Source organism: Aythya marila (assembly GCF_965140915.1).
Source record: "Aythya marila genome assembly, chromosome: 15".
Lineage (NCBI taxonomy): Eukaryota > Metazoa > Chordata > Aves > Anseriformes > Anatidae > Aythya > Aythya marila.
In genome coordinates this window covers 9,435,080-9,507,168 of record NC_139056.1, presented here as the reverse complement: position 1 = coordinate 9,507,168, position 72,089 = coordinate 9,435,080, and the positions used below count along the sequence as shown (strand labels likewise).

At 44.7% G+C, this 72,089-nt stretch overlaps 1 protein-coding gene across 1 annotated transcript; it reads left to right on the top strand.

The window, feature by feature from the left end:
* Positions 1-36,328: 36,328 nt before the first annotated feature.
* GPR139 (G protein-coupled receptor 139) lies at positions 36,329-51,336 on the top strand (the record flags this gene model as incomplete). The annotated part of the gene is made up of 2 exons (XM_082772139.1): positions 36,329-36,458; positions 50,402-51,336. Exons 1-2 carry the CDS (start codon positions 36,338-36,340, stop codon positions 51,334-51,336), a joined length of 1,056 nt encoding a protein of 351 aa, XP_082628265.1. The 5' UTR covers positions 36,329-36,337.
* Positions 51,337-72,089: the final 20,753 nt, after the last annotated feature.

Genomic DNA, 72,089 nt, shown 5'->3' with positions numbered 1-72,089 from the left:
TGCATTGGCATACATACATGCAAAACCGGGGATTTCCCATGCAAACAGATTTCCATATGCAAGCAAATCCATAATTTGACAATGCAGCTTTGTGCTCTTAAAGATGCAGACAAGTGGTTATAAACAATCCTAAACTGACAGGCATGAACAGTGCATGCAGATGTCTTACATAAACAGTAAGAGATCTGTGGAAGTGGTGTACAGGCGCAGTCATCCTTTGTTACTCCCTGGTAATATATGCCTAGCAAAAGTGGATTCTACAGCCTATTCTGTTTTCTTGAAAAGGCACGTCTCCCATTTTCACAGCTTTTTCTTGGCAGCAAGGTAATAATCAGGCCCTGAGTGCTAAGTAGAATTTTAAAAATCTATTTTTCATATTTATTAAAATTCCACAGTGTGTAGGCTCTCCAGAGAGTCATTAAATGATGAGTTCTTTATGCAAAATTTAATTTAACTAATTTCCTTATAAAACTCTCCATACAAAGCTTCCCAAAGTGTTTACCAGTGCAATAAACCATTACAGAGATTGTTTTAAGTCATTTGCCTCCAGACAAAATAGACATTTTGGAACATTTTGATTTCTGTCATCTAATAAATGAAGTGCTACAATTCTAAACTTAATATCTGGCATCCCCATTATTTTTCCTTGCTTTACATCCTTCTGAGAGGTTCACCATGACATGAAAAGATAAATTGTTGTAATATTTCCTGCACATAGGAAAACATTTATTTTTCCCCCAAGTTTGTCTTTTCAAGATGACTTGGTGTAAGTTGCCATTTTTTTTCCTAAGTATGTTTAGTTTATAGAAGGGTGACCTCTAATTAGAGGCTAATTCACTGAATCTGAGAAATGTTCTATAATAAATGAGAAGTGTGGTTTGGACAGAGCCCCACTGGCTACGAACCGACCTTGTCCTTGATGTATGAGTGCCCAACAGACTTGACACTTCCTTCGTTTATTTAAAACATTGATGTTTTTAAGCTTGATCTTGTTTGTAGCTTTTACTGTATTTTTGATTATTCCTTACGATACCTTGCCAATATCTTACACTACGGTACAAACTCTTCCCATCATCACCAAAAATATTTTAATTGATGCAACTGAGAATCATGCCAGCTGTCCTAGGCTGGACGCACTGGCAGCTCATAATGACTTTACACGTGACCAAAGTGCTCCAGCTTACTGTCTCCGTCTGCTAAGTCTGTAGTTTGCAGTAAATGCTGCTGTAGTCTTGACACTACGTCCAGCTTGTGGGACACAGCTACTACTGCCTGGGACACATCCTCATGCCCTGTTTGGAATTGACCCAGTGTGTACTGCTCATCTCTCCCTTCACTGCACACCTTACCTGCCATAGCCAGCACTGATTTTGGCAGTGTTAGAAAGATATTTCACCTGGTCTCACCATTGTCACTGCCAAGAAGCCAAGATCTCTTTGACCTTAATCTAGGGTTAGAGAAACAAACTGTAAAAAGTCCTTTTTGTTATCTTATCATTGCTTCTCATCTTGCCATCTAAATGTCAGCAAAAATGAACGCTTCACCTCAAACATGATCCCTGTGTCTCTCTATGAATACCTAGTGCTCTAGAGTTTTAACTATTCTAGCTGCATTCGTTTGTTCATCACATATTATGTCACTTAGCTTCTTGAATCATTACAATTTTAAGACTCTCATTATATGGGTTGTAAATACATTTGATGCAGTTTCCCTGCTATTGAACATAAAACTGAGCTTGGAAATGGAGAAACACTAAGCCCAAGCACACTTTGTAGAAATAATATCACACTATACCAATGATACTCTGGAAAAAAATAAATGCAAAAGTTAACTGAGTTTCAATGAATGCTCACTAGATACACACAGTTTTCCCACACAGGGAAAACCATATTTCAAAGCATAAGTTAAATAAGGGTAGAATATTTTATAGTCTTAAAACCTAATTTATATCTAGTGCAGTATATTTACATCATCCCTCGCTGAAAGTTCCCACTTGAAGGTTTAAAGCTTTTGTGCTCAGAGCAGCAAAAGCACCCTCATTACCAGCCCAACGAGAGGTTACACCAGGCTTCAGGCAGTCTCACCTATGCCCTGTGAAACGGTTTGCAAGATACTTCACAAGAACATGCAGATCCTGCGTCCCGATCCGTTGACTCCTCCTGTAACATCTTCAGCTTTAAGCACATTTTTATAATTCAGCAAGGGTTGTGTTAACCCAGAGAAACCTTGCTGAGACTGCTATGATCCTTGCTCCAAAATGCTCCTGGATATCCACTACTGCTACAGTTATTACATAGATATCTCAAAGGAGGGAATGGATGTCTATCTATACCCCAGAGCTTCTCTGCCATATAGTTCAAGCCTCAGCCTGCTCTCAAACCTAGAGCCACTTACCAAACCTTAAAGTCGAGTACTTTATGTATGTATTATATCTGAAGACAACTTGGAGAAAACTTTCCATTTGCCTTTCCAGAAAGTCTCAGCTCTTAACTGCTGCAAGGATACATGCCAAGTAAGTTCCTCTTTCACTAACAGGCTATAGTCCTGAAACTGATCCTAGAAATCATTCATTACTAGCAGTTTCAGAGGGTTACATCAGTGTGTTATAACTTCAGCAAGATCTAAGGCTTCTTAATGAAACATCCCCACGCTCACCTATAACAATGTCATCTCTCTCAGCAATCTTTCAATTCAAGATGCACTGTCTGTTTCTGTATTTCAGGTTGAGTCTGACTGTACATATCAACACTACCAATGCATAATCAGAGCTTGTGAAGCTAATTTGCCAAAAAGTGACTTTATACAAACAAAGTCAATGTTTGCATGCCTCAGTATCCGTTATATGCTCAGCTGCACTAAAAGTGGGTTCTGAATAAATGTGGGAAGGAGATAGCAAGAGCACCAACTACTGAGTCATGCAAGCCCTAATTGTGTTTGCATAAAATCTACCTGATTGGCTCCCTAATGATGTATGCCTTGAGTTTCCACTGATTGTATTTGCTTCTGCATTTGAATCAGAATACGCAGTCTCAATACCCATGTTTAGAAATATTTCAATACCTCCTTTAGGATAGGATATGTATGAATTGGTAAAAGCATGCCATGTGGCACTCTCTGGTTCAAAAGCAGCCTGTTCATTCATTCTGGGAAGGTTTCCACCACCTCTCTGCCCCCGTCCCTTTAATAGTTTACTCACAGCTCTATCAGTTAGGAAGATTTTTGTAGATTTGCCTTGTATGAGGCCAAAGCTCCCTCTGAATACTACCGGCACAGCTCTCTCCATAGACCAAAGAAGTTTAATGTTCACTGCACTGGCTATGCCCACACTTTGCAGTACCTGAAAGAGCTGCCCTTCCTTTTGCCACGCCATCAGAATCTTTGAGGAGCATAAATAAAAATTGTGTGTGAAAAAAAATCTCTTCAAAGCTCCATTTGGAGAATCTCAACTGTGATTCTTGGCTCTCAGTAGGAGTTTGAGGTAGTACAGGGAAGAATTATATCAGTCAAAGTCTATCTTATAGCTAAGAGAAAGGAACACTACCCTTTGTATTGCAGTGGTATAATGAATAGAAGAAAATATATATGGAATGAAATTAACTGGAGCCTGTGGAGTTTCCTTTATTCAAGACTCAATTTAACTCACTGCTTTCTAAATAGATTATGGTTCTTGTATCTATTAAAAAAAAAAAAAAAAAAAAAAAAAAAAAAGCCCTTTCACTGTCAGTAACTATAAAGCAGTCCTGGATTACATAGGAAATGTGTCTCAGCAGAATGCTAATAAAATGAAGCAGTGAAGTATTTGAGGATGAGAACATACCTTTATATGAATAGCTGGGATTAACTTCATGTTGTATGATAGGAAAATATATGCAAATAACAAACTCACAGTCATTTGTTCTCCCCTTTTGTCATATTGGTAAAAATTCACTAGTACAGGGATCTCTGAGAAAGTCAACACTTTCCCCAACACTTTCCCCAACACTTTCCCCAACAGTGAAGGTGTTAGAATTAGCCAAAACTTCTATTATTTCTGTTTGATTAAGTAGATTAAGGGCTGAAGATCACTCAGTGCATCACAGTAGTGCTCCATATTTTATATTTCTACATGCAAGATCTGACCTTTAATGTCTGCTGAAGTATAGGACCCAGCTCTCATCTGCTGTAAACTGGTACAACTCCAGCTGAAAAGACTGGTTTATACCAAAATTACTGGCTTACACCACTTGAGCACTGCCATGGAAGTCAGGATAGGTACCCATTGGAATTCCCACTGTGTATTTCCACACACTGGGCTAATGATGGATGATCTTGTCATCTTCTCATTAGCTTTACATAAAGTGAATGCTTCCACTTATTTGCTTCTCAGGTTTTTCTAGCTTTGAAAATCTGCCTTGTAGCTAGTGAAGCATCATCAAGGCTACAAAATCTCTTTGAAGTGTGGCAGTATTCCTGCTCGGGATTTATGATTCTGCCAGGTCAATGAGACTTTAGTTTAGGAACTGTATAGAACAAATATTACTTACTAATGAATTCTACCCTTGAGAACCCCACTGCAAATCTGCTACAAGAGTCTGGATGGATCATTAATCAGGTATCTTTGTTTTAGCGCTCTTTGGAAACTACTGTGAGAGTGGAATCACAGAAAAAAAGATATGCAGAGCATCATTCCTCACTTTCAAAAACATTATTTACCAACCCATTAGGCCGTCAAAACAGCATCCAGATGTTACTGCAGCCCTTTCAGATCTTTATACATATGTCTCAATGCAGAGAAACTCAAGCTGAATACATAATAGCAATTACAAGACATCTGCAGGGCTCCTTATTCCATTTGAAAATTCGTCAGCTATTCTGTCTTTGCTTTGTTTGTGTTCTTGAAACATGATTTGGCAAAATAAATACAATCAGATATCGGATCAACACTCTTTGTTGAAATGCACTGCCTTTCATTTATTTGATGGTACATGTATATACTGCTCCCTGTTTCACTGGGTTTCATTTCCATGTTAGTGAGCGTTTGTGGTATTTATGATGGCTGCCAAATCTTGTACTTCACATCTTAGTATTGATCTTTATTTATTCTGCCCTTGATGAGGAATCCCAGAGTTAAAGACTCTCTGATCTCAGAGGCATAGCCTCCTCGTGCATGTCATATATACTAGGCTGGTATCAGAGAAGAGCTGTACAAAATGCTCCTACCCAGGAGGAGGCTGACGGTGAAGTTAATTCCCCCCTCTGCTCATCACTAGGGCTTTTCTCAGGAGAGACCAACTCCTTTGGTACATATACAAACTCACTTTGTAGACTGGAATCTCATTCATACTCTCAGAATACACACAGAAGCAGTCCTTTGGGTCCAAAATACAGAGCACTACATAGTCCCCGCTGAAGAGCCAGGAAATAGCTGCGATATCACATGGCCTCCCAGAGGACAGCTTTAAGCACTGGAGTGATGCTCCCCGTGTGCTGCAGTTTCACAGCCATCCAAAACCCAGCGAGAGCAAGAGTGTAAACACAGCCCACTCATCCATCTTACACCAGAGCAGCAAAGTCATCTATCTGCATGCCTGTGCATACTATTACTCGGTGCTGTTTATGCTGTTTACTGGAGGAAAAGCAAACAATCCAGCAGTAGACTAGAAAGGGAACTGAGTTCAGGTGACGGAGAACTACACTGAACTTGGCTTCAGACGTTCAGTAGTGGAGGTAACACTCAGGTGGTAAAGTTAATGAAAGACAAATTCCACAAATGAGGATTGCTGCACAGTCCATTCGCTATTCTCCAAACTTTTCATCATATCCAGGGTTTATCCTGAGAATATAAAATCCTCCTGAACATGGTAAACCGAGACCTCTCTCCCCAACATTCACCTAGGGAAGAATCTAATTGCAGGGAAACATAACACAAGCGGTGAGAAGGCACAGACTTCTGCACCTGCACTTAACCTGACCAGTGAGTTCAGGTGTCAGTTGTGGGGTAGAACTGAGAAGGGGGCCTTACCGGAGGTCAGAGGAAAATGACTCAGGAGAGAGATGAATAAGTCAGACTGCCTTCCACTGATTTCAGTGGGATCACAAATATACTGTAGGGCATGTCTTGATGACAACAAAGGGGAGTATCAAGCCCATGGCTCTATGAATAAATGGCAATGCACACAGAAATCCATGAACAGAGCCCTCAGCTAGAACAAGTCCTAAAATACTCTCTAAAAAAGGCATCCATAGTCTATAGTTCAAGGATAACAACACCTTTCCCATCTTTAATCTTTTAATTTGCCTTTATCTGTGATTTTTGCTATCCTGGTCTCAGCTACACAGATGTGTCAGGATGGGCTTGTCCTCCTCCATATTTTCTGATTTGGAACCATGACATGGGATACTTTAAAGGACTTAAAGCAGATTAAAAAAATAATAATCCTGGTTTAAATGCGGTAGTGGAAACAACCCAGAACAGATCATGACTGTTGTAGCAAGCCTAAGTGAATGCCTGCCTTGTCAGCAGAAATCCAGCAACCCAGACACTGGTGACTCGATTTCAGTCTGCTTCCTAGGAGCTTCTGGCTGAATTTTTCTCTCCCCCATGCAGCGTCAGTTTTTTAGACACTCATAAATCCTTTGTTGTAGTTGTTTTTCTCACCTAAACTCACCCTTTTTCAGGTATGAGCTCAACTACAAAACACAGCTTAGTCAGAGCTAACCCTTGCAGAGGAACGAAACCCTTTGACTACTAAAGAAGCAATTTGCCTATTCTCTGTTTGGCATAATGCGCAAATACCATGACTGCTATTATAAAGAGAGCCTAGTAACAAATCTATAGGCAGAACATACAGTATAACACACAGCTCCACAAACTTCAGTCAGTCTCTAAATGCAAACTAGTCTAACTCAAATACATACCTGGATCTTGATGGTCAAGAGTCTTGACATCCACTTCTCAAAATGTCTTTGGGAAAGTCTGTGGAGGATAATACCAGGACACCACTTCCCATTCACACATTTCTAAAGGCAGGCAGTTTGTCGGTGTTGAAGGCAGCCATTTGCACTCTCAGTGCAGTATTTTTGGTGTGTCTGTGGTGCTACGGTCCATGTGCTGTAAGTCACAGAATGAGATTAGCTGATATATATTTTCTTTATAAGCACAGAGCCATGGAAGCATACAGTGCCTCTGAGGTCCAAAGCCCTGCAAAAATCATAGCCTGTAGGGAGTTACTTTTCTATAAGCATGTAGAATAATTGCTTTGTAGCCAGAATCTCTGATTTGAAAATGAGTTTTTCTTCTCATTTCATCATTCCCTTTATTAGGACACGCACTAATCCTTGTCCCAGCAGGCACAGCCATGCACTCACCAGGGGTGACCTTCCGGGAGTGACTGCATTTCCTTATCTTTCTGCCATCCTGGATCTAAGAACTGGGGAGCCTGCATGCTGTTTACAGCAAATAGCATTCATCATCCAAAAGACAGCCATATTGTACTCGTATTAAACTATGTTAATTGCACCTAATGGGGGGAAACAGATCTAGCAGATGTCCTCAGCGGAAAGCTGGGGAGCTGAACCTGATTGCAACCTGATCACTTGTAGGGTGAAACTTTACCATTGGAACAAACAGCTTGAGTGACTTGGCTCTCAGGACAAGCAGCAACACATCTTTATGCTGTCTAGTCATTTTGACCATAATGACAAGTGAATGACATTATCTGGTGATGATCACACTTTCTTCTAGACAAATGTGAGCGCTTGGATGAACATTAAGTTAATTTGATACACATTGATTGAGGATGAGGCTAGAGACAGTCATCCAGTTTCTCTGCGCTTTGGCTTCCCATTTGTAAAATGGATATAATATTTCTTCAGGGGTGATGCAAGGACAAGTGAGTTCAAATTTGCAAAGGTCTTCATAATTGTTACTGATGGGGAGGAGGCACAGCTCCAGTACTGCTGTGATCTGACCGGGACAGCCCACTGCAGCCCTCACTGTAACACCACACACAATATGCTTCAAAGTGCTATGTACCATGGGGGTGGACTGCCACCCTGTTAGCCCCACCCCACAACATGTATCTAATAGTTCTTTCTACATGATTCTCATTTTTTTTCATAATGTTCTATATACGACTGTACTTGAGAGCTACAGATACGTTTAACCCCCAAACCACAGCCTCTTTTGTTGTATAACACAAAGTGATCTTGAATTCAGCCTCTTGTGCTACCTTAATCCAGCAAATCATCACAGTTCACATCTCTGAGCCTTGGGGTTTTCCATCCAGATAGGTTTGCAGATTAAAATTAGACTCTGTTCCTACCTAGCAGAAGAAGAACAGGTCCATATTTACAGGCTGAATTGGTAATACAGTTTCTCTCTTTATCTCCTGAAATAATATTTAGCATCCAACCAAAACTACCCATACAACTGAAAAAGTGAATATATCAACATATAGACACATTAAGATGCCTACAAGAATTTCTGTTATTAGGTCAGTGCTAAGCTACCAACTACAGAGGACTTGCTGTAGATGATGACCATTACCTCACACTTAGGTCTGCAGCAAGAACGAATTCCTACAGACAAGGGGGCATCTCTTCTAGAGGAGCTATTTCCGTTATATTAGTGGAGCTGTCCTGAGCTGCACCAGCTGATGCAGCAGCTCACTGCGGTTACTTATGGTTGTAAATCTGCTGAATAAAATGCTCCAGAAAAAAAAAAAAAAAAAAAAAGTCTCAGTAATAACTCAATTATTTCAAAAGACTACCTATAGTCTACCAAAAGACTACCTATACGGGACTTTGGAGTGACCAGACTCGTAGCTTTGGGTTAGTTCATTAATGTCAGAGAACAGCTGTGCTGTGGCTGCTCTGTGTATTTACCACAGGTTGAAAAAGCATCTTACATGCTGCGGGTAATGTAGCTCTGTAGCTAGGCTTTCTAATAACCAGTTTTGCTTTGCAAAGATGTATGAAAGCTATAAACAATGACAATACCTGCAGGTTCATCTTTTATAATTTTTCCTTTGTAGAAAAGCAAACTCCAGAATATCAGCGTATGCAAGAGCCAATAAAAATTGGGACCAGGATACAGGAGGCTCTTATGAATTAAATTAATAAATTAATGTAAATCTATGCCTACATTGTTATGCTGATCTATGCAGATTCCTTTTGTTCATTTAAGATGCCACCAGGTTACTTATTTGTGTCTGCACTAGGGGATCATCCCGCACCAGGCATTATTGATTTGCTCTGTAAGTGTCACAACCCAAAGGCGAGCAACTGCAGCTAAGCTCACATCCACTTACTCCAGAGCCCAGGCTTTATTTTACTTTCTGTCCAAACAGCACGCCATGACCACCGTGTTTACCTGTTTGACTTGCAGTGCCGCCTCCGAATCTCCCAGGAACGGAGGCAAAATTGAGCTTTGTGTTAGTAAGAGGAGTCAGGATGTGCCACTGGGGAGCCCCACCTCTCCTCCAGCCAGTTCCCAGCAGCCCGGGATGAGGAGATGTGTCCGCTGCAGGCTGAGCTTTCAACCAGCTCCATTCTCACTTCAATCTCAAAATATTATATTCAATTACATAACTGAATTCATGTCTGATTTAGCCATATCTCATCAATGATTAAACAATTAAACATTATTGCACTTCTGTCTCATGCAGGAGGCATCACAATGAAATAGCGCATCGGGAAGAAATGGACAAGGGAGCGATTCTGGACAAAGGTCCAGCAGAAGGACAAAACCCTGACAGCAGCATTTAACGAGCGCCTGCATTACCACTTTGAAGAGCTTCACTGTTTCAGGCTCCCCAGCTCCCTGCAGCTGGCAGACAAGATCATTGTTATCCATTACCAAATGCTGGTTTTCAGCATGAAGCACAAAGTAGGGCAAGTGTTGTACTGGAGGCTGAGGTGCAATGGTTTGCTCCAGCTGCTGGGGCTGCCAAAGAGCTCCTTCACACTGCATGGAGCCTTCCCACACGGGTACCAGGGATCCCAGTGCTCTGCACCCCCGTGGTTTGGGCTGGATGGCTGTAGGTGATGTTTCCTCCAGAGAAACTCAAAGCACAATGAAGTCAACAGAAGGCTTCAGCTTTCAGGAGCCATCAGACCACGCTTTTGTTGCTGCAGTTGAAATCTGCGCTGGAGATGCTTTGATGTAGCCAAGAACATTCAGTGGCAAAGAATTACCAGTGAAACCACTGCACCCTCTGAGAATGCTTTTCACCTTTGGCTGCCAGAGGCCAGGTTTTACTGGCACGCCACAGCTCCAGCCTTCTCTCTCAGGCATTTGGGAGACGTGGTCATTTAAGGACAAGGAGGAAGAATCAGTAATGTGCTGTCTTGGCAAGCCTCTGAAGCTCACCTCCATTTAAAAATTACTAATGGGCCAACCAAATACAAGAAAGTTTTAATTAAGCTATTGCCAAAATGCATTTCACTGTTTCACTGTTTTTAAAAGATCATACCCACGGTTAAAAAAAATAAAAATAAAAATCCATGCAGAATTGTTAGTGAAATGTCTACAAGAAAATGTAAAACTACCATGCCTTTTTGAGATTTTCCAGAAATCTGGAGGATGTTGAACTAAAATTCCTGGACCAACCCCCCTCCTTAAAGCTGCTATCCCAGGTAGCATTCACGCCATAGGCTCTCATCACCAGCTAGGATTAGATGCAGACCAGGCAACAGATATTATTTGCCTAACTGGCATCAGCAAAACCCGAATCTTTCCCTTCAGTTCACAGTTCACACCATCTAAAGCCAATGCTCTACCACCAGTTTGGTTTGGTTAACTTTACCCTATTATTTCCCACAGTCACCCAGTATAATTACCTGATCTATAATTTCTGTTGTCATACACAGTAATATAAATAGTATAAATGGTTTATTTCTATAAGAGCACAGCATGTCCAGATTGCACCAATATTTTATTTTTATTTCTTTATGTTTGTATGTGGTTATCTAGGTGCTTACTAAGTATGGAATTATTACAATAGCTAAGAATAAATTGCAACTGAAAAGATGAAAAAATAAGACTGGAAACAAAATGTGACCCAAATGGTGTCTACTCTATCTTTTGTGCCTGCTGAGTACCTTAAAGCAAGCCTGGTTCCAGAGCATTTCCAAGGAGCTAAACCCACCTCTGTGGTGGCAGTGGCCAGGGATGTGACATCTTCCTTCAGAGAGCAAACCAAGCCTTTACAAGACACAGAGCTTTGTCCTAGAAATCCCTACCTTTCCAATCTCTTGCTGCTAACCTAAATACCTTCCCAAACCAATCTGCATCCAGCTCAGAAGAACCCCACTGGGTGCATATGAAGGCAAAGGAAACCTAAATGTAAATCACGCGGGGCCACGATGCATTATTCTGATTAGTGGTGTCTCTCACATCTCCAGAAACTGTAACAACTTTGTCTTAACTGGCAGGTCGGAACTGAACCACTTGTATTTTGCAGGATTCCTAAAAGCAAATGAGATCCTTAAGGGTGTCTTTTTTAATCACCAATTTAAATTCCATCATCTTGACAGTGATAAAAAGTGACACCCAGAATTCAAGCAAGAAAGAAGGTTTGACAGGTTTCCTGGAATTAAAAGGAGCTTTATGCAAATAGGCATCTTTACAAGAAGGGAAACAACATCCTCATTTATTAAAAAGTGACTCGGGTAATTAAACAAAAATTGGAAAATTCTGTGTTGGTGCAGTTTTATCGTAATGCAGCAAGACCATTAACACATCCAGCCTTCTGATACATTACTTAGTGGTGGTAGCTTCTGAAGCATTTAGCTTTTAATGTCTGATTCCAGATTAAGTGGTCTAAATACATGCAGAAAGTAGCAGCAAGTTCCAGAAAGTTTATGAACTTGACCTTGCATCGCTTGCATATCACAAGCCTGAGCAGATTCAATTCAGAGTGCAAACACTCCGTATGAATTGTTCAATCACGTTTACTTTGGACCATGTAAAAGGAAAAAGAAGGGCTATGGGTGGGATTTCCTGATAGATGGGACAAGGAAGACACAACCAACACTACGTGCTACTCAGTTGCTCTGCAGATGGGCTGTGTGCATATCAGAGAAACTCTCCTGCTCTCAGAGAAGCTATGAGCTTTATCATTAATGTTGTGTGCTTCGTGTCTCACCGACACACAAAATTAAACAGTGTGAATTATAAGGCAGGTACAAAAGGTAAACCTCTATGTTAAAATCCTATACCCTCACTCAAAAATCATGTAACTTTTCCTTTTTACATATAAAAAATCCTTGCTGAAACCTACTGGTATTCATACATAAATACCAATGGATACAATGGATGATTTCGGCAAATCTCTTACCCTGCAGCTGCTCAAATATTGTGAAATTTTGAGAGAGAATCTAAAGGGTTTTTTTTGCTTTTTTTTTTTTTTTTCCTTTTCCCTGTAATAGTTAATGGAGAAGTAAAGGTTGAAGATCCATCTTTTGAATGACAAATTGCATTGAACATTTTGGAGTTGCTTGCTCAGCCATGGGGTTGGCTGAAATTTTGAGTAATCAACAGATTTTAAAAAATTCTAAATAGCCAGTAAAGAAATGCTAAAAAAACCCTTGCTTTTAAAACATTTTTCACCTGGGTCTTTTCCCTTCTACAGCATTTTCACAAGCTTCCCAAAACCCAATTCACTTCTCGAGCTCTCCAAGTACTGTAATACATTGTCACAGCTCTCCTGCAGCAGTACATCATCCTTCATGCCACTGTACAGCCACCATAAAGACAGCATCCCTGAGCGGGACTGCTGTCATGATGTAATATAAATAATTATAACGACTGCTCAGAAGGCAAGTTTCAAATCTCACAGTCCCTCACCTTCCTTTCAAGAAATAAAGGTGGTTCTGAAAAACGGAATAATATGATTTATATGCAATTTTACGTCTTTGAATTTTTTTTGCATTTCCCCTTGATTTTTCTAATACTAAATTGTAGCGTTACTATAGCCTATATACAGTACTAAAAGAACAAATGAGTACCGATGGGAGCAGTTTTCTGGGACGTATACATAGGCTTGTACAGGTAGCCCATCATTACTACAGTTAACATCACACAGTTCCCATCCCACTAGAATATTCAGGCACAAAGTACCGTGAGCAGCAAAGCAGCCACCTGCCAGAGGACCATTAGTTAGCTCACGCCAGACACTACGTACATTATTGGTGGCAGGCTTCTACTTTAAGAATAACGATAAAAAAGCTTGTAATGAGAAGAAGCCCCAAACGGTCCATCACTAGGAACTACACGGCCTTTGCAAATGCTTCAGCCAGTCTGCTGTGCTGGATTAAACCTGACACCAACCGGACAAAACACCTAGGGCTCCGTCAAAACAACTTGATTTATTTAAGGGAAGATCACGTCCAACTTCTCAAATACCAGGAAGCTTCGGAGTAGGGGATCTCTTTGAACCCAGGGCTGAGAGACTTCACCACTATGAGCTGCACCTTGGTCTATGGGTGGCTGCACTCAGAGTGCCCTCACCTACAGCCTGGGCATACCGGGAGCCCCAGCCACGAGCACGCAGACAATACAGAAATACCCTGGGTCCTACAGAAGTACCCTGTGCCTACAGAAATACCTGTGTCCTACAGAAACACACCAACAGCAGAGACCTGAGTCACTTCCACCTGCATTCGCCCCCAAACCAGGACTGCTGGTGCAAAGCCATCGGGGTAGCAATGAATCATTTGGGCTGGGAAGCTGTCTGATTGCATCCCTGTGTCGCTGCCAAAAGCGCTGCCCCAGGAGGCACAGTGCTGGGGCTCCTGCATGACTGGTGCCAGTCCTTGGGGTGACGCGGCCACGCCAGGGGGATCGCTGCTGTTGGTACAAGTCTCCTGAGCTACCCGTAGCGGGATTTCTGCACACACGTGCCCTGTGTGAATTTCAGGGTCCTAACATGATCATGGGAATGTGTTTGGTTATAGAAGACCGAGGATGAGCAAGAAAGCAAAACACAAGCTTCACACTTCAAGGATTTTTTCCTTTGCCCCAGAGAGCTTGGGCCCTGCACAAAACAATGGTGTTTAGACTTCAGCACCAAGCGCTGCACAATTGATGGGCTCAACAACAACAAGCTGACGAGCGGATTTGGCATTCCCACAGCCAGAGCCCAAAGATTTATTGCACTGGAGCGGAGCACGTCAGTTTTCTTTCTCACTGGAGTCCCACAGCAGATTTATACGTGATGACGTTAATTGAAAAGGAATAAAGCCAGGCTTTCTCCTAACAACTGGGGCCCCCACGGCAGCTCACGGCCGGCCTGCCTGGCAGCCAGCAGTGGCTCCTCGCTCGTCTCGGGCACCTGGCAGCCAGCACGGCCACTCGGAGAAACGGGGTCACAGCTGGCCTCTTGCTTGAAGGATGCTCTGACCCGAACCTCAGCCAGCTGTTTCCGAGGAATCTATTAATCATCCCCAGCTCTAACACAATGCTAAAATACATCTCTTCCCTTGCCAGCTTCTCGTGACCCAAATGGTGTCTTCTCTACATGCCTAAGAGAAGATGGGCTTCCTCCTTGTAATTCAAACTAATGTCTGCTCTTTGGAGAAATATGAGAGCCCTCACCCTGCTTTATGGCAGTGTTTGTTTCTGTAACTTAACCAGGCTCTGCTCTGGTTGTTTGAGCCTTCCCGCTGCCATTGCCAATACTACACGAGAGCTAATCCGCGTGTTTTGTTTTCTGGGGCATTTGCCAAGTTTGTGGTGAGTAAAGGCTACTAGAAAGAAAAACTTAAAAGAAAGCAGAGTGGAGTAAATAGCCAGCAAGCTGTTATCTCTACCGCGTGTTCAAAAATAAGTGGGAATTGTACTTGCTGATCTTTCTTGAAGGCAATGCTTCAGCAGGATCACAGCATCTGCTTGGATAAAATACAATTTCATCTCGGAAACAAGCTAATACTTTGCTCTCTGTATTTGAGCTAATCCTATCCTTAGCTAGGGACTACAGCAAAGGTAACACTAGGCAGCATTTCTGCAGATCCAGCCCTAAAGAAGTGGGGCCGGATCCCTGCATCTCCCTGCCTCTTTGCTGCCTTGCCAGGAGAGCAGACCTCCCAGGGGGGACACACTGGCCTCATTCTGCTCCCTTCAAAGCTGCAGAAATTCAACTGAGAGCACAGACAAGTGAAAGCCTGGGTTCGGGAAGGTGCTCCAGCAGACCTGTCTCACTAGGAGATGACTCCGGGATCTCCTGGGAGAGGCTGCTTATCCAAATGCAGGCGAGCAGCTCGCTCTCACCCCTCGGCACCTCAGCTCCGTGCTGTCACTGCAATGTCCGACTCAGAGGGCAAGCAGCTGCTCACATCTTGTCTTGCGAGAGGTTTTCCAGGGTCATTGTGTCCTGATGGACACCTGCAGGTCCTGCTGCTGCCTCCACTCCCTCCTCCTGGTGCCAGGAGGCTGGCTCCCTGCAGAAACGACCAGAGAATGCCATCCCAGGCAAAGGGTGGTTTTATTGAGGTGAGAAACCTTCTTATTGCTTCCCCGGATCTATTGGCTTTTTGTTGTTTCCATTAATTTTTATGAGTTTAATAAACATGCCTGATTTTAAAAAATAAAGTATTCTCCCAGCCTGGGAAATTGGATTTTCCATCTAGTCCAAATGCAACAGCCATTTTAAACTGCTCACCAAGAGAACTGACTGCAATGACACTTCTGAGCATTTCGTATTGCTTCCCTGTGAGTAACATGTAGATGATTTGGAATACGGCCACTAAATTAATTGTGTTCATTGTTGTATAACCCCAGTGAAAAAGCAAAAACAGCAGAGAAAAATCATCATTACCAACGTGATGACTTCTTAAAGTCTTTCCTGCCCAGCTGCTCATTGGCCAAATCGTAAACACGGTGACTCCACTCGTTATTGCATTTGATCTATTTTGTGATGGTAAAAGTCAGACTTAAAAACAGCAAGACTAATACAGCTACTTGATGGTTTCTTACATAAAATCAGCTGGAAGTGTTAGTCAGGCCCCTGCCCCAGAAATATGTAAATGATGGCTAGGAAAAGAAAGGTTTCATGGCCAGATATAACCTGGTCCCTCCCAGTTTTCCTTTGGAGCTCCCCAACCTCACAATTACCAGAGCACTGAGCTAGCTCAAAGTCACCTTTATTTAAGCAGCTGAGCTGCAGTATGCGCATGTCCCTGCAGCCCCGGTTCTGCACCAAAGTCTGGCTGCATTAAAAGAGGTGTGAGCCCTCCTGGAAATCTGAAAGGTCTTCACAAGGACTGAAAGCATTACATGATACATGATTACAAGTAATACGACAGTTGAAAAAAAAAATCAAGCTAATTTCAGGACTGCAGGACCTGCAAAGCAGTCAGGCTGTCCAGAGAGCTCTAGAAAATGTGGCCGGATACAAGCTGCATAAATACTCACATGGGGCTCAATGCAGTCATGACCAGGACATCATGAAGAGGAAACTCCACTGACGTTCAATAGTTCCAGCAGTGAAAGAAGGAATTAACTAAAAGTCTGCATTCCTTTCTGAAACTATAGTATATATTTCAGTGCCTTTCCAATAATCCTAGAATTATCATTTAAGGAACACCGGGATTTTTTTTCAGCCTCTGTGTAATCCTATTTTACCCAGCCTAGTCCAAAACACACCTAGGCTACCGCAAGCCCAAGAAAAATTACACCAAGTATTTGATAGAAATTGAGCCATCTTTCTTGATGACTCCCAAGCCATTGCACTGGGGTGAGCTGTAATGAGATACGGGCAGGGAGATGAAGGCCTTCCCCTCTCCTCAGCTCATGTTCACATTAGAATTATAAACGCATTTTCCAGCAAAACCACATTTATTTGGCCCAAGGCCTAGGGCAAAAAATCTCAATCTGATGTTTAAATAATGCCAAGCAATTTGCAGGATACTAGTAATCTTAGATCAATTGCCCACAAGCTGTTTAAAAAAATATAAAAACCCCTTCTCTGCAGTGTTGAGGAGAATGCGAGTGGACTGCAAAGCAGTGGGAAGATGGCTGAGCTGAGAGGGAACAGGGAAACAGCCCTACAGGCTTAATGCTGTTGGGCAATGAGCAGCTGCAATCCACGAGAAAAAGCTATTTAAAAGCCTACTTCCAATGGAAACACTTCTCTTTACACCTGTAAGCTGTATAGAGGAACTAGCTGCCTCATAACTATAGTCTTCCTTTGTGTTTGTTTGTTTGTTTTTATGTTAGTTATGAAAATATTTGGGGGATATTATAACCTCATTTTATAATTTCCAGCTGTCAGCATTACGATTAACCCTGTCCCTCACTCCTGCTGTAGGTTTCTGTGAGCAGTAGGCCACATCTTGATCAATACTAAACTGAACACTTTGTTTTTTCTTCCGATTACCATTGACCAGCTTAAGGTGTTGAATTTCAAAATATTCCAGTAACAAATGTATCACTTTATATTTTCCATACGTGAAGAAAAAGTGGCATTATACAAGTACTATGGTTGTCATCCACCTACAGACCCAGCTAACAAGAGCCGACTGTCGTAAAGCCACATTACCGGACTTGATCAATAAGGCAAGTGTGGAGCTGTCTCTTTTCGATGGTCCGCAGCTTTCTGCCATCACTAGCAAACACAACCTGGAGCTGGGTCGGGTAGGCTGGCTACTGCAAAGGCTCTGCACCGTACGGCGTCCCAGCCAAGTTGGACCCTTTACCTGGGGGACAGAAAAGCCTCAAGCACGGAGCTATAGGGTCCCTTCCAGCAGTAATTCAGCCTAGCTGGAGACAGCCGACTTAATGCAATCTTAATGTGATAAACTGCTAACTTGATTGGATTCAATGAGATGTAAATTATTAGATTCAATAAGTACACAGAGACCATTTCACCTTACACTCTGCTCGGGAGGATTCTGCCTCCAGTCTCTTCATCACTCCCGCTAATTGCACACAATGCATCACAGGGATGGGAAAGGGCTGGGACTTAAGGTTGTCCTCTAACTCCCCACAAGCCAACACAGCGCTCCCTCCTGCAGAAACATTTCTTTTATTGTTAAAGAACTTTTTCTCAGAACAGCGGCGATCGTGTATGGGCATAGACTGATCTTCAGTATGGTCAATACTGAACTAAAGAAAAACTATTAATCTACATTTCTGGAAAATTCCCATACACTTAAGCCAGAGAACAACTTCTCATGTGGACTCATTCCTAGTAACTACAAACTCTGTGGCAACAAGTAAACTTTTATAGCTTCTCATTCACTGCAAGATTCTTTAAAATCTGTTCTGCTTAATGCAGGAATCAGTGCTACTATTCCAAAAAAGGGGAAAAACGCATGGGACACCATGAAAATATGTACAGAGATATTCACAAAAATATGAGCCCAAACCAGTGTCTCTGAGCTTGTAAATCTCAAGTTGGATTTACATTCCCTTGTGGTTTTTAAGCATTTTGAAAAGATTTCTTCTTACAGCCGTCTCACATTCTGGCTCAGACAAGTGATGTTTCCTAATTTTGTTTAACTGCAGTCTTTCTATTCAGAAAAAAAGCGCTGGCTCACACTCGCACTCTGCGTTGCACACCTTCCCTTCACCTTAAATTTCCCTGTCTGCCATTTGGCAGTTTTTCTTTTTTAACACCCAATCTCCTCACACAGTATTTCAGAAGCTTCCAATTGACCGTGACATAATTCCTAAGTGCTGCTACCCTTTCTGACAGCCTTTGCTGGGATGAAGGCACACTTCTGCCTTACAGATGTGGCTTTTGTCATTGAACAAGTTCCACAGACATTTCTTTAATACACAGTCCTTCATTTTAAAAGCCTTTGAGAAATAACTTAACATAGCCAACACACAACCTCTTAGACCTATCACGAACAATGTCCCGCACCACTTAGCAGAGACCGCAGGTATTTCTCCACTTCAGGCATTCCTGAAGGAATTCTTTAAACAAAATGCTCCTACCTGAATGTGCTGAGCAGTTTTATCCTGAATAATGGTCTGTCAGAATCACAGTCCTGATTGATGTGTGCAAAGGATGAGTTTATGGGTTCAAAACCAAATCAGAGTATTTAATTTCAGACTCCGCACATCATGGTGACTTTTGCATTTTGCTTTAGGGGAGAGTTTCAGTTCCTGGCAGGATGGGATCCCAAATGATGTTAAGCAATGTTCCCATACAGCTCCCCAAACACAGCCATTCACAATGACATTCTTCATGTCTCTGTGATTTTATCATGTGTTGCTATGACAAACGGTACCTGAGGAGTTACCACTGCAGAACAGAGCCCTTGGAATACATCTGGTGGACAAAGCAAGGGATGCCCTGGTGCTCTGCAATGAAGCAACAGTCAGCACCTAACATTATGGTTAATTTTTGGTTAATTATTGGCTCATTTTCTCCTGCCTTGGCACGGACCAGAGCTGGCCAGGGTCTGCCATCAGCTACGCCAGCTTTTCTGAGCCACAGCTGACACCGTGCCCGGGACAGCAGCAGTGCCACAGCCACAATGGACTAGCCCAGCAAATGTTTCACAGCCTGATGGGGAGGTGGATTTGTCTCTTCCCTCTGTTAAGAAGCCAGTTTATCTGTGAGAAACGGCTGCTGGGTTGATAGTCTGGCCCTGGACGACTGGAGCAACCCGCATTGTCCTTCTCGTGGGGTTTTCAGACTGATGCCTCCCACTTTGAAGTTCTCTCTGCTTCTCCTCTTTCAACCTAACACGCAGTTTATGGACGTTTCAACGTGCAGTTGCTAAGCAGTGGCATGGCTAAGAAGCCAGTAATATCAGCAGTATCTTTAAAATGACACTTCTGGGCATGCAAGAGCTTCTCAGGCAGCTCCTTCTGCTCCGACTGGAACTGAGTTTCACACTGCTTGCAGTTCTCAGAAATGCAACCTGGCTGGCCTCACTGGCATTCCTGATCTCATTTATTTTCCAACACTTGCACAGACAGGTGAGTTGGGGAAGTAGAAATTACTCAAGGAAGTAGAAAGTAATTTCTTTTTCCTCTCTCTGTGCTTCCATGCAGCCTTAGCTTGTTTCTTCCCCCTTCCTTTTTCCTTTAATTAAATTATCCTCATCTCAACTCATGAGCCTTTTTTTCTTTCCAGCATACTTTCTCCTCCAACAATTCTTCTGAGGAGGGGGAATGAGAGAGTGCTTGTGGTGGAGTTCAGCTGCCCAGCAAGGTAAAAGCACTGCAGCAGCCCAGATTAGAGCATCCCTTTGGGATCCAAAGCCAAGAATGTACAGCATGGACATACGGATAATTAGAGGCTGGTTTCAGCTCTGCTGAAATCAGTGGACAAGAGAGAAGGAGGCGTGAGGAGCAATTTCTGCCCAAGGAGAGAGGTGCAGCCTGTACAGGGAACTTGCTGAAGCATCTTCAGCATCTTTGGGGGATTGGATTTGGGAAAAGAAGGCACAAAACTAAGAGATGGGGAAATCAATTTGGCTTGAGGAAGCACTTTGGGATTTGAGGTAGCTTTAAAGAGAAATAAAGCCTAAGCTGGCTTTTAGCAGGCAGGATCTTTGCAGGATATTTGCCTCCAGAACACTGAATTCTGGTCCAGATCTGCAAATTTCCTTCCTGACTCCACACCACCACCCCACAGCCACGTGCTACTGTGAAAGGTCAGGTAAAAGCATTAGAACATTGTTTTCCCTCAAAATTGTTAATAGCCAGATCTGAGAAACCCAAAAGGAAGCCATAAAGCTCATTCTGCCATATTAACACAAATAGGGACTTTTATTTCCCATTGACTTATGTGTACTTAGCCCTATTATCACCAGGTGTCAATGCACAGCCCCAAGGACAAGATCTGAGTCCAGCTTTAATTAGTTTACTGTAATGAGGTAAACCACGCTTCACCTTTCCAAGGAAGTCATTACTTGCACTCTTTCTGCTTTTCAGTACTCGTGCCACCTTCTTCATTTGCAAGACGGGTGAAACGACTGCCTGGTTCCTTCAGAAATGCAGCAGAAACAGTACAGTAAATACAGACATGAGGACAAAATGCTCCTGAAAATGACGCTATGGACCAGACGTAAGCTGAGGGTCATATCCAGTGACAAGGCAAGCTGCCGTTAAGAAATGCCACCTCATTACTGTCCTGCTTTGGCAGTGACGAGCCCAGCCAGCTGCTCGCTGAGCCTTCGGACACAGCCCCATGTATCCCTGATGCGCTGAGCATCCTGAATCTGACATAGCTATTTCCAGCACACGGGGCTCAGCACGGGGCACAGCAAGCTTCTCGCTTGCCCTGAACGCAGGGACACGAAGGATCCCCGAACTGGGGCTTCTTCCCAGCACTTTTGCTTAGCTCAGAGAGCTCACAGAGTTTAAAAACAGAATAAAATAATAAAGCCAGACCTTCAGAAATACCTGGCTGTCAATTTGTCTAAGACATTTAAGGGGGAGCTAGGGATGAAGGCAGCTAAGGGGCAAGTTTCCAGGTTTTGTAAAAAAGTAGGTGAATAAAACATTTATTTCTAAAAAGGGGGCCTTACTCTTTCACCGTAGTTCTGCTGTCACACCGTGTTTTCCCTGCAGGAACGGGGATGGAGCAGCTCCCTCCTCCAGGGAGCAAAGGACCTGTGGCTCCTTTGGTGATGGGGTCTCTGTGAGAAATAAGGGCCGGTTCTCAAAACACACTCATGGGGGGCTGTTGCCTAAGTGATTCTGAAAATCCCAGCTGTCAGTCTGCTCCGTAGACACCTGAATATCTTTCAGAATCTTGCTCTATGTAAAAATGGAATAAGACCCCCTCTGGCTTAGGGGATACTAAACAATCTGTTCCTGGAGATTTGCATTTATTTTTTATTTTTTGGAAAATGTATTGCTGCCACAAAAATTTATCTCAGGTTTTAAAACCACCTCAGCTATAAAAAAGGATAATATTAAGCAAGAGAGTCATGAAATAAGAATGATCAAATACTTTCAAGCCTTATCATCAATAAAACTGTAAAGTTAGCCACACCAGTTCACTTCAGGGCATGTGCTCACATTTAATTGAATGATTGTTTTAATTTTTCATTGTTTAAAACCACTCAACCACTTATCAAAAGCCAGTGCTGCTCTTACAGCTGAGCATAAAAACTCCTTGCTGGGCTACATGGAAAAGTCTGTCCTTTTTCACGAAATTGGGCCCCTGTGAGAGCTGCAGCAGCACAACAAGACCCGTGGCTTTCCCTGGCTGAATGCCCACCAGCAGCCACAGGACTGAGCCCCCCTGGGGGCAATGCTGGCTGCAGGAAGGCTCGGGCAGGGTCCACGGCCACCCTCAGTGCACCCAGGGGAACCCAAGGAAGCCCAGGTGTGCAGAAAGCACACCTTTGTACATCCAATGGTGCTCAAATGGCTCCATGGGGACCATCGCTCACTTTTATCAGAGGAACCCGGGGTGCTGTACTCTCTCCCAAACTTCCAAGAGGCTGTTTGCCTCTCTGGCTCCTTTATTGAATCTCAGAGGTTGAACTTTACATGAAATAATGCAGATACAGGATAAGCATCCTTCTCCAAATAGGTTTAGTACATGGATAGTTTCCTCTGGGGTCTGATGGTTCCTGCAAGTCTGGACAAGAGTTAAAGCAATGAGTACCGGTACTGGCACAGGAAATGTGCCTGCTGCCTTGTTAATGTGAGTGATGCCACCAGGGAATGCCCAGGAGGTCTGAAGTCCATACAAAAAGAGAGCCAACCATCCCCACCCCAGAGACCTTCCATTCTACACAGTCATGGCGAAAGCAAGAGGAAAGGCTTTTCTCACCCACGCAGCTGGTACCACGGCTCTTACCTCCTCCGTCAGCTGGCCAGATTGGGCAAGGTGGATGCCACCACGGTGGTGGTGACGGCAGAGCCACAGGGGGATGAGGTCCGTTCCCTGCCACCCCACAAGGAGCACCAGCCGTGCTGCAGGAAGGGAAAAGGGGGCTCCAGCGCTGCTCCTGCCCCCCGGCCCTCTGCACAACCCCGGCAGTGTCTGCAGGGGCTGACAACGCGAGGGAAAGCTCCTGAGAAGAGAGAAGCCAAATTCTTGGGCAGTGTTGCTGGGCTCAGCAGAGCACTTCAGTGCTTTTGAGTTTCTCAGTTTCTTCAGAAACTTAAAAATCCTTTTGAACCAGGGTTTTGATGTGTGTTTAATTCCCTGCTGAGTAGATCTAGAAAGGTGAGGTATTCGGGTGAACCCAGTGGCAAGATAAGAAAGCTAAAGCAAAGGAAATTGCATGCAACACTTGTGCACGTACACACGCCCCACCAGCTGCTTTCTTTAGGAAAGAGGAGGCTGGACTCTGAGAAAAGCTGGATTTTTCCTTTGGTACTAAGGGCACAAGCCAGCTAAGTGAGTTCAAGGCCCTGTCTTCATCTGTTTTTTCCAGGGCAGCTTTCCCTGCAGTGTTCATTCCCAGCAGACCAAGAGCTTGCCAGACAGATCTCCAGATTAAGAGTTGTGCATACAATGGGCACATAATTTGAAAATCAAAACTTCTGCACCTTCCAATTTTTTTTTAATCATCCCCTATTGTTTCATTTATCTTCTTTGTTTAATTTGCTTTTTAAATAACAGCTTGATTCTGGAATGCAAACACCATATCAAGGCAAAAGCTAGGACACTTGAGAAAAATAATTCAGCTTCTCCAAAGCAAATGTCCCCAGTTTCACTCCCAAAGTGTTTGCTGAATATCTTGTGAATTCACAGAGAGCTTTGGATCTGCTGAAACTACAGTTGTTGGGTTTGGGGCTTAAAAAAAAAAAAAAAAAAACAAAAAACAAACAAACAAACAAACAAAACAAACAAACAAACAAAAAACACAACTTACTATTCACTGAAAGCAACTTCCCATTATGAGATTGGTTCTGTCACGTGATAGATTCTAAAACCATGAGATGTTAAACAGTAATTGCAGGACTGTTCAGTCTCTGGACGATGAGCTTCTCCCAGGCCCTCAGCTGATCTGTGCAAGCTGATCTTTGCTGCTGTGCAGTACAGAAACTTATCTTTTCTTTAAAATGAAACTGAGAACCTTATGTAATTGAATGACTCCAGCATCAAATATTGCGATACAATCTCAATTTGGAAGCCTTGCAATTGCAGATGTCCTAAGGCTATAACCTATCATTTCTCTGAGTCTGGGCTGTCTGGGTAGAATTACTGCGGGCTTTCCTCAGTACAGCAGATAGTGGAGGCTCCAGGGAACCAGTTCCAGGTCCCCTACTCTCCTTCCCTTCTATGTTCTGCATTACTTTTAATAGTCCACTGTTTTGCCACTGTCAAGGAAACTACCACAGATATACAGTGAGCAAATGGATATAGAGTGAGCAAATGGATTCTCTCGTGCCACATTCCTGTGCATGAAATTCATCTCATCAGCAAAGACATGAGAAGTGCAAGGGCCACACTCTCACGCAGATGCTCACTGAAGCCTTCCTCACATCTGGGGAGCCTGCTGGGGTCAGCCTGCAAGCAAAAACTAGAAGCTTGCACTTCCTCAGCCCTGTGTGGCCCAGACACATTGGAATTGCCCACCTGAGATGACAGAAGGGGCTGAGATGCACCCAAATTACACCAGATGGATGGTAACACTGAGGCAAGATGCTAATTCCTAAAATTATCAAATCCCTAGAGCCTCATGCAATGCTATTTGTCTACATTAAGTCCTTGAGTGCAATTACCAGTGCTAATGGTTGCAGGGACAGATTCCAAAAGAATGCTATTTAAAACTTTCTGAACTGGAGGGTTTGGGATAACGCTACAACCAGGCAGAGAATCTCTAGAAAAGAAGATCAAAATGTGATTACAAGTGGGCCATGCTCACTAGGCATTTTAAATTAAATGAATGTTATACCAGGACACAGAACCTTGAGAAGGAACAACCTGGATTTTTTTGCAAATGCTGCTGGTGGTTGATATCCAGACACTGGTCATTAGATCTAGTTTTATTACAGCCATAAAAGAAGTGAGTCAACAGCTTAGTCACATCAGGCCGGATACGCTTCAAGCACAGCCCGAATAAAAGAATGAAGTTAAACACCGAGAAATACAAAGTAATTAAAAAAGATCCCTAACACCTTCTTCCCTGAAACAGCAAGAGGTGAACACACGGGGCAGTCCTCCAGTAAGACTGCGTGGTGTACAGAGGGACAGCGGAACACGAATTTAAGGGAACGCCACAGGACATACCAGTACGGCAACCTGTAGGCTGTCACTGCCAGCTGCCCTGGTGGCTTTCAGAAGTGTCAGGTAGTTTTGTCCTCCAAAAGTAATGCAGAGATAGATAGTGAATCTGATTCTTGCCTCACAGCAGTATGGTATTTGCTGCCTGGTAACTCCATTTGTGCAGAGACCTCCTCAGTACAGGCAGACACTGCTGGCGTGAAGGCTGCAGGACAGGGAAATGGTCAGCAGGCTCAACACGTCAGGTAAGGATGGAGCGACCTCTCAGATGGGATCCAGAAGAGTCTGATGGATATATTAGAGCATGATTTATTTATTTGAAATCAAACCGGTCACTAAGCGCCGTGCCCTCAGGAAGAGAAAAGAAAGATACGGTGATCAGGCCTGCGAGACAGGAAGGAAGGAAATCTTTGCAGACAAGTCAACTGGGTTGTGTAACTGCTGGACTAGAAAGTAGCCTTTTCTAGGCAGCGTGGCAGATTTATGCCTCTCCGGGCTTGACTCCAGAAGGCAGGAAAGTTGGAGCGAGCTTTTTAGAATGTCATTTTATTTCAGTGGGGGTATATGATTAAGGCTTGATACTGAAGGAGTTTAACGACACTACATCCCCGAGGGAAACATCAAATATATAGACACAATCACATGTGCCCTCCTATCTGATGGCAAGAACTAGCACTTTCTATTCCAATTGAGAATGTGAATGGGATTGGGGTTTCGGGAATAACACACCGAAGAGCACCTCTCACGGTAGCTGGGGTGGGAGTCAAGGGACTGCTGATCTGTTCCTGAATCCCCGGGGGCCATCAAAGGTCTGGACGTTGCTGATGTTGCTGTAGGCAACTAATAAGGTCTGCGCATCTGTTTTTTTGTTGCACATTTGCCATGTGCAAATAATGCTATTAACTCCTCCTTTGGGACCAGCAGATGAAATGGATGATATATTTGTACATGACGAGGATTAATATGAGGGAAAGTGAGTATGCCACCAGAGGGCAGTGAATAAAACAGGTTGGTTTGTTGTTTGTAAGAGACAAGTTACAAGGATAAAACAACCAAGCCAGCTAAATTCTACACATACACACCGACAGACACATCTCATGCTGGATTCAGTGCTGATTTAGAGCAGGATGGGGCTGGAATGGTGTGGTGAGATTCAGTGGAGTTACACAGATACAAAATCAGTTGAAGGAAGTTCCAAGACAGTGCCTTGTATTAGAACAGAGCCATGAACATGTGTGAGAAGGGGAAAAAACTTAGGGGGAGAACCTGCATCTAAACACACAGAGCCAAAGGCCTCCAGCAAAAGGAAAGCTACCCAAGATACCCACCCCACGTTATCCCAGTCACATAGCCAGGGACCCACGTGAAGCTGCCTTAATCCTCACAGATCATCCCCCCCTGGGGCGCTCCCCTGCCCTGCTGGCACAGAGGGTTACCCCAGCCCAGCCCTGCCTTTGCCACCGGCTTCTCCCGGGAAGGGGGAGCTCGCAGGGCTGCAGGGGACACCCCCATCAACCCCAGGGACTATTCTGCACCTGGACCTGCTTGGGGCTGCTCCCCTGCAGTCGGAGCAGCTTTCCGAATCACTACAGGATATCCTTCCTATGGATCTGGAGAAGGTGGGGACCACTTCCACAGCTCTCCTGCGTTACTCTGCTTTGTCCTCAGAGTGCAATTACCCGAAACACAGTCATAAGACACAAAGTACAATCCCTGCAGCTTTTGGGCATCCCAGTATACTGGCTTACAGATAGAATTTGAAGTAGGATACGGCAGATAGGCAGAGCACTCTAATTACAGATTTACATTAAGAGAAAAGTTTAAAAGCTAATAGGACATTATTAGAATAATGATCCCTAGCTGTTCTTCCAGCTGAACATCTGCCATTACTAATTAAAAACAAGTTAAAGTCAACCTGTTTAAAGAGAAATCAATATTTACGGAAACTAGATACGACTCTAGTGTTAGATGTGGTGGTGACCTACAAGAACCTCCCTACCTGCCATACTACATCTTTCAAAAAGTGCGTTGGCTATAAATTGGTGCCAGTGCAAAAACACCTTTGTAAAGCAGTCAGAAACTTGACTTATGTAGGGCTTGTCTGTCTGTTTCATTAGTCAGCTGCCCGGTTTTAAAAGATTACTACATAAAATAACACGATGCCCACTTTCTGAGTTTAGGGTGTCATTTTTTCCAAAAGCAGGTTAGAAATTACATTTCAAGTGGCAGAGGAAAATCATCTTCTTGCAGCCTCTGTCTTTCCTGTCTGCATCCCTGATTGCTATCGAACAGAGAGTCATTTTGTGGAAGTGCACAGAATCTGCATCAATCTAACTACATGGGAACGTAAGAGTAAATCCTAGAAGTGAAGGCATATGGTTACAGAGAGAAAACAATTAGGCAAAAAAATTACAATAGCAAATAGCTTTGAAATCCATTAGCTACCTCAAACCGAAAAACAAATGCTTTTTTCATCCGTCATTGTACAGCCATCACAAGGCAGAACAAACCCCTGAAAAGGAGGAAACGCTCGGCTGTCTGATCCGAAGCATCTTTTAAATTCTGCCACGAGTATTGTGCAAGAGAAGTAATGTTCAGAAATATGCATGTTCATTCAAAGACTAAACAGTGAGTATCCAACCCATGGCTGCAGGCGCAGCACTCCAATGTGCTTCCACAGGAACTTGACATAGCTACCAAGGGAGACACCTGCATTATCTGACCCAGGAGCACCAGCCAGTACAACCAGAGGAAAAGGGATGGGGTCCTGCTGCTTGCTTTCCCTTCCCCTCTCATATAAACCCAAGTCTGCTGCAAAAAAAAACACAACTAAATTTAAGGCTGACTTTGGAATTTAATTCTGCCATTGGTCCCAACAAAGCCCTTGCACATCAACCTTCAGGAGCAGGCACGTGACTATTAGCTATCTCACTGGAAATGTTGACCACTGATGACTTCCACAGACTCCAGGTAAAGATCAGTGGCCCCTTTGGAAGATACCATGCCATTTGTCAAGCATCTGGAAGAAAAGCTCCATAGTAGAGTAAGTGCTCCAGTGTTCCCAGGCCAAGAGCAGTGGGAGAGAGAAGAGTCAATGGCACAAGAGTCTCTGCTTTTATAGAAGTGCCCAAGTTGGACTTCAGGGGCCAATAGAAAGCAATGCGTGACCTTGCATTTGTGATTTCCATGGACTGTGTTATTAGAGACTTCAGTCTGGTGTATGTTTTTGCAGTGTGGGAGCAATAAAGAGCAAAGGCAAGAAATAAAGAGCCTCCGGGTGCTGACATAAAATTAAATCCTGACTTCTCTTTCAAGTTCAAGGTAGGAAAATCACTGCCATATGTCTTTGTCAAAAGTGTGCCCGAGCACTAATATCATCAAGGACAGCCACTTTTGCCATGTAATCTTACCACACTCCGTATATCATCCAGAGCTACTGTGGACTAAGATGTAAAACAAACTGCTAAACCCTTTTCTAAACATGCTGGCAAGCCAGATTTGGCCCCATGTAAGTAACTTTGGATTATCGCTGCCTGATCCACAGGGAGACCAAATCTCCCTTCAGGGCAATATCTGATTAGAGAAGAAACAGTTGTCAGCCTCTAGGAAACTGCAAATCATTTTTTGTTCAAACCTACAGGGATTTTTGCAAGGCCTGCTGAGCCAATTTAAACGGGGAAAAAAAATCTGAGAACCCTGCAATAACATTCTCTGCAGTTTTCTAAAAGCCAGATCCCGCTCATCCTACTCAGTGAAGCAATTTTACTGAAGCTAATGAAACTGGTCCCCACGTAGCAGATAGGCTTACTGCAGCTCTGCCACCATGCCCAGAGAATCGCTTGATTGTCCCTGGTGAGTTGAACTGCAACACTTACTTCGCAGTTACATCACTCTCCCTGGAATACTGACAAGTTCAATTTTCTGTTTGTTTTCTTTTTTTTGTTTGTTTGTTTGTTTGGGTTTTTTTACTCAGCGATATGTTCCAACATCTTTTCCTCCTGCTGAAGACTGATGTAGGTGAGCTGCAGAATAAACATAAGGATATCAAAGCACTGCACCTGCCTGTAAAATGACATGAATTTAATCAAAACCATTTCTAGGCTCAGGGCTCAGACACACTACTGGTCTTGTTGCTCTTCCCCTAGGCAACTGCTTGTTGTGCCTCTAGAATAGGCTTGTACATGCGTTTGATATCACCAGCAAGCGACCAACCGGAGATGTAGGGAGACTGCATTATTTGATTTCTGATTACGTAGAGCTTCCTTCTTTTTCTGCTCTCACTGGCTTTGTGGATTACAGTAAATCTTTGGCTAAACTATGCCTGATTCTGCTTTTATGCCTCAAGGTAAATCAAAAGAAACTGAGGCACAGTCAGTGGAACTACCTGAAAGTAAGACTGAGTACAAAGCTCATTAGGGTTTTTCATAGCACTAATTTTTTAATAAGCACTAACTCTATCTAGAACAAATAAATAAATAAATATGAAAAGCCCAAAGCAGGAAAATGCATGTCCACTGACAGACAAATTACTCTTGCTGAAAATTTAAAATAAGAAGCTTTACAGCAAGGAAATAAAACCAGGTGGACAAGGGGTTTATGGCACTTAGAACATCCACCTGTAAGAAGGTTTTTTTGCTGTGTTTGCGAAGTGTGATACCTCAAAATACCCACTATACCTAGAAAGGGAGGAAAAAAAAAAAAAAAAAAGGATTTTGCTTCTGATACCTTTTGTAATGGTTACATCTAATTCAAAGTGCATCAGACAAGAAAGAAGTTCAAGAAAGCCAGACCCTTTAATCCAGTTAATTACTAGGGGGTATAGCATATGAAAGCCTTATGTAAAATGAGAAAGTAATCTTATTCTGCTCAGGCTGGCTGCTCAGTTGGTAGATGGGCAGAAGTTAACAAGGGGCCCTGCAATCTATTTAATTGGCCCAAAGATCAGAGTATGCATCAGCCTTTTGACCATGGAACTGCGCTCCTTCGTGCCTCCCAGTCCTTCCCACGGAAAATGAAGGCAGCTCTGCAAGACGTTCCCTCAGCTCTGCCAGGCGCTCAGAAAGAAGCCCCAAGCAAGCCAGTGGAAGAGCTGCCTCCGCCGTCCAAGCTCCCACAGCTGCACGGCTCGCCTCTGTGCATGCCTGTGACAAGCACGCAAACGGCAGCCGCAACTTCTGACAAGACGGGCTCTGTAGGCTCCTCGTTAGCAGCCAGTGACGACGGCTCCGTATAGAAAACACTCCCTGCTCTCATGAAGAGGAGCATTGATTTGGCTGGCACTCATTGCATTACTCCAGTAAAGGAAAGGCATCAACAAGTAGATACGGAGAAGGATTATGTTTTCTTAAAGTGAAGAAGAGCTCCAGATCTAAATAAAAATTGTACCGTTATCTTGAGATATAGAGGGTGAGTTTAACTGGACGAACTAAACATGTCATTTGCATGCAAAACCCTAAACTACAAAATAAAGTACGTAACTTTGTGATCTGACCCTCAGATAAGGTCTAATGGGGTTTAGCAAGATGAATATGAATGTTTAGTTATGCTGCTAGTAACCAGCATTCAAATTGAAATAGCTTTTGCATTCTAGTACAGACAAGGTAATTCACAGCATTTTCTTTTTTCAGGAAAGTAAAAAGGAGGCTTAGAAAAATCAGCTGCTAACCCAGATATTCCCTGTGTCAATCGCAAATCCTGAAGTATAGTCCTAATATTTCTTCAAAAGACATACATCAATTTTGCAATAATTAGAACAAGTAACAGGTATAATTAATTTAAAACAAGATAATCTGATCTACATTCACCCTTTTACCCTTTTTCTTAGTATTCACAGGCTGAAATTCACTTCCGCTAAGTAGCAGAGTAAGTTTCACCTCTATTTGTCATCAGTGCACTGCTAGGTTTGTGTGCATGCCACCTTTTCTACAGTTAAGCCATGCAGCATTTCAAGACCAAATGAAAAGATAAGTATTTGAGTATTTTATTGGGATTTTTAAAAGTTGAATGATAGTAAAAATGCAAAGAATCTCTGTGACATGAATGCCATGTGTTTTCTTTTCACCTTGAGAAGAGGACAAATTAGCTTCCGTCTTTAGAAGTATTTGTCAAGTAGTTATATTTCAATCCTGATTTATTTATGTCTCAACCCAGCAAAGCACTTAAGCGTATGCTTATGCTAAACATGAGAATTAGCCCCTTAGCTTTGTAGTTAAGCATCATACATCAGACAAGCATGGAATCTAGGTCTATAGAGCAACAGTATCTACCACCATTGATTCTTCTTACTTCCTTATCTTGCAGAAAGAGTCTAATTTATATTGTGACTAGGGGATTAATTTTATCTGAAACACCTCTGATACGCTGACTGTTGCAAAAATAGCACTAATTTGTCATAACCACTGCAAGCTGGACGGGTCATACTGAGTTTATCTCAACGCACATTTCTGCCCCATATTTTCAGGGTGACCTGAAAAGAATACAAAGGAAGATCAGGTGTATCACCTACCAATTAAACCCAAACAAAACATGGTTACCCTCTGTTGTTTTGTAATGCTTCTTTAAAACAGCAGACGCTAGGTTAAATCTCCTGTTCAGGCATTTATCACATCTACTTTCTGTTCCCTTGGAAAATATACTCGTAATAGTGCTCAAATGAATTACAATAAGATTTTTCAGTTGAAACCTAAAAGGGAGTTCAGGGAATAAACATTTATTTTTAGGGGGGAAAAAGCATTTAGTAGCTTTAAACATGTTTTCAGATGGCTCAGGTTGGCAAGGATCCATTGCAGCCACTGTTTGAGACCTTCAGGTCTCCAAGGAGCTACAAAGCCAAAGGATAAGCAGGTGTCTACAGCGGTATGAAACCAGCTGTGAATGAAGCGGTGCGAGGGTGCCGGCTGTGATTTAACAGAACAAGCTGAAGGAGCCACGACGTACTCATGATCTGGTCCCACAGCCTTCCCCTAGCAGTAACCAACAGCGCAACAAAAACTTCTCACCTTAAAAATGAACAAATCTTCACTGCCCTCCTGTAAAACTGTCTATTCAGAGGCACTGATGAGGTCCCCATAAAGAACTTTCATATTGACATTTCCTTCTAATGGTTCTTATGAGAACGCTAGAAGGCCTTCCTCCCTTTGCAAGCCTGGAGAAACCTGCAGGACATTACTGAGAAAGACAGTCATTTAACCCCAAAGTAAAATTTGATTCAATTGACTCAATTGTTTTGCACGTTAACAGTAAGAAAAGATGCAAATATTGAAGAAAAGGGTTTAATTGCAGAAAAATTGTATACAAGCATCTAATGAAATGAAGTATAATCTATGACGCGCCAGTCTTACAGGTATAATTTGTTCTGCAGTAGCTCTGAGATGAATCCCTCCAGCACTGCTACATAGCTAAGAAAACCTTGATCAGGCCATAAACCAGTTTTCTTGCCAATGTCCCTTGCCTCTTGCAACTGCTAACCCCCTTTTTGGCCTATCTCTCTTCCTTTATGAGACTCCTCAACCTTTCCACTGCCTCTCCCAATCTCTCACACACAGACCGTATGTTAGTCTTCCATTTTCACCTTTGCTGTCTTCCAAGCAAAACTCATGCCACTGTCCTTCAATAATATGACATTTAGTTCTTTCAGATGACTTGAGTCAACTCCTCGTTTCTCCTGAAGTCACCACTGCCTTGCTCCACAGCTTCAGAGGAAGGCGGTATATGTGACTAGCATGTCACTCGAGCTTTCTTCACTGCTTGTGAGTTTATAGCGAGACTCAGTTCCTCTGAAAAATACAAACCTAACCCAGTTCAAGTGGCTCTAGAATTTTAAAAGCAAAGTATAAGCTCCTCTAATGCAGTGTGTCATGCAAGGAATAAACTGCTCTTTGGAAAAGAATAAACATCACTCATGGTTTGAGTACATGATTGTTTATGAGATGAGAGTCAAAACTCCAGAGCCCTTCTCCTATCACTGTTACCCAAGAAGCAGACCACTGCCCTTCTCACTGCAGGCTTGATGATACACGTAAATGTCATCCCTTTGGAAAGTGGCTATAAAACAGTGAGGACATTAAAAATAAACATCTTTAAGTAGAAGCAAGCATTGTGGTTACTTCTGAATTGGCTTTATTGATGTTTCTTTATGTCTGAGGTTCTGTTACTGCAGAAGTCAGAGAGTAGAATAACCAAAACCGTTTCATTTAGGCCAAGAATTTGTTTGAAGTTGTTTGAAGGACAAAAAAAAACAAACAACTCAAATCATCTTTTACCCTCTGAACACAAGAGCAATCTTCACATTCATTTACTTTGGGGATTTCACTCTGACATATTCCAAATTATTTCATTAATTTGACCTCAGTGAAGCAAATGCAAATCAGACCTGGAAACCTGGTCCATTCTGCATTAGAAGCCCCCGGCTCACCAAGAAATGTATCTGTTTCTGTGCAGATTTGCATGCAGGAAGGCAGAGAAGCTCTTCAATGATCTTTAAACAAGTTAACTGAGCTACCAGAAGAAAAATCCTTTTCTCTTGCCTCTCCATTTGCAGGCCAGGGCAGAGGAAGGGTTAGTGAAAATGAACACATTTTCCATTTTTTCCCATTATACAAAGGAAATGCATCAGATGCAACAGAGTCCCATGCAACTTGGAGACTGGAGTGAGAGTTCAAAGCAGAGAGATGGGAAAAGATTAATTTTCTTACGACCAAAAGTTCCCGGCATACAAGCAGCTACCTGAACCGTGCCCCGGAGACAACTCTAACTCTGAGGAAACTAATGCTACAATTATAGAAGTCTCTCCAGGGAAGTCCTATTGCTCAGGATGTTTAAAACTAGGCCAGACAGAACAGTGGCAGAAGCACAACAGAAAATGGATGACATAGACGCTTCCTTAGCCTCTAGCTTCTGTGGGATTTCACTGGTGTTAATCAGGAAGCTGAGACCCACGGCGCTGCAAACCAAGTGTATGAGGCATTCTAACCATCACTACCAGAGTGCCAAACCACTATTCCACTGCCATCTCCTCCTTTTGTACGTTTCTTTGCTGATAAACTTCGAGTCAAAACAGTGAGTCATGCTTTCGGTCCTGCTGATGCATTTACGCTGCCTAAGAAAAGGTTCCAGGAATCACCACTTCACTTTCAGTAGGCAGTAAAAGATCTTTCCTCATCAGCTGTATTGCAGGAGCACAAGAAGGAACTATACTTTTTCAAATAACAAGAAGAAAACCTTTAGGTTAAAAATCTGGAAAAAACAGGAAGAGCTGAATTCACAGAGCTTTATATCTTATTATCACACCCACCACATACACTGTTTTATGCAACTCTGTGAGTTATTTGAATGAACTGTTTCAAAAGGTTTCTTTTTAAAGGGGACGCATTCACTTACAGGTCATATGAGCAGACTCTAACCATCTTTAAGGCTACATTCACAGACAACTACTGAAAAAGAAGAGGAAAAGTGTATTCTTTTTCCAGCATGTTTAACCTGAGATGCTTGACAACAGTTTTAGCACAGTTCAAAAAGTCCTCTTCTATTAAATATTTTAAGCATGTGAATAATCTCACTAAGTCTCCCAGCAAAGTAACTTCCTCAAGTCTCTACAGGATCAGAGCCTTGCTTGCCCCCTCTTTGTGTTTCCAAACAGAAACTAAACCACCTTTCAAACAAGATCATGGAAACCCAAAGACATCATGCTTTTGCTTCGTAACTTGATGATCTGTCAGTTTTTGCCCTAATGGTGCCTTCTCATCTATAACACTCTTTTATGCTGTATTATTATGCACAGACCACATCTTTGCTTAGTTTTACAAATCACACATTATGTTCTTATGCCTATCCCAACAGAACTGTTTCTTTGACAAGCTCCACATATATTACGTACATACGTACTTGCAGCCATAGAAATCAGTGGGATTCTTCCCACACACAGCACCAGGCTGTGGACTTAAACCCCACACACATTTGATGATACAAACTTGTTTTCTGCCCAATGAAAGTGCACTGTAATTAAGCACCTACTTTATCATTAGCCAACAACCTCCTGCACCTGTCAATACGCTGCCAGCCATCCAGCCCGCTAACCGGTAGCACAAAATACTGTGCTCCACCAGCTTAACATAACAATCATCCCTCCAAATCCTTTATTAATTACATGTGCTTTATGTGCTGAAACACACAAATGCTACGGAATTGGTGGAGAACATTTTCAAAATCCCAGTTTCCCTTTTGCTTTGCCGCACCTGAATTGCATGCGTGTCCTTAGGCCATGGGGGGGGCACGGCGTCTTGCACTGCTGGCAGTCCAGGCGGTGCTGTGGGGTGGAGAGTGACAGCACAATTAACCCCAGGTTTGGGTTTCAATTTTTACAGATGAAACCCCTCATGTCAGGGCTTACTACTTTCTTCCTAGCTGGTTTTGAGGCACAATACAGGGCTGACAGCTGACGGCAGGTATGCCACCAACAAAACCTGTCAGAGCTTTTTCTTTTGCCCTGATGGTTGCGCACTGACTTGGCAAAATCTCCTTTTTCACAGAATCACAGAGTCCCAGACTGGCCGAGGCTGGAAGGGAGCTCTGCAGACCACCCAGTCCAACCCCCCGCTGAGCAGGCTCTCTCAGAGCACATTGTGCGGGATGGCATCGAGGCAGGTTTCGAACACCTCCAGAGGAGAGCGCACGACCTCTGTGGGCAGCCTGTCCCCGTGCTCTGTCACCTCATAGCACAGAGGTGCCCCCTCGTATTGAGCTGGAACCTCCTGGGCTTCAGTTCGTGCCCGCTGCCTCCCCTCCTCTCGCCGGGAAAACTAAAGAGAGACCGGCCGTGTCCTCTCGACACCCTCCCCTGTGTTTGCTGCCTTTCAGTGAGGGAACAGCTCGCTGCTCTCCAACCCACCCGCGGTGCCAGGGGCCCTTCTCCTCTCCTCATCCCGCCGCGCCTCAGCAGCCGCGGTCCCGCCTCCGGGGGCGGGAGGGCCCCGTCCAGCGGGTGGCAGCGGCGGGGCCGGGGGGCGAGGCTGGGCCGCCTGAGGCAGGGGCTGGGGCTGGGGCTGGGGCTGGCCTCGCCCCCTGCCCGCCCCTCGGCCCTGCGCCGCCCGGCCGGGGGCGCTCCGTGAGGTGCCGGTGCCGGTTCCTCCCGCCGCGGGGGCCGCGCCGCCAGCACCGAGCGCGTGAGGGGCGGGCGGGCGGCGGCGAGCGGGGAGAGCGGGTCGATGGAGCACAACCACCTCCACCTCCACAACGGCTCCCTCCTGGCGCACCACCGCTATGGCTGCGGCTTGGGGTACGCGCCCGTCGTCTACTACAGCCTGCTGCTGTGCCTCGGGCTGCCAGGTGAGTGCCGCTCCCCAGGCGGCTGCGGGATCGCTGCGGGGGGAGCCGCCGGGGTGCCCGCAGCCCGCCCCTCGCCGCCCAGCCTCGGCCCGCAGCGAAGTTTTTGCCTCCGCCACACGCGAGGTGGAGCGGCAGCGGGGCGCTGGGGCTGTCCCCTGGCACGGCGGGGGCGAGGAGAGGTGCGAGGATGCGGGTTTTCTGGCGCTTTCCTGGAGGAGCCGGAACGGGGACGGAGCGCCCTGCCCGAGGCTCGGGGTTGGCCGGGCAGCGGGCTTGGGAGCCCGGAGCCATCTGGAAAGTCAGCTCCCGGGGGCTGCGCTCCGCAGAGGTGATGGAAATGCTCACCCTGAGCTCCCTGAGCACGGTCCTGAGCTGGGCAGGCAGTCCCAGCTCGCTGCCACCAGCCTCCAGGCGGTGCGACCCGCAGCACTGCTTCCCGCTTAGAAAGGGGACAAAGACAAGGCGGGGATGCTGGGGGAAGCAGGGGATGAGAACAGGAAGAGAGACCCCAAAATGAGTGGGGTGGAAGGGAAGTTCCAGGCTCGGTGTGAACACCTGTGTGGTACCGCTGCCGCACACGGGTACCACGGCTCAAAATGCCCAGATGCCACACGAGCATCATATCAGCATCCCTGTCTCGGCCGAGGACCCGGCAGGTTTTTCCTCCCGGGGGTCTGTCTGAGGCTGTCAGTGAGGCAGTGGGGACTGCAGGGAGCTGTGCCAGCAGCACCCCCTCTGCACTTACAGATGGGGGCTTCAGCAGGCGAGGGAACATCGGGCTTACTCCCTGACTCGGCTCTTCCAGCCTCAGAGTGACTTACAGCGATCCCAAGGACAGGCGCAATGAGTCGGGCAAAGTTAGAGCAAGCGGCATTGCCGAGCCGAGACGAGGCAGCATTCAAAGGGTGCAATTTGGGAGAGTTTGGTTGTGTCTAGCTACTGCTGCACGGTTAAAGTGGCATACAGATGGCAAGCAGCACTGGTAGTTAATAGTCTGCAATTTCTAGATGTTTTGTTCACCTTAATTTCTCTGGCTTAGAAAATAATATTCTCCAAGCAATTAATTCACAGAAAAATTTTTTAATCAGACATGAAGAGAAGCCTGCCTCTGAACAGCACACATGCAATTACCACTCTGCATATGAATTGATGTTCTTTGTGCGTTTTTTTTCATTTCTCCCTGGCTTATAATTAAATTTTGAAGACTGGCTAATAGTTCAGAGAACTGGAAAGTTAGGTCCTGCATTTACCCACAGAGCATGCAGGGCACTGGCAAGTGTCTGTGCTCCACAGCATCAGTGAGCCTCAGCCCTGACCTGAAGGGACCCAGCCAGCAGGGCTGAGGAGGTGGTTTCCTCTTCATTGATTCCTCAGATCTCCGCAGTAATGACAGGCTCCAATTTCAGCATCTATCCTCTAGGACCTGACCAGGACCCTCTCAAGATTATCCAGTGAAGAAGTTGTCATGAGCGGTCTGTGACTAAGCTTGCCTTTGTATGTCTCTTAAACGGGGGAAAATCTTACGTGTGTAGACAAGAAAATTCACTTAATGAGTGTTCTGCACATACTTGCACCAGCTCCCTAGGGATACTACATTGTAATTACAGACCTAACACTGCCATTCTAAGAACATGCTTAAAATCAGTGAAGGATCCAAAGTAGCAATGGTGACATGCATTTCTGAAGAGCTCAGACATCCGTTTGATTAGAGAACCAGCAATAGCACTTAACAGAACTAACCAAAACATTTGGTGGTGCAACACTGCTGAGCTCAGTGGTTTTACATCAGGTGTTAGCGCATCAGCTTGGTCAGTGCATGTTATCTGAGGGTAACGTTGGTGCTAACACCTGGAAACACCGTACATGTACAGGATGCTGAGTAAATGCACAGTGTGCTGCATGCCTGAGGAACTTAAGATTCTCATTTTGACATTGCAAGAGATGAAAACTAGCAGGGTAAGTTTAGGGGAAGACAGCCAAGCTTCCTTGAGGATGTGGTACAAGGTGAGAACAGTGCTAAAGAGACCTTTTTGTCTTTTAATTTGAAGCCACACTACAGTTTTCTAACATTAGAAAACTCTAGAGGTAATGCACATATTTACCTGATAGACAAAGAGCTGTGAAGTCTGTGGGATCTAAGTAATCAGCTTTGCAGGGTGCCAACAATTTGAGAGAAACATCGTCTAGGACCTGTCCTCAAACGGAGCACCAGTGCAGTGTTTTGCTGACATGGCAATGGTTAACTCCTTGCTGCAAGTCTTGGACAGGACCGATGAGAGGGGAAAACATTTAACTGTTTTTGCCTTTTCTGCTCTGGTGCCTGAAGGAAATTTCACTAACTCAACAACTCCACTTTGAGGCCAAGCTATGCCAGGCCTGATTGTGTATGCAGAGAAAGCATCGTTTCCCTCACTTGTATAACCCAGGCATCTGAGCAGATCCTTTTCTCAGCAGTGGCTCTTTCTCCCCTCCGTTCACCCAGGCACCAGAAAGTCTGGAAAAGGCAGAGACAAAAGAGGGAAAAGTGAACTCCCTTTGCCCTTCGGTGTAACGGCAGTGCACACAGGGACAAGAGTGAGGCCGTCCCCTGCAGAGGCGCAGCAGCAGATGAACCACTGCACGCCAACCCTCCGCAGTCAGGTACCGTGCACCAGGGTGGCTGCACCCTGCACCCCTCCCAGACTGTGCCTTGTGCCCAGCTGAGGTCTGTTCTTTTCTCTCTAGGCACAGGCTGACAAGACAGAGAAACATATTGCTTTCTGAAACTCATTTTGAGTTCAGATGTGCAAATTCCTGTTCAGAGAGGTGGCTGGCAAGCACGTGGTCCCACCCCTGGGATGCTGAGGGAACAGACTGCACAGGACAGTGAGGAGCAGAGAGGTGGTGTTGCTGGAACTGGGGTGATGCTACCGCAGCAGGGGCAGTGCTACAATTCACAGAGCTGTTCTGCAGCCCCAGCGCTGCCTTCCCTGCACTTGCCCCCTTCTGTCAGCCAAGGAGGACCTCTGAATCACAGAATCATCTAGGTTGGAAGAGATCTCCAAGATCACCAAGTCCACCCTCTGACCTAACACTAACAAGTCCTCCGCTAAACCGTATCACTAAGCTCTAAATCTAAACATCTTTTAAAGACCTCCAGGGATGAAAAAATATGGAACGCTTCATGAAAGCACCTCCAGTTGGCTGGGAGGTGAGAGAGGGGCTGCCGGAAGGCTTAACGGAGGCATTGCTTGATTTAGTGAGAGAAAATGTCAGAGGAGAGGTGTTGTTGAACACGGGGGAGGGAATTGCTCTGATTCAGTCAAGGAGAAGGCTGGTAAGGTAGAAAGCAAAGAGCAACAAGTATCAGCTCTCCGTCCATCTCCTTGCTGATGAGCTGCACAAAGCAGCTTCACCAAAGAGCTGTGGCTGCAGCGGTGCCTTCAAACAGCCGGGAAGGTCAGGCACAGAAGCAGCGGCACTCACTGCAGACAGCTGGCTTTGACCCTGATTCCTGCTTCGCAAGGAGGTGCAGCAGCAACAGAATTGCTGTGCAATCTCTTTCCCCTACGGGGGTATAGCGTACTGCTAAAAGGACATGGTGGCAGCATTTCCTAAATCAGGGCCTGACCTGATCCGTGCTTCCTGGGGTTTCCTCCTCCTGACAGTGCTGCGAGGCAGCGTGCAGGCTGCTTTCCTCACTGCACCATGTCTGGCTCACTTTGACACACAGCACAGGGCACATGCCCAGCACCCTTAAGCCCTTGGGAGATAACACTCACACAGGTGCCCCAGGGAAATGCTACTCCAAGCTGGCTGCTTGCAGAGCCTGGTTCACAGATGTTTCATTCATGCTTTAGGCTTCTGCTTAAAACCAACTTAAATACAGATTTGGGACTTCAGAAGGGCGGGAAAGCAGCCTGGACACACATGGCAGAAGGGTACCTCCAACTGGAGAGCAGGAACAGGTAGCTTTTGTGTCAGACCTGCTGCTGAGCAAGGTGGCACAGAGATGGGGACAACCCAGGTCATTCACACCCCAGCTGTGCACAGAGCACACTCGGTGGGCTGCACACAGAGGGAGGGAAGCTGTAGCCTGGACATAGAGGAGTGTGTGAGCTCAGCAGGGGTGCCTACCCTTTTTAACGTTGTCAGGGGAGGGTTACACCTTACAGACCTTCCCCGAACAGCTGACAGCAAGGCAGATGCTTCCTTAGGGTGTTGGATTAGCATGCAGGTGTGTAACGTTTGCACTGCACCTGTGCAAAATGCAGCATAGGCGCAGGCAAGCTGAAATGGTGGAGAAGTCCTGCTGGAGCCTTCTCCCCGTATGTAGCTTGGAGTAAGGAGGCTGTGCAGGGAGGCACTTAAGCCAGGGTAATGGTCCTGGCAGGGCACGTACTGCTGGTGGGCTGCGGGTTGAGCATCCTTGATCCAAGAGAACAATGCCCTGTCTGCGTGGTAAAAGATCTGCAGCCCATAGACTAAGTTTTTGTATATCCTGCAGACATAAGCACAAATGGTACGCGGCAGTTATCCAGGTCGTTACTAGCTGGCTGACTTCTAGGAGCATTTGAGGTGGGAAGGGGAGGCAGGCAGAGAGAGCGATGCAGGAGAGAACAGAAGAATTGTGCAGAAGAGAGCAGCAGAGACAGGAGGTGGGAGAAGCAGCTGAGCATTCCTTTTGGGCTGCTGCCACTAGTAGAGTGGAAAAGAGGAGAGAGTGCACGGAGTTCACCTGGGTGAAGTTTTACCAGATGATAAAAACTAAGAGCAAAAAATCTGATGTGGCATGACAATGTAAAGAAAGGAAGAGGGGAGGAGATGAGGTAGTGGTGTGCACAGAACAAACAGAAGGAAGCTGAGCGTGTGCACAGCGCAGCACAGCTCCTTCAGCTCCACGGTGGTGTCGGGAACAGGACCTGAAGAGCTTTGCCATCTCTGTGCTTACAGGCACGACCCAGTAAGGAAGAGGAGCAGGCAGAGGGGCAGGTAGCAATGTGTGTTGGTGACTCACATGGCAGGTAGCAGCCAGTGAATACCAAAACGGGCAGTAGGAAGGTGGACACACTGCACACTTATTCAGGAGCATCTGACCCATTTTGGATTTTTACCGTCTACTTAGTATATTCTTCTGCAACCCCAGTACAGGTTTCTGATTAAAGTGAGCATTTCCAACACCTCAATAAATAGCCCTTCATAACAACACACCTGAACAATAGAAGTACCAAAAGAAGAGCTGAAAATGAGTGGGAGAATTGTTACACACAGAGTTATGACTTTGAAAAACCAGCACTCTTCATCTGCCGCTCATTAGAGAGACTTCACGCAGTAAATAAGAACTGAACCCTCCCAAGGCCTGATTCAACCCCAATTTTATTCAAAGACCATACTTTCTTTGACTTAAAATCTGAATTGGACCCAAAGCCAGTACATTGCATCCTGCTAAAGGAGAACAAATAAATTGGCAGAACTTTCACTCAGCAACCAAAGGGCACTGCAGCACGGTACAGTAGCAAGGTGGACAGAGAGGGGAACAAAACTTCAGCCAACACACTTAAAATGAATCACTTCCTATTGTAAAATGAATGCTTTTTCTTTAAGGAAAGAAGAATCATTATGAAAAAGAATATATTCCTTACAGTGCTCCTGCACAGAAACGGTGACAGCAAGGCGTGCAGATGGAAGCTGTTTAGCTCGGTCAGTCTGTCCGGAGACTGTGCCCACTGGAAGCCTTGCAGCCTGAAAGGAAGCGTATGGCAGAGCCCGTGCTGATGCAGAAGAGGACTCGATATTGCATCTCTGAACACCACTACAAAGCACAACTGCTAACTTAGGTTTTGTTCTGCCACATTAACAGGAAACAACACAGTCAGGGCTGTAATGATAACGAGGTGCGATACTGGGGAGGCTCAGCAGACTATGAAGTGCACAACCTTGTATGGCAGGCTGCAAAAATGGATTGGGAAGGAAAATCTCCGGAGGATATTTTTCCTTGGTATGACAACGATACAATAGAGAGAGCACAGCCAGTTTTCACTGTAGGTGGGTAATGCGGAGCCCCCAGTTGTTAAGAAGTCAAGCCATTCAAAAGCACTAGGCAGCCTAATACCCTGCTGGTCTTCATCCACCCCATTACTTAGTTCTCTCCTCCTCCTCTTTCTGCTCCCCTCCATAAAATCGGGGTGAATCAGCAGACACAAGCCAGCAGGAGAAAGCCTTCATCCACACACGTCAAAACAATTTACTGTAGGCAGACAAACAAAACCGAGATTTCCTGACCTGATGCTCTCTCTGCATTCACAGGCCAAGCACAAAACAATCCCTAGGCACAAAGGCTTTCACCTCCTGTTTCAGGTGGTCTTTTTGAGACTTTAATCTCTTTTCCTATTAACTTTGAGATACAAAGAAGAGAAACAAAGCCAGAATTATTTCCTTGAGCACAGGAGACCTCACACACAGTTTTCATTCTTCACAGTAAAGATACGTATTTATGTCAAGATCTTAAACTCCACAATGCAGAGCACTGTCCGTGCCATTCAGGGGGTGACAGGATAGGAGAAGGTTGTATTGGGTTGCTTCTCAGGACACCAGTACAATCATGCAGAGGGAATGAAGCAGGAGCAGCTAAGTAGGACCATGATTAGCAGTGTAGAAGACCAAGAGGAGTTTTTTCCCTTTAACCATGGAAGAGAAGATAAGCCTGCCTATTAACACACTGAACACATTTTTTTTTTTTCATTGAAATTATTTTGTATCATCTGAAACAGAGTGCCCCTGGACACTTGTACAACTTTTCAATCATCAGGTGCATTGACTGCACAGGTAGGTGCACTGAAGGTTGCTCTTGGTTTCAGGACAAATTGCCTGTCAGTCAGCTCCTTCCAACTAGGACGTTTCACAAACATTTGTGCATTCCAGATGTGATTTGTTCAATGTCCAGGCTGGCACACTAAAGAGCAATGTATCTAAGTGTGGATGCAGTATGTGCGCAGTGGGGGAAATAAAGCCAAATTGTGATGGTTTTACATAGTCTGTAACTTCCTGCTTATTGTGTAGAGTTGGCATTGTCTCTGAGAAAGCTCAGCCATGGGGCTTGCAAGCATGAACTCCTGCAGTATTAGCTAATGCTTTAGGAAGACATGAGGACTTTGTTTTTAGCAAAACCGCAGTCAAAGGTAAAATCATCTTAATTATTCATGTTCAGTAAAGAATTCATGATATTGCCCTTATGAAATCACCACATCCCGCTTCCATCCTAGTCATCCCATTGAATACCTTTGGCACTTAACTCAGTGCTCTGATGTTTGATTTCAAGTGGGTAGAATGGTTTTGTTATACTCAAGCTCAAGTTACCCAGCCTGAGACCTCTAAAATTTTGCCGACAGCCCACGTTCAGAAGCACAGACACCTGCCAAGTGAGACACCCGAATTGCCTTGAAATTCTGTCTGTCCAGCTATGTCACATGAATAACCAAATCCTTTTTATGAGTTCTGCATTATTTTGCAGATTACTTTTTCTCCTCCAGCACAGATTTCTATTAAAAAGCTTTACTGCCGTAGTAGTATGGTGTGAGGCTAGACGTTGAGATGAAAATTTTAGACATTTCCATCCTTGCATAGGTGCCTCTGAGGAAGGCTTTGTGTGGGGAACGTTGAGCTCATTAGAGGCTTTCTGCACTGCAGGCCCAGCTGAGGAAAGGGCATATCCTTGCCTATCCTGTCTCACTATTGATCCAACTTCCTTAAAAATGTACAGCAACTTCACTCCTGCAAGGCTTATTTCTATTTGCACTTATATCAGTGGTTTTGGAATGCATGAAAAGCCAGCGACTAGAAATACACAAATATACTTTGTGGTGTGTCCATGAGGTGTTCTAGACTTAGCGTTACAGCTCTGAAAACAAAAAAACACATTAGTCGTACCACCCTTGATACTTTTTCTGGAACAATACAGCTGTGTCACTGGGGCCAGCTGTAGGCAACAGGGAAGGGGAAAATATTCCTTTGTCTTTGAGAGACCATACCTGCGTGGGAAGGGCTTATGGTGCTGCTCTGGAGATTGCAGCAGAAGACCATAGGGTGAAAGTCGTGTTCTGGCCCAAACGCAGTCGCACAAAGTAAGGGTAGACTCATCACATAGATTAAGAGGGTTAAGACAAGAAGAGGACGACCAGATCCCTCTGACATGACAGCACGTGTCCCTGCCAGTCAGTGTCTGCTGGGCCTCCATGCCTCTTAGTCCAATCTTCCTTCTGGCTGTTTTCATATTGCAAAAACGGTTCTATTTTATGAACACTAGGAGCAAAAGCCTACTCCAACTGTCTAGGAAACCCAAAAGCAATGCAATGTAATTACACCTGTCTGCCAGACAAGTTACTGCACTTAACAAGCCTGAGTGGTTGGCAAGGCTCAAAATGAATACCGGCCATTGGCGTCGCTGCACCATTACAGCGTCTGCGCCCTTGAAAATCGGAGGAAGTGCTTTTGGCTTGGTTAAAATCTTTCTCTGGCCTCAATGACCCAATTATGGCCAGCGCCAGCCATTGAGAAGAGTGCACCATTCAGTGTTCTTTCCCAAAGGTGCCTCAGTTAATAAATGCTGTCACCGAGAAAAAACAACCCTGAAGGCCAGATCTCACTGACAGAGTCTGGCTGGTGACACCAACTCATTAATTCACCTGTGACTTGCAAGGGCAAGGCCGTGCTACACTTCCTCTAGCAGCTGCTAAGTCTTCAGGTTAAAGGTTTCACTTCTGCCCTCCAACCTGGCATGATCTGTCCACGCACATGGGATTTCTAAGCACAAATCATACGAGAGCCTTTCTAGAAGGTGTGAAACCTTCTCAAGTCACAATCCTACACACATTCATGTCACAGCTTTTGTGCTGCTCTTTTTTTGTCTTGAATCCTTCCCCATCCCCTGGGAGACAATGCATGCACCGGCAGTACAGGCTGATGGCTCTTCCCTCCCAAGGGTGAGTGGGTGCATGCATCTCAGCAGCACTCAGACAACTGAACAACAAATAAATCAATTCATTTTAAAATCAGTCCTCACAGGGACTCTCAGAGAAGGAAAAACTTGTATTGCACTAATTATATTCTATAAAGTATCTCTTTACACTTGGCAACTGTTTAAGAAGGGATCTCAGGATATGATTATAAAGGAGCAGAACAAATTACATTAGCCATGAGCAGGCATCGCTCAAAAGGTTGTTCCCAGCTGCTGAAGTGCTGAGTCCAACCCATACCATCTGCAAGAGAAAAACATGGAACTGCCTTACCCTCTTTAATGACAGATGAGATGCAGGGGTCGTTTTAAAAAGAACATCTAACCAGCTATAGCCAGCATCCCTAATAAACAGATGTATACATTGCCATGGCATTTGTTTTTTGAAATCATTCCTGCCGTGTAGCCTCTGTCAGAAATCACCTGTTGTCATCAGTGTCTCCAGAGAGCTCCCACACAAAGTAAAGGCTAAATGCCATTCGCATCTCAGATCTGGTAACCACTGGCAAATGACTGTGTTAGTAACCGTGGTCAGATCAGCCTGCTGAACACAGTACATGTTTACATTTTAATATTGCCTCCTAGCCGAGGGGAAATCATCTATTCCCACCAAGCCAAAACATCCCTTTTTTCAGCATACATTTTTAGTACGTTGAAGTGAAAGTCTCACTGTTTCAAACTATGAAAGAGGTATGACTAACGTATTTTTCCAAAGCAATTAAAATTTCATGTTCATAAACAGCCTATGTGCCAGTCAGGTGACTAATGCATGGCTGGTAGTTTCATACATTGCACAATGATTCGTAGGGATCCTAGCAACAACTGTATTTGGTAAAAGGTGTCCATTATATCCAGTGACCTAATGTTTGTCGCACTCAGTAAGCGACCCTTGTGGCTACTCCATTTAGGCAGTTTATGATACTGAGCCACTGAACCACACAGTGGGCCTTATTCACAGCCCAGCAGCACTTCCACTTGTGTTGTAAAGGCTATTTCACCGCACAGCCTGCCGCGTACATGCAAAACGTTCTCAATAAAAGAAACAAACCCAAGAAAGATGCCTATTTCTTCTTTAGATAGATAAAACTGCTCTTGCTTAAGCTCACACAGTGATAATGGAAGGAGTTGTGTGAATCTCCCCCAAAAGCCTTGGTCAGGCACTATTAGAGCCATGACTGTAATCCACGAAACAAGGAGCTGGGGAAACAGCGATGCCTTTAGGTTGCAGGCACCGCTTTGAGGCAGCACAGCAGACTGCCCAAGCACTGCAGGAGGCTCAGCGAGGCAGCGTGGCTTTGGTATGGAAAGCAAACCCAAACCCACATGGGAACCAAGGTTACTGCTAAAGGACGATCTCTCTGATACACAGGTTGCCATGTTCTGAGCAGCACAGACAGATGGAGTCTGGGTGTTGGAGACCTTCAGATGCTGTCTTTCAAAGGCAATAGCTCCTCACGATCAAAGGGGAAGAACCAAGACTCCACCAATTCTTACAGTTGCTTCTCATCATCTGCTAGTGACATCTCTTGAGTCTCCAGCCAGCAACTCCCTAATCAAGCCCCAGTTCTCAACTAAATATTTATAAATTTGAAATGCTGCACTGCAGCAAGCGACGCTGGCATAAATTCCCATCTGTCATCCCCTAATCAACTCCCAGCACAGTGATCAATCTTTTTCAATTTCAGATTATCTCAACTACTTAATACCCAGAAAAAACACTGCAAGAAATGGATACTGCCATCCAGGACAATTCAGGGGCACTGACCTATCCAGCAGCTGGAAGCTGCATGCATTTTATAGCACAGAGATATTTTTATATATCCATTATCATCCCAGTCTTTACCCTGACTACAATATTAGAACAAGAATTAGGGTAAATATGGTTAAAATGTGGTCTCTGTCTTAAATGTTCCTGTCCCCTTTGATCAGCAGTAGGTCACCTTTGCCCACAGGAGAGCTCGTGGGGCACTGAGTAGACAGCCAGGAGTCGTGATGGTGCAAGGGCACGGCTGTTCACACGGTACAGTGTTCCCACCCATTTCCCATTTTACTGAGCATTAGGCAGCGTTTAAGGACACACCAAGGACCAAATTAACACTGGCTAGGAAACAGGTGAAGAACCAAATGAGACTTATCCATAACTGCTCTCTGCTTTCCCTACACAGCCTGCAGCAGGAGAAATATTCCCCAACCCTGTGCTACGACACTGCCACACTGGCATCTTTCTGCTACACCCCACTATATATCTGCTTTCACTAAGTCAGTGACGTTACTGTATTTCATATCATCCAGCCAGAAAAAGCACTAATGTGATCCCAGGGAAAGCATTTCCAATACAAGATATTGGAACCCTTGCAGGAAAATTGGACAGAGCTTGCATGTACTTTTGTCAGATCAATTTTCTAATCCGGCTCACCAAGCAAAGCTTGCTGGCGTTAGACGGATAACTTGCATTTCAGTACATGCTGTTACTGCCGTTGCTGGGAACCCTGAGAAAGGCGGGGGAGAGGGGACAGGAAAGGCCTGCTCATAAATCTGCTCCTGTAGGAAAAAAAAAAAAAAAAAAAAAAAAAAAACACAAAGAGGGGGTAGGACCAAACAGCAGGGCCCCCAGAACAGGCAGATGATGTGGGGAGCGATGCTGCCGTGCCAGGGTACAGCTCAGCTCCAGCATCCCTGCAGGAGCTCCTCTGCAAGCGTGGCCAGAATTTACCAGCAGGGGCCAAAGTCCCCAGCTGTCCCCCTTGCTGCGTGCAAGCTCCAGCTGCTGGAGTGCATCAAATCCAAAGGATTTAAAGCGGAGGTGAGCACCGTGGGTCACATCCAATATCTGCAAAGCCAAGCTATTCAGCCCGGCTAGCCAAAACCAACAGCGACTGGCACAGTCGAGTCAAATCCCCTGACTCGAGGATTTCCTTGACAGTACATCACTCACCGTACCTCTAGGGCTCATCAGCAGGCACAACAGGTGCATTTTGTAAGCGAGTGATCAAAAAATGGCACAGCAGTTCTGAGTGCATTACCCCCCCGGCCACTCTGAGCTGAAATCCTTGAGATTGCATTCCTGTTAACAGAGGATAGATTCAGGAAAATTCTCTTGAAGGTGATTTCAGACAATACTGTTGGGAAGATTACATAATTTAACCTGGGGAAAGATTCAGTTGATTGTCGTATTTGGTCTAGTTTTGTTCCAAGATACAAAATTAATAAATTCAGCTAATACAGAAATAGGTGACACTTATGAGGGCTATTACTCAAGATCATTCACTCTGCTGCAGTTCATTCCCCTGACGACAGAAATCTGCTCTCAGAAAGCAGACTTCTGAAGGCATTTGCAAAGGAGGAAGTTTTCCCCAGTACCAAGTAAAACAGTTTTAAAATGTGCATTTTCAGTTGTAGGACATAAGTCTCAGGTCAGTGTTACTTCCTTTCTCTCCAGTTTGAAGGAATCCTTACTATTATCATTGATTTGTTTTGGGAAACCCATCAAAGTTTGCAGAAATGTTTGAAGCGGTGAATGCACAGAAGAGGTGATTTATAGAGCACTTACAAAAATGTCAAATACAAACATTTGGCAGTCTGTTATACAGTAAGCTAGTGCTCTGATTTTTAAGCACTACTTCAGGTATTCTAGCCAAGTGATTTAAACTTCTGATGGGAACAATCTTGCCTGTCTCCTTCCAGCCATGCTGCTATTAGGAACTACAGGATTTTTTGTCCTGATTTAGGACTACCCAGTAAGTTCTAGCAAACATAAGCAAGTAGTTAAAATTTGGCTACACCTTACTGCTAAAGCAAAGCTCTCAAGGACTGCAAGGCTTGTTCGTACCCATTGTGGGGAGCTCTGCCAGGCCAGGTGCTGTAGGACCAAGCCCTTTGTAGAGCACTTATATACACTTAGATATTTTATGATCCCTTTTCAACCAGCCAGTAAAGTTTATCTTTAAGTCGAATAGCTGAGTTGCAGCTTCAGAAGTCTGAAACAAACTAGACGGTGAAAACAGCAAAGACAAGATACTGTAGTGTTTCACTGCATTATTATTTGTCATGTACCACTTCTAGGCATGGGTTAGGTGATGGGTTTGTGTTGTGCTCAGAGAGTTGCAAACAGAAGCTTTTTCAGGAAACTCAGGGACATTTACAGTTGCGCTGAGCCAGAACATCCATCATGTCTGATTTGACCAGCAGGATTTCCTTAAAGGCAGTATGACTCCAGAGGCAAAAGACCTTGTAAGCTGGGGAAGGAGCTGAGCTCTGAAGAGCAGCTCTGGATAAGCAAGCAGATCTTTGTTCTGGTGGTGGGAAGAGAAGTGCTTCCCCAGAGCCCATCTGTAGAAGAGCAGGTCAGAGAGGGCTGAGCTGCAGGAGGCACATCCTGGGCAGAGCTGGGAACTTCTCAAAGCCTTGCAAAATACCTCCAGTTCTCAGGAAGAGCCAGGGCCACGTGCTTCCCTGGGAGTCCTCCGATCAATGCAATCCCACTCAAGCCAGATACAGGACCAGCTTGGGCACAGCCCATAAGAGGAGAGCTGCTGTCCTACAGCAGCTGTCTCAGCAGCAAGCCCAACTCACTGCTCCCTCCTGCCACCCCGCACATGGGTGGGGGAACCCGGCACCCCCTGCTCAGGATGCTCCTGCTGTGCCTGCAGCTGCGAGGCCAGCTCTGAGGAGGTGGCAGAGGGCAGCTGGATGCTGCCTAACCCCATATCAGGGCTGAAGGTCCCGGCATGCAAGGACAAGAAGTGACAGTGTAAGGACAGTTGGGAGCAGGGCCACATGCTCCTGTGTGACAGCTGCTCTGAGGGACCCAGCTGCAGCATTTTTCTTTTGGTTTCTTGGATTTTAATAAAGGTCATGTTGCCAAGTGTTTGAACAGAGCCACTGCTCCAAGCAATTGCTCAGAAAAGGTAACGTTATGTCTTAATGGCCTAACTGTGTGTTTCTGTCCCCACAGCAAACATCTTGACAGTCATCATCCTTTCCCAGCTCGTGGCTCGCAGGCAGAAGTCCTCCTATAACTATCTTCTAGCTCTAGCTGCTGCTGACATCCTGGTTCTCTTCTTCATCGTCTTTGTTGACTTCCTCATGGAAGATTTCATCTTAAACAAACAGATGCCTCAGGTACTGGACAAAATAATTGAGGTCTTGGAATTTTCTTCCATCCACACCTCCATCTGGATTACAGTTCCACTAACCATCGATAGGTATATAGCCGTGTGCCATCCACTGAAGTATCATACAGTCTCTTACCCTGCTCGCACTCGAAAAGTCATTGTAAGTGTCTATATCACCTGCTTTTTGACCAGCATTCCCTACTACTGGTGGCCCAACATTTGGATTGAAGACTACATAAGCACATCAATGCATCACGTCCTCATCTGGATCCACTGCTTTACAGTTTACTTAGTGCCCTGCTCCATCTTCTTCATCCTTAACTCGATCATCGTGTACAAGCTGCGACGGAAGAGCAATTTCCGACTGCGAGGGTACTCCACAGGGAAAACAACAGCCATTTTGTTTACTATAACTTCTATTTTTGCCATACTCTGGGCACCAAGAATAATCATGATACTGTATCACCTCTATGTATCGCCTATAAACAACAGCTGGGTGGTACATATTGTGTCGGACATTGCCAATATGCTAGCATTGCTAAACACTGCAATTAATTTCTTCCTCTACTGTTTTATTAGCAAAAGATTTCGCACAATGGCAGCTGCCACGTTGAAAGCCTTCTTTAAGTGTCAGAAGCAACCTGTGCAATTCTATACAAACCATAACTTTTCAATAACAAGCAGCCCTTGGATTTCCCCGGCCAACTCTCATTGCATCAAAATGCTTGTTTACCAGTATGATAAGAATGGAAAGCCTATAAAAATATCACCATGAAGAGGGCAATAGCTGGAGTTTCCAGGTGCAAGTTCTTTACAAGTGGTTACATCTTCAGGATGTAATCTGCTGAAATGGCTGTTTTAAAGAGTGGTCATTTGATTTCATTTCCCTGGGAGGCTGAGGGCAGATGAGACTGTTAGGAGGGAACAGGAGCACTTGATTTAGGAGCAAGAGCGAGAAGGCAAATGCCTCCGTCTCCTACATAGCATTTTGAATGTGCTTCAGAGTTCAAGTCTTAGTATTCAGTCGCACTCAAATGTTTTGCATCCAAACACCAGTGCAGTCCAAAGTCTTTGGAGGGGGAAACCCACAACAGTGTTTAATTAAGACCTTTCAAAACCACCACCAAAGTCTTACTTGACCATGTAGTTCACCATCAACAGAGCAAATGGATGCTTTTAAGTACTGTGGAAGGTGCCATTTCTGTTGCGTGCACTTGCCAAAAATGTGTTCTTTCTGACATGAAATACCGCCGCACAGACTTGCTGTCAAGACCTTTTGGCAGTAGGCAGTCCATGAGACACAAACTGTGACAAGCCCTTTTTAGCTCATTTGAGCAAGCTCAAGGACCGATATATGGCCTGTAACAGCCTTGGCACAGAAAGCAACCCTGCAAGCTGCCAGTGTTCATATGTTTTAAGTTATTTGAGATGTGACCAAGAAGGGGAAGCTTGAGGGAGGAAGGTTTCTAGAGCAAAGAACAAAAGCAGCGTATTTTCCCAGCTATTTCAATTAAGGTGTCTAAAGACTTTCAAGTGCGAGGCCAAATCCTGCCTGATGCAGAGCTCCCACAGAAGCTGGTCCTGTGAGGTTTGGAGTGATTACAGCATTCAGATTCCTTGTTAACCTGTGAAGATTACAGCATTCAGATTCCTTGTTAACCTGTGAAGACTCTCAGTTATCCCCCATGTTCAGGCCTTTAGGGAATATATATATTTAAAACCTCAACCTAAGAAAAAAACTGAGTTTTTTTCTTCCTAACAGATTATACCATCCTATTGCAGATTTGCCATTTAATTGTTAATAGACTATTTGTGAAAGAAATCCATTAAATCCGTTAAATACTCAACAGTAAAAGCATAGATCAGTTTCAAATATTTACCTTATTTAAAGCAGCTTAACTTCTCTTCCTCCACACTCAAAAACCAGCATCCCAGCAATGCTGGGTGTAGAAAATGAGATTTACAGAAAGGCTGAAAGGGCATTTCTTTTATCTCCTTTTTAGATCTTGGCATGTGGTCTCTCAGAGTCACGTACCCCAAGTTTTTACTTATAATTGGGCACTTTGTACAGCCTTATTGACCGGGAGGGCAGACTTCCTTGCATGGTGAACACAAGCACAACTTGGTCAGTGAACACAGCAGCTTCTCAGTAACTGCAAACAAAACACAGCCCGGTGCTAGCAGTGTGTTTGTGTCTGTGCCCATCTCCATTACCAGCAGGGAGCTCATGGTGCATCTGGGACTAACACAGTGACGTCCCCCGAGGAGGGATCCAGTCTACTCTGCTTTGATGGGATCTGAGGGCTGAAGGCATCCCTCCACAACCTGGGTAGTTCAGCTTTGGTGCACTATCACATCCTAAGAAATCTGCAGAAGTCCTGCTGAGGACAGCAGCCTGGTTTCCTTCTGCCATGCATTTGCACACCTACTCCTACTGGCATCCTGCAAGACCAAAACCCATCCCAAACCCGAGCACGCTTTGGGAAGAAATGGTAGCAGAAGGCACAAGCCACGAAGAGTGGGGCCCCATACAAAGGCTGGCTTACGGACGAAGGGGCTTTCTCAGGAAAAGTCAAGACTTCTCAGGTTGGTCAGGAGCAGAGAGGGGACAGTGAGCAGGTGCCACCCAGTCCTCTGCCAGCAGCAGAGCCACCAGGCTGCAGCAGTGAGGGCCAGCCCACAGCCAGAGATGCTCAGCACTTCCCCACGAGGTGCTCGAGCACCCCTGGGCCGTGCTGGTTAGAGCCAGGAGAGGGGCGCGGCTGGCAGAGCAATAGCTGACCCTTGCCAACCTGGGCAACCAAAGGAATGCTACAAGCCCCAGTCTCCTCAGCGCTGAAGGGAAGCAAAGAACCCCCTCATGTTCTAGGCTGTTTGTCCCTCTAATCTCAACAAACATCACACTTACTTGCAATAATAAAGCATAAAAGGGATGCTCAGCCTTGCTGTATTTATCACAGCAAGGTTAAAATGATTCCTCCCTTTACTAGGGTTTTACATAAATTCAGTCTGGTGGCCATGCCTTCTACCTTACTCAGAAACCTCTGTTCTTTGTGTCAGTTGATAGTAACCAAAGTTACCTTATGAAAAAGGTACTGTATGTTTCATTTGGGGGAAAACACTGTATTTATAACTTATTTTTATGCTAAACTTGTTATGAGGAATGCTAGTTTGAGTTACATGTGAATGAGTCTGAAGTGCAATATCTATATAGATAAGTGGTTCATTTTTGAGAATGTATCTATTGAAAAAATATTTATACAAGAAGTTCACTATTCTACTTAATATAATAGTAACCTTACAAAAATAGTGAATGTTTAGGGCTTTTATTTATTAAAAAAATAAATTAAGTGCATGGCATATGCTGCCATACACATGATGTGATTTATCAGTTTTTGTAACATGATGTTTATCCTGCAAACTAGCAGTCATCTGATTTTTTCTTGTCCTGATGATGTATTTTTGTAAATTACCATATTTAAAAATAAAATCTTTTTGTGTGAATATTTATTTCCAACTTAAAACAACTCATTAAAGTGTTGTAACTTCATTTGAAAAACGACTCAACCTTTTTCCATATCATTGTAGAAATGACAAGGTGCAATTTTACATGTACAGTGAATCGGTCATTTCGTTTCTGATAATTTAGGGCTTTAAGAGCTTACTTCCAAAGCCCCTTGAAATCAAAGGGAAGGTTGCCTGTGGCATTTGTGGTTGATTTTCCCAATCCCTATCAATTTAAGAGGGCTTTGGATCAAGCCGTATCTTGTTAACAGCTGTTTGAAGCCTTCTTAGAGTCCAGTTTGGATAATAAAGCCTTGACTTTTTAGTCTGCCATATGGGAGCTGCTGTTGATAATACTTGCCTTATTTTTGGTTTTGTGAAGCATCTTGCAATGACTGTTGCTAACTAGCCGATGTCTTGCTGTATTATTCATACCTCCTAATTTTCCAACAGTAAAAACTTAACCAAGCACATATAGGTGTCATTAGTTAGGGAAGTATCCTGGAGACAAAACCATCTTTGTTCTGTAGATGGTCTTTTGTACTCTAATTTATATTTCAAGCATCTACAATTAGAAAAAAGTATGCTGTGAATGGACAGTTTTACAATTACTTATAGGCATATGCCCCTCCAGAACACAGCTAGGAACAAAGTACTTTTTAGATGAGTTGCTGGTATATAAAATTATGAGACCTATCACCTATTTAAATTGTGAATATTGATATTTTCATAAGTAGACAATATATTGTGTTTGACAGACTTGTTTGTATTATAATAAATTATGAGATGGTGCATAACTTATTACAGTGTTTGGAGCTATTGTGTTTGACTTATAGATTCTCATATACTTTTGATGTTTTTATACTTACGATGCACTGCAAATAAGACTGGTCCTTGCGACAGTTACTGAGTAAAACACAGCCTTGGATTATGGGTATTCATTCACTTGCTGGAAGTAAAAATCTGAAATACAAGATGTATGAACAACTACTGGTTCAATTCTGCTTTTTAAGCCAAAGTCTCAGCTGCTGTGAGTGTAGTTGAGCTGTTAAAGTCAACAAACCCCTGTCCCAAATGCCATCCAAAAGTCTGACCTGCAGAGATCATTTACACCTGACCAAAGCAGGTGTGGTGCCAAGAAATTGTGCTGCTGCTCCTCAGACATTGGAATTGTTGAAATATCCATAAAGTTGGGTCCAGAAGAACAATACACACAACCTCAAGTCCCAACACTGGTCAGTGACAGAATCAATTTTATAAACTTCCCTGCAGATAGGCTGTATTCAGTTACAGGAGCTGGTGGAAATAGGACAAGTAGCAGACTGATTCAAATTGGGGATCAAAAGGGATTATTAAAAAGGAAATCCTCCCAATCCACATGCCTGGGATGCCCAGGGGCTGTGTTTTAGAGGCCAGGCAACTCCTGTTCTGAGTTCCTGTTCTGTTGGGGCTGAGCCCGGAACCCCTCCAGCCTCCTCCCCTGACTACTGGAGATGGATGGGAACTGGCATGGGTTTGCTGGGCTGTCCTGAAGCCACTGAGCACTGGTGGGTGTATGAGGTGTGATCCAGGTAACGTTGGACCCACATCACAGTTCCCACTGACACGAACAGCTTTAGAGCAGGTTTTAAAGGGCAGCAGCAAGGAGAGACAAATGGGTAGGAAAGGGGCACTGCTGGAAGGGGCAGTGTTGGGTTTGATGGCGCTTATCAGGTAGTTGTTCCTCCAGGAGGAAGCCGGGGATCCGCCTGTCTCAGTATTTTCATTAACAGCCGCAGCATGCGAAGTACCGATGAAATGCAGAGATTATTAAAAAAAGCATTGTACTGCCAGTGGAGGACTGAAGGAAAGGTATTTCATGTAAGAACCGGATGACCTTGAAGATTCAAGTGATAAAAATTGGATGAATTCAATAGTAATAAACACAAGGCTCTCCACTCGTCTGCCTGTAACAATGCATTTGCTATAAAACCTCGGTAGTCAGAAACAACCGAGAACCCAGTTGTGCCAGCTGGGCTTGAATGACAATGAGTCACCAACAGAAAGCAGCTGAAAAATCCCAGAATTTAATCAAAGACATTCGAAAGATAGAGCAGAGTATTAATTGCATTTTGCAACTAATACTTCCATGGAATGTACGTATATATATCAAGGGATAAATAGCAGTAGCCAGAAAAGAGCCTGATAAAGAAACAGCAGGAACAAGAATAAGTGGTTATGGACTTCCCTCAGGTACTTGTACCCTTGAAATCAGAAAATCACCTCTACTAAAGCAGAGAGGCTTTGCAAAAGCCTGCCCAGAAGTCCGGATTTCCTCTGTGGTTTTAAATGGAGCTCAGTGGGTTCACGAACAGGATGGTGAGATGAAGCCGGCAGCAGGATATGTCAGGACAAGGCATCCTCAGAGCTAGCAGCCCCACACCCCGACCCTTCCCTGGGTCCCCACACAGCTCAGCAGGTCCCTAAGGGCAGCAGTGGTGGCCCCCAAGCCCGTTCTCCCCACCCGGGCTGTTTCAGGGGACACACATCCAGCTCAAGAGGCCGAAAAGCTGCTTGCTGCTTGTCACAGCCACCCCACGCACGGTGAACTTGGAAGCACACAGAGCATGGCACAGATCAGGGCTAACACGCTCCCTGCTGAACTAGCACTGACTTTTGCATCAGCTGCTCAGGTCTTCAGAAACCTCTTTAAACCCACCAGAGGCGAATAAAAAGCAGCCTCATGCAGACTTGAACTGTTAAATAATAATCCCACTATTAGCAGGCTGGGGCTGGATTTGCCGGAGCTGCCTTTCTGACAGCATGCAATTAATCCCCGGGAGTTGCCAGACACAACAAGGGGGTTGAAAGGCTCCAGCCTTTTGTAATAAATAGGCATTGCAAATGAATTTACTATTAGCTGCCACAGCGGACCAAAGCAACATAAGTATTTATTGTAATTACAAAAATGTGTCAAAAAAAATTAAAGGCCTGTGTCTTCCTGCCTCACAGACAGGCTGGAATCCCTGCACCATGCATTTCTCATCAGCAGCTTTGCCATCGACCCTGCTAGGAGTATGATACTGAATATCACAGGCAAAAGATTAATGTGCATTAACGAAGGCCTTCAGCTGAGAGTTGCACCTCAGGCTGTGTGCTGCTGGAGCAAGATGAAGCTGCCACTGACCTGAGGATCTCACAGCCAGAGAGGAGAGGAGCAGGAGAGGAGTGCAGGTGCATTTTTACTACCCTCATTTTGCAGATGGAGAATTGAGGCACTGGGAGGAGCGATTGCCTCGCATTCCTCAAGTGAAAGAGCAGCAAAAGGACTCGGTGTCACCGGCCAGGTGGGCCCTGCTGGGCAAAGGCACAGGTGACCCACTGCCCTTGCAGAGGCAGCTCTGGGCTGAGCTCTCCCAGCTTTGTCCCCCCAGCACAGACAGCACCAACCTTCAGTGTTGCTGTGTTCCTGGGATAAAAAAGCACATGAGAAGCCCAAAGGTGACGTCTGCTGCATTCGTGGGGAAAACAGCCTCTGGCTGCCTATCACCCACCACAGGTACTGGGACCACAAAACCACTCAGAGATGAGCTGTGTTTTAGCAACACAGCTTACAATGGCCTCAGCAAAGATCTTTCCCCAATTTTCTCCTGTTTTTAAAGGACTGGGGGCGATGGGGGAGGGGGGTTAATGAAGAAAAAGGGCATGCACTGTGGGGTTTTTCCTCCTCCTTTCAATCTACTTCAGTGTTCTGTAAAAAGCTGTGTAACTGAATTGGAGGCAGTTTCAGGGATGGGCTAATAACACCAGTAACACCAATAACACCAGTAACACCAAAACAGCAGTGGAGACACCGCTCACAGGCCCTCCTCTTCTAGCTGAATCACCACTTAAACAGGAACAACCCAGCCCCAGCTCTGGATCCCCAAGAGGCCCTGCCAAACCAGGGGTGAATGGTATGAAACACACCATTTGTTCCTTGCCACACAGCCCAGAAGGGACACGGCCCCAGCATCCTAAATGGTTTCATGGCAAGAGGAACATGGATATTCAGGAAGGCAACACTGAGAGCAAGCCTTAAAGTGTAAAGCACAGAGCCTGGACATGCAGAAACAGACCAGAAAATGTTACTATTTTTATTGCAAACTGTAGGTATCAAGTGAATCACATCACCTACATCTTTCTGATCAGTTTCTTTAAAATAACATCTACCATTATTTATCATGAGTTTTAACAGTGGTTGTATGGAAAAGGTTAGCTGAAAGCTGCTTTATAGATCACATCTGACTCCAGTTGGAGAAGTACAAATAAAGATAAACAAGGCACTACCTGAAGTCTTTTCCTCTGGATAGATCCAGAAAGAAAAGGCATTGCAATGAGGGCTCAGCACAGCCCATGCACGCCAGTACTCAGACAAAAGGTGGGTTTCTCTCCTGGTGCTTCTCCTGGTGCTTCATGAGCCTGAAGTGAGGATGCAGCACCATGCCCGGGCACATGAAAACCACCAGTCCCACCACACAACTCAAAATCATCCTCCGATCTTACAGCTGCTTTTATCCCAGAAGATCTCAGAGACAACTGGCCACAGCTGGCTGGTTAATCAGCAGCCTGCAGAACAGACACACAGAATAAACAGATCTTCATTTAAGCCAATATTGCACTGGTCTGACCTTTTCCAAGAGTGCATGTGTGTAAACTCCAGCAATCAACAGCACTACAGCTCAGCAGCTGCATGGGGGAATATCGTGCCTGATAATTCCCTTCTCCAAGGCAAACCCTGCAGACACTGAGATGAGAGCAGTGCTTTGTGTCTGCGCCTGCGAGCACTGAGAGGGTGGTAGTGCTCACGGGGTGAAGATAAGGATACACATCTGCAGAATAGCTGAAGGAGAGACCTGCTTAACATGCAGAACCATCACGCTCAACACAAGCAATTGCTCCAGTGATTCAGAGAGGAGAATGAATAGGCAGGGGATGAAATTTGCAGTTTAATTAAACTACTAGGAATTATCAAGAATGGGGGGAAATCAGGGAAATGGCACAGGGGAATCCACAGGCAGTGGCCATTTTGCTGAACTGTCTGCTAATACAGGAGTACGAGAGTATTAATAAAAAATCAAAATCCCCCAGAACATCAGTTGGGTCTCAGGGAGGGAGACAAGAACGAGGCTGCCATGGCGCAGAGCAGGAAGGCCGGAGATCCTCTGGGTCAAACAGAGGGATTGTACCAGACCCACGCAGAGCTGAGGGGTGACACGGGCAGACAAGGGGCTCCCCTTCAGGCTGCCTCACCACACAAGGGCACGGCTGATCTACGACATGGCAATGGTGACCTGCAACAGGACCACGGTCCCAGAAAGGTTTTTTGCAATTGCAGCCCCAATGATTGCTACAGCTGAAGAAAAACAAGTTTTTTTTGTTTGTTTGTTTGTTTTACCAGACTGGGAGAATGAAGCATCAAAGCAACTCTCCAAAATCAGATTTGGAAGGCATCCTGCTCTGGGTTGCAGGAAGAAAGCAATGGCAAGGAGGGAATGCTGGAGAGCAGAGTTTGGAAAGTCTCCTAAAAAGGGATAGGATAAAAGCACAGCAGGACAGGGCAGCATCATGCATGAACAGCACACCCTAGCCCAAATCTGACATCCTCAACCAGCTCAACTTCCCTTCCAATGAAGGAAGAAACTTTGCTGTGTCCACACAGGGCCTGGAGGCATCTCAGCAGCTTCCTTCCCTCCACCAGCTGAGCTCTGCAAGATATTGGGGTGCTGCCACGCTCAGCAGGGCACTGCCTCTGTGAGCTCAGACACGGGCACCACTGAGGCAGTTACCTAGGCTAACACAGTTTGGTAGCTATAGCACTGAATGAGTTGAAGGATCAATAGGTGTAATTACAATGAATAAAGCTGCTGGAGTTAGCCAGGCACTACTAGGATTGGAGACTGGGAGTTACCGCTGCTGTTCTTGTTGCTCAGCAAAGCAGCTGTCCTGCTCACCCACTGATTCCATCTTTATTCTGACTTCAGCATCATTACTTCCCTTCTGTCTGAAAGGGCCCATAACAGCTGTAGCAAGTCTCCAGTTTGGGCAATGGTCACACCACCCACTACACCTACTATCAAATTAATATCCTTGCACAATTCTAGACATCAAGCCCTTGTTTTACAGGGCTTCCTAGAGCTGCCTTGGGACCCCTGCTCTCTGTTCAGCCTTGTGCTCCTTCCACTTTGCCAGTTCACATTCTCCAGCTCTATGCCTGCAAAGGGGCACTTGTGCTTGCTCTGCTCCCTGCATCCCACTCCAGCCCTGGCCAAAGCCCACTGGTCCATTCTGGGCTGGCAGGGACCCTAGACCCTTAAAAAAACATGCCAAAAAGCTGGCACCCTGGAGAAGGGCAGATGCATTAAAACAGCTCACCAGTTCAGGGGTGACCTTATTGCTCTCAAGGGAGGCTGTAGCGAGGTGGGGGTTGGTCTGTTCTGCCACGTGCCTGGTGACAGGACAAGGGGGAATGGGCTTAAGTTGCACCAGGGGAGTTTTAGGTTGGATGTTAGGAAGAACTTCTTTACTGAAAGGGTTGTGAGGCACTGGAACAGGCTGCCCAGGGAAATGGTGGAGTCACCATCCCTGGAAGTCTTTAAAAGACGTTTAGATGTAGAGCTTAGGGATATGGTTTAGTGGGGACTGTTAGCGTTAGGTCAGAGGTTGGACTTGATGATCTTGAGGTCTCTTCCAACCTAGAAAATTCTGTGATTCTGAGCTCTGGAAAGAACCATACAGCCGCTACCCAGGCTACACAACCAGGGTCCTTCACTACTTTGATCTGCACCATGTGCCCACGGTTTGTCATAAAAAAAAAAAAAAAAAAAAAAAGCAACCCAAACCAGGCAAGCTTCCCTCCTCTTGGCTTTAGGCAGGGTAGAAATGTTGCTGGCTCAAAGATTTCCCTTTAAACCTCTATGTGATGGTGCTTCACTACCAAAAACTTTCCCAAAACTAATTGTGAAGGGAAATTGCTTCTCCAGCCCCACTCATGCTTGGGTGCCTCTAAGAAATCAGTCACAAGTAATGGCTTGACTGAGGGACAGCTGGAGAATTTTAATACTTTTCTATGTGAAGTTTTCATATACTTTTTGTCATAACTGATTGTCTCCCCATCTCCCCTTTATAGGAGAGGTTTATAAGGCTCCAAGAGCACAGACTGTATCCATGCTCCTATCCTAAACCCAGCAGAGCTTTCAGTTCGTGCAGACTGAAAAAGCTATTTTTGGAACCACTCGTAACCTACAAAACTACATGGGCCCAGACCTGCTCTGTCTCCAGGTGCTCCGTGGACGTGACCCTCAAGCACAAATGCCCAGGACCCACCCAGGAGCTGCTGCTGCCATCAGCACCCTGAGGAGGTGACCACAGCCTCCATTTTGCAGCTGTGCTGAATAGACATTGACACAAGGCCTTGCAGGAGACAGTTTAGGCATGCCAGCCCTTACCATACATGTTCCCTGTGTTACTTGTGTTTACACCAATTATTTTAATGCCTTCTAACATCCAGGCTTCCATGCTTTCAAGGTAGCTGGGGCTGAACTGAACTACAACTACAAAAATACCTTCCTCCATTTCTGAATTGGATACCTTCAGGTGAAAAACTCCCTTCCAAAGATGGAATTGCAAATTATGCTTGGAAAAGAAAATCATTTTTCCTGTTTCCCTCTTAACTTTACAGCATGTTTTAAAGCTTTTCGTGTTTCAAGTGAAAATATTAACTACTAAATCAATTCAACAAAACTCATCTTCAGATCCTCATGAGAGGCTGAGCATTGACAATTTGCATCGCATGTGTTTTCTAGTAATTTCCTGGAACTTGGCTGGTTTGCACCTTACATGCATCCTGCCCCTGGGGCCATGGTTCCCTGTCCTGGCTGCCAGGCATCCTTCTCCCCGCGAGCTACCACCTCCCCACAGCCGGAGCAGGACCACAACGTGCTCTCTCCGCAGCCATTTCCCTAACACATCAGTGGTCTACAAAGAGGAACACAGCCCCCTGTCTTGGCAGTCATTTACCACAACAGGTATTAGATAAAAATGTAGAAGCTGGATTTTCCTTACAGAAGATATTCTGACTTTGAGGAAAGAGTCAGTTGGATATTTAGTGCTCCCAGCCTTACATGGAGCCACACAAGCCTTCTGCAGCCAGACATTCAACTGCCTCAGCACAAACCTCAGGGGCCATGAGAATGTGGCAGCCTCAAGCAGTTCTCACATTATGGGTGAAGCAGGTGGAGAAATGGATTTTGCTGGGAGTTCTTAGCACATCACAGCAGTCTCTTTTGGTTTATGTGCCACCACCCAGACCTTGCCTCCCAGGAAAGCCATTTTATGCACCTGCAAGTCTTGCCTCCTCAGTCAGCACTAGCACATCCCCACCTGCCACGGGATGCTCATTGATGAGGTTTGTGATGCAGTTCAAACAGGCAGGGGCTCAAAAATGAAAGTTGCTAATTTCCAGTCAACTCCCAGCTAAACAATGAATGATCAGGAGAAACAGTTCATCTGGATCAGGCCTTCCAGTCACTGACTTTGTCTTTGCCAAAACATCTGCCATCCCTAAACCCAATGTTTCCTTCACATAAATAAACAGGAACTGAAAGCTGCATTAGTACAAAATCAAAGAACACACTGGTACCTGAAGGTGTACTAATGCTTTGTGAATATAGTTTGCCACAACCTGTGCCCACTGCTGAGGTTTCACTGCCCAGGTGGGGCTCTCAGCAGGTATAGAGATCTGCTTCAAGACTTGGGGTTAGGACAGATGTTTGCTTTCATACCTGGTTACTCCTGAGCAGCACTGACACAATATTTTATGAATGCTTTGAGAACTACGCTGATGTAGAAAACTGCCTTAAGGATTACTTCAGATGATCCACCATTAAGACACCTCTGTCAAGCAAAGGCCTGATTCCCAGAAGAGCCCTGCCTTTGACCAGGAGGCCACAAAACACGTACAGGCCCTAGATGCAGACCAGTTGTGCTAAAGTCAGTGTGATCTGACAGTGCTGTACTAGGTTGAATGCGCCTCCATCAATTATAAATGCTGCCAGCACAGTGTCTGGTCGCTTGGGACAAATTTCTATGGGAAATACAATCAGGACCATAGCTTAACTGTAGAAGTTGCTTTTTTTTTTTTTTTTTTTCTCTCTCTCCAATGGTTTACAGATTTAGGAAGAACTCTGCATATTTCCAAGGAACGTGTGCCAACATCCAGGTCAGCAATTTAGGTCACACTGGCCTTGTTATGCTGCTGTCTTCTGATCTGAAATGAGCAGCTGGCACCAGAGGACAGGGCCTTAATACACAGCGAAAGCAGGTCAGGCACAGGGAGAGGCCAACTTCGTGCTAAGCTTTTTGCACTGAACATGTGAAAGATGAGTATGAAAACACTAAGAGAAGCTGCAAATGGACTGGAGGTTACTGACTGAAAATGGAGCCAGGGCTGTAAAGTCCTGGAGACCAGGAGAGGGTGCACTTCTCCAAGATGGCTATTTACACATGGATATGAATGTATCATCTCAAAACCCCTGGAGGAGATCAACCTTGCAAGTCCAGAGCCAACAAATGATATTCAAGCACAAAAATAAGGTCTACAATAGTGAGCAATCGTAAAGCACCTCTAAGGCTTATGAGGAAAGCCAAGGAGACCAACTGCAGTTTTAACAAGTTCTTAGGGTAACTGTAAATTCTCATACATTAGAAAGGAGCACCCGAGATTTATTACATATCACAAGCACTGAGCATACTGTGCCCCACTCCGCAGGTGCATCCCTGCCAGAAGTGACAATGGTAAAAATCACAGGTGAACCAGGAATACCAGTCACTCTTTGGGGACCATCTACTATCAAAAAACAGGTATTTAATTTCAACTTGTACTTCAGAAAACACATTTCTGGGGACAACAAAACACCCAATTCAGAGAGCACTTCACCATCATTATACCATGCAGACAACTCACCTGGAGAAAAGCCACTCTCTGCAGCAAGTTTGGCAGGTACCAATAAAAGGAGCAAAGTGTCTGCATGGAAGATGAGGAAGAAATAACACATAGAAAAGGTGCCAGTGAGGGAATTTAGGTTACCAAACAACTCCTCCCAGCTCCGCCACTGAGTTCTCATACAGCCCTGAACACCTCCCTCAAGATCCCTCCCTTGGCTCTCAGAGGAAGCTGATCTCACCAGAAGCCTTTTAGGACACTATGATTTCTTTGCATACTCAAGTATTTCACTTCTGCGAGGTAAGTACCATAGACAAGAAAAAGATGCAGGAAATTATACCAAATTACATCTCTTGATCAGTGACTTTGCTTCCTGGCTTCTCAGGATCTTTAAGGCACTCCAGTGTTGTTGCTTATCACTGACATTCCTGACAGTGATTTGTCTGCAGATTTCCCCACAAGTTGTAATATTTTGATGACCTGCCTATAGAGCAGAGTCTGCTTCCCAACATGGGAACTCATTGACTGACTGCTGATGAGATAGGTTTAGTTATTTGAAAATCGATTCTACAGGTATTTAAACAGAAGTGCTAGAAATTCCTCTGCCAGATAAAATAGTCTCATTTTTCAATACATTGTGTTGCCTGTGTGAAACTACCATGAGGCTATTATTTGGAGATAAATACCTTGGTGGTATTCAGAGCCTGATGAAATGAACCTGATCCTTTCCAATATGTAAATAACCTAAAATCAAAGTTATGGACTTGCAGTTTAAGCACTCAGGAATTACAGCAGTAGGAGAAGCAGATATGTGAAGGTCATACCAGCTCAGAGAGGCCAGCATGGTGTTTCCCACCAGACCTGGCACCTCACCAGCTCTTGGGGCACAGAATCTTCTAACCACATGTAACCAGAAGTGACAGTGACTCTGCCATCCTGGGCATAGCCACAGTCAGAGCAGATATTCTCCCACATCTGCATTTTCTAGCTACTTAGCTTATGCAGAAGCTTCCTGCTATGCTTCATATACAGATATGTACACATGCACACACCCACCCCAAAAAGCTGTGACGCCAAGTGCACTGTCAGTGACTGCTACACTAATGAAGTCCAACATGAGACAGTCACGCTGCAGATCTGATCCTTCTGCACGGCTTCTGGAGCTGAGTGCTCCAGATGGTACTTCTGGCACAGATTTATACTGTTTGCCTGGGCCACCCCAGAAAACACTATGCCAGCATTGAGTTAATAAAACTAGCTGCTAGGCACGAAGGGTTAACAGTCCATCTAGAAAAATTAATTTATTCTCAAAACCCATTCTGTTGTCACTTACCAAGAGAAAAAAAGTTAAGCACTGTAAAATGGGCAGCAGTAATTGCATTTCCTTAAGGACACGTCTGGCAGGAGGTTGCTATCTGTTTCACGAAGTACGTGACCATGATACTGTCATTTTGACAGCATCAATGTGTGTAGCCATTAATCTTACAAGTTTAAAACCCATAAATCTGTTAAACCTACTGTCATTGATTAGGAATTACATTACTGCAGTACACAGAAGCCTTTTAATTTTTTTTTCCTCCAAAATGAATAAACAGGTCTGTTCAGTTTATCTTTTCCTATTAGTGATAAAGGGCAAAGCTGTTTCATGGCTATGCATCATTGTTTTGGAACAAAATCATACCTAAGAAGCTTGGGAGGGGGGGGGAGTGAGTAGGAAAAACAGGCTTCCAGAGTTATGTAGCCTCACTACTTACCTTCTCAAGAGTATCAGCAAGACACAATTTGTTAAACCTTGAATCTCACAAATTTGGTTGATAGGAACCCAATGAATAATCCAGCCAGCCTCCTCATGCAATGAAGATAAGCATATCTGTTGTGTTAGATCTTTATTTGTTTGCCAGTTTGCTTTTTTTTAATGCTTCTAGCTATTGGAAGTATTCCAGATTGATCAAGTTTGCAAGTAAAATGACCTTCCAAGACCACATAGATAATTACTCCTCATTACAATAATGACTTAATTCACACAAATGACTGGGAAATCCACTGCCTTTAACTGAATTTTTACATCTGGGTGCCACTAAAATGCAAAAACAGACGTGAACCTCAGCATACAAATAATTCCATTAAGGTCAGAGACTGATGTGCTGATAGCTCCACATACAAGTGTTCTCCTGGAGAGCTCCAACTCCACCTTCACTACAAAACTCCCCAGGATTTGGTGCCATCAGGTCACCATATCAACTTAGAGTATTTGACAAGCAGGGGGAGAAGGAGAGAAGCATACCAAGGTCTTTTTGATAATCAACTGTAAAATTGGGAACTACTCTTCAGATTTAGCCATCTGCTCATTTTATTGGGTGGGGAGGTGCATATAAGAGAAAGCCTCTGAGAATAAGGACTCGTTAACAGGAGTTTTCTGGAATTAACAAGAGTTTTCTGGATGCTGTTTTTAAGAACAGCCAGTGGAAAAACAAAGGGGAGAGCAAGCACCCATAGATACAATCCCAAAGCAAAACCAGTGTTCCAGGTGCATTCTAGTAGTTCTTGCAGGAAACGAAGCACCAAAGGACTGAAATTTGGTTTTGACTCTTCTTTCTGCACTGGTCTTTTATTTCAGTGCTCATCTTTCTTCTTGGTTTAAGCAATGGTTAAACTCTACCAGCTTGGTTGAGTTTGGATGCAAGGACTGCATTGGGTACTAATTAAATATAGCATATGTTCTCTTAGCAGTTGTTTACAGCTGAAGATCAAATGGTTTTCTGAGACTTTGATCTTGATGCCTCTCCTTGAAAAAACACAGACAAGTTCAATGGACCTTCGCTGCAACTTCTTAGGGATGTTGTTGATTGGATGCAGTTCCCATTAATAGACCTGCACATCTTCAAGATTGGGAAACCAAGTCAGCTTTTCCACTCTGTATAGGAATATACTAACAATTATGCTAAAACTGAATGGAAAGCCAGGGTACAAGTCCCCAAAATGCAGCTTTGGAGCAGAAGTTAACCCAACAGCCATTTAGTGGCTCATCCAAACCACAGGAGAGTTCAGTGATGCGCTGAGATGGGCTTCACCCTGTCCTTGCTCTAAAACTGGCTGAGCTGGGAAAGGACTGACCACACCATCAACCCCACAACTGCCACAAAATGCAATAGCTCTTTTTTTAAAAATAGCAAAAGACATCTTGCATAGGAACTCTTATGGGCACAAATGGATCTTATGTAAGATTTTCATAGTGGTTTTATACAGTTAACCTCAGGAAGATTTTCCTGACTTTCTGCCTAAGCTCTTGCTCTCAGGACACAGTGCAGGTTGTGTAACTTAAATAGTCCCCAGGACGCAGGCCAGCCAAAGAAAGCTATGGGAGACTGACAACAGTCAACAATTTAATTTGCCTGAGGGCTGGAAAGTCAGAGAGTAGTACAAGATCCTCTGAACACCAAGTGGCCTTAATAAATAGTCCCCTTCAGAATCATTACAGCTGAATCTTGCTTTTCACTGTATTACACAGACACTAGGAGTCACTTAGGAGCTCGCCAGCTCTCAAATTGGCCAACAAACCAAAGTCAATCCAATTGGAATTGGGATAGAAGCATTTGCTAGTGTGAAGCGGACCATGAGAGATCAATAATATAGATCCTGGGACAAGTGAAAATTACTGTGTCTGCAGAAGGAAATAAATGAGAAAAAAGTCCCAAATCAATTATTTCCAGGTGCCTGAGTCTGGGGGAAAAATGAAATAAGACCAGGAATAACAAGAGAGTAGCCATGTATGTATGAAACAAGTAGACATGAGAAAAATATATATTTACTCTTTATGTTCAGAAGACCAACTGCCATTCCAGTCACACCACTCCTTTCATGGCTGTATCTGTGTGTAGGGAGGACACATGCATTTGAGATTCAAAGGGAACACAGGAAAAACCATGATAAAAGATAGGAAGGTCCCTTCCTGAAAACGCACCTTTCCAAAGAGCACAGACTGAGTAACACCTGAGCAGTCATCACAGGGCTTGGAAGAGAAACTCTACTCCCCTTGTTGAGAGGCAACTTCAGATGCTAAGCACAGGATTTGATAACCCTTTCCCTGCAAAAAGATGCTGGTTAAAAAAAAAAAAAAAAAAAGCAGAAAGGTACTCTTAATCACCTACTATAGCCAGTGGTGGAAATAGTATGCCAAAGGATGGAGTTATTTATACAGTTCAATACAGTGACCCTTACAAAAATAGAAGACGAGTAAAAAATTGCAACTCCATGCTGAGGTCAAAGATTTTCAGCAATATCCAAACCCATATTCAAGATAACCCCTTAAACAGAGCTATGATCTATAATGCATAGGGTGGTGTCACATGAAGTCAAATAGTAGGAAATAGGGACTTCTTGGGGAACATTTGTTCCAATTGAACAGGTTCGCACTATTGCACTGATCTTAAATATCAGCAGCATCTGCTTTCCTGCAGAGGCTGAAGAGAGTTACTGTGCTTTGGGCTTCAGGCATGTCAGGGGTTACAGGGACATGTTAACAGCTGACACATGTATGTGCAACAGCAGCCTGGTAGACCTCTCCCAGCCACACTTGTACTGCAAGCTGGCCTTTACATGTCTTATCTAACGTTCTTGTCTGTCAAAAACATATTTTAGTTTTTTAGTTTTGAGGATAAATGCTGATTTCTGCTCTGTGAAATACATACTGCCTTCGATTTCAGTCTACAGGACCAAATTCCAGTAGTCTGCTTTTCAAATCACCTGATGGTGCCACAACTCAGACACAGGGAGAAGAGGGAAGGGTAATTCCATTCTGAGTGTGAACATTTCAGTTCACACCCCCGAATTACGTATTTCATGGGTTCAGCTGTTTTCTGTAGGTATCGCCTCAGAGGGATCTACCTCCTCAGAGATCATAGCAACCAAGGGGGTTCATTTGGTCTCTCCACATGCTTGAGTTAAACTTACTGAAGCAATAGGAGATCTTGTCAAGGACTGCAAAACAATTTGGAAAGAGCCCTGGTGAACTAATGCTTTACCAATGACTAGAGCCCTGCATTCCAGAGTTTTTCCATTTGTGCATTAGCCAACTGCTAGCGACAATTCCTCTCAAATCCAGATTGCCAAGGACCCGCTCATTAGCAAGGCAGGGGCAGATCCTGCCATCTTACCACAGCCAAATTTCCAGTGACTGCAACTTCAAGAAATCCCATGGACAATCTCTCCCAATTCAGAGAATTCCCACATCCCCCACCATCTGTCAAATTCATCTTTGCAGATTTGTTCAGAGTACAAATTACACACCAGCAACCATCAGCTGGCAGAGCCTGCACTGCACTCCTTGTATTTCCTTGTATGTTAGCTGAGGCAACAGGATTGATGGATGCTTTCCCTGCACCAGATACGATTTCCATGCAGCAGGCACATGTTTAGCAAGCATTCTGGTAATGCCTATTCATCAGCAGCAGTATTAGTACAGAGACAAGTGTCCTTCTTCAAACATATTGAAACCATGCCGACATCAGCAAGACTGCATGGCTTTGTCCGCAGCCATTTGTTGAGCTCTTCATTTCATTTATGTGAAGTTCAAAAGATCCAGCATTTTAGTATACTAACAGGATTTATTGTAGCATAAAGTTGCCACTATAAAAGAGGTAATAAAAGTTAAGCCTAATGAATGCCTGAAATGAGAGTACCAACTAGTAAGACAGAGGATTCCACTGCCAGGACAGTGCAGGCTTGCACAAGAATCTGCTCAAATATGCCGTGTGTAGCAAGGAAAACCCCAAAGCCCCTCTGGGCCCCTCAGTTTAAGCAGAGGACATGCTGACAGGAGCCAGCCTAAGCATTTCAGCCCCAAGACAAGTAAAGGAGGATGCATGATATGACAGGACAGAGCTTAGGGATATGGTTTAGTGGGGACTGCTAGCGTTAGGTCAGAGGTTGGACTCTGTGATCTTGAGGTCTCTTCCAACCTAGAAATTCTGTGATTCTGTAACCTTGCCCAGTACAGTCCATCTTCTGAGAGAGGTTTGCCAAGCAGCAGAGGAGAACAGAGTGCAAGCAGCTCCTATTTAGGACCATATCCTGTACGCAGCATCTGTTGCTCAGGATAACTGCTGTGCAGAGGGTCAGAGTTCCCAACCTTGCTGCTCCCTGGCTTAGCCCGGGTCCACATCCATCTCCCCATGCCCTGGGGCCAGCCTCCTGAGTCACAGCTCTGCCTTCAACCCCACATCAAGTGGTAGAGGGATGCAGGTACGATTTACCACTTGGTAATGGGGATTTAAAACAAAACTTTCCTAGATGTCTGACAAAATTCCCTCTCCAAACACCTCAAGCCATCTTCCACCCAGGGCTCCTCCCTGCAGATGCACAGCCTGCCCTGGGGGTCTGCCAGCAGCCTGCAGCACGTGCTTCACCACGACACGTTCTGCTTTAATCCTGACTTATGCTAATGTTGCTTCTGGGATTGATTATTAGGACAAACTGCTTATTGGTGTCTCTCCAAATCAATATTTCACTGCCTCCAAACCACTCTGTGTCCTCCCCAGAGTGAAAGCCCATGTGAACTGCCCGGTAACTTCAGCAGCATTTCGGTAAAGGCCAGCAGGGCAGCTCCTCTAACAGAGTCAATCAATCTTTATGGATTTCAGTGGAGTTGCACCAATTTGCACTAGCTGAAGATTTGGACCAGCATCTTTCCCCACTAGGAGCCTAAAGAAGCTTTTATATTATTTTCAAGTCACCTATAAAGCAAGATCTGATGACATCTGCAATGAGCAGATCTGCAGCCGTTCATTTTGAGTAGTTAGCAGCCCACGCAGCAGCAAATCACCACTAATGTCTGCTTCTCACACCACAGGGCTGTAAAACAAAACCACCTCTTGATTAAGAGAATTGTATTCAGAAACACTGCAGCTGGCACTCCAGCCACATCCACCGAGGTCAGCTCAATATTGCCTTGAACCCTTCCCCAGCTCCCTTCATGTTCTCCCTTGGAGCAGATGCAGCCAAGTATTTCCCACCCCCATGTGTGGGATGGAAAGCCCATGGCTTGGTAGTTTTTTCCACTCACACCAGAGCCTGGGATGGGCAGGAGGTACCATGCAGCTCAGGGACTCAGCACTCTCGCACTATCACATGGAGCAGGAACTAACTCAGTTCTTACCACCCTTGTTTTAAACACAGAGCTGAAGAGACTACTCAAAACAGCCACGTGGGGGCGAAAAGGTTAAACAAAGACTAAAAGCAATTTTGGCAGGTATAGAGAAAATGTAAAAGGACATCTCTTTTCTTTTGCTCTGGCAAGCAGTTACCCTGGCAGACAGCACAGAAGACCTCTGTCATGGCCAGGATGATTTCTAGCAGTTTGGATCTGGGCATATTGAGCTTTAAGCTAGGAATACGTATATCATTTCCCTACCACAGTCCTATGGATTTCACAGCTCTGTGCAGACCAGTGGAAACAGCCTAAGACTTTGTGAGCTTCTGCTAGCAAATTTGATGCACTCAATTCTTTTTCAGGCTGTCAAGCTGACTTGGGTGAGCTATTGCTTTCTATCCAAAAGGAAACAGCTACGGGAGAACCTCACAGCTCTGTCAGCCAGCAACAGGCAGCCAGGGGAGCCAGCCCGTGCAAGCCTTGGGCTGCAGGCACTGGTGTCACTCCCTCCAAGCACCAGCTACTTCCACTCATGACCACACCACAGTCAGAGCATGGGACACCTTCCCTGCACTGTCACCTCACTACAGGTCTCTAGCAGATCTGCCATCCCCTGCTAGGTCTATCCACAAAGGAGACCATCCATCCCATTTCCCACAGAAGGGGGACAAAGATCAATGCCCACCACAGGAGAGGAAAGCTATTTAAGTTGGAGCATTTTGCACCAGGCCATCCACCCTTAAACAGCTGTTACACCCTTCTGTATCACTTCAAGCTTTTTCCAGCCACTCCATCCCCCTGTGAAGAGCTCTCTTGCCCCAGTATGTGAACACTTGACGGGCTTCCATAAAGAAAGCAGTGCATCTACAGGCAGCCCTCCCCAGCCAACACCTCCACCCAAAGGAGCGGGGACAGC